This window comes from Triticum urartu, chromosome 7, assembly GCF_003073215.2.
Source record: "Triticum urartu cultivar G1812 chromosome 7, Tu2.1, whole genome shotgun sequence".
Taxonomy (NCBI): Eukaryota; Viridiplantae; Streptophyta; class Magnoliopsida; order Poales; family Poaceae; genus Triticum; species Triticum urartu.
Window position 1 is genome coordinate 105,151,372 of NC_053028.1, and position 72,089 is coordinate 105,223,460.

Here is a 72,089-nt window from a genome sequence, read left to right on the forward strand (position 1 = left end):
GTTGAACGGCGAGCCATAGAAAATAAATGGATCTTTAAGAAGAAGACAGACGCGGATGGTAATGTGACCATCTATAAAGCTCGGCTTGTCGCTAAGGGTTATCGACAAGTTCAAGGGGTTGACTACGATGAGACTTTCTCACCGGTAGCGAAGCTGAAGTCCGTCCGAATCATGTTAGCGATTGCCGCATTCTATGATTATGAAATATGGCAAATGGACGTCAAAACGGCATTCCTTAATGGTTTCCTTAAGGAAGAATTGTATATGATGCAGCCGGAAGGTTTTGTCGATCCTAAGAATGCTAACAAGGTGTGCAAGCTCCAACGCTCGATTTATGGGCTGGTGCAAGCATCTCGGAGTTGGAACATTCGCTTTGATGAGATGATCAAAGCGTTTGGGTTTACACAGACTTATGGAGAAGCCTGCGTTTACAAGAAAGTGAGTGGGAGCTCTGTAGCATTTCTCATACTATATGTAGATGACATACTTTTGATGGGAAATGATATAGAACTCTTGGACAACATCAAGGCCTACTTGAATAAGATTATTTCAATGAAGGACCTTGGAGAAGCTGCTTATATATTAGGCATCAAGATCTATAGAGATAGATCAAGACGCCTCATAGGTCTTTCACAAAGCACATACCTTGATAAGATTTTGAAGAAGTTCAAAATGGATCAGTCCAAGAAGGGGTTCTTGCCTGTGTTACAAGGTATGAAATTGAGCTCAGCTCAATGTCCGACCACGGCAGAAGATATAGAAGAGATGAGTGTCATCCCCTATGCCTCAGCCATAGGTTCTATTATGTATGCCATGCTGTGTACCAGACCTGATGTAAACCTTGCCGTAAGTTTGGTAGGAAGGTACCAAAGTAATCCCGGCAAGGAACACTGGACAGCGGTCAAGAATATCCTGAAGTACCTGAAAAGGACTAAGGAAATGTTTCTCGTTTATGGAGGTGACGAAGAGCTCGTCGTAAAGGGTTACGTTGACGCTAGCTTCGACACAGATCTGGATGACTCTAAGTCACAAACCGGATACGTGTATATGTTGAATGGTGGAGCAGTGAGCTGGTGCAGCTGCAAACAGAGCGTCGTGGCGGGATCTACATGTGAAGCGGAGTACATGGCAGCCTCGGAGGCAGCACATGAAGCTATATGGGTGAAGGAGTTCATCACCGACCTAGGAGTCATACCCAATGCGTCGGGGCCAATCAAAGTCTTTTGTGACAACACTGGAGCTATTGCACTTGCCAAGGAGCCCAGGTTTCACAAGAAGACAAGGCACATCAAGCGTCGCTTCAACTCCATTCGTGAAAATGTTCAAGATGGAGACATAGAGATTTGTAAAGTACATACGGACCTGAATATAGCAGATCCGTTGACTAAACCTCTCCCTAGGGCAAAACATGATCAACACCAGAATTCCATGGGTGTTCGATTCATCACAATGTAACTAGATTATTGACTCTAGTGCAAGTGGGAGACTGTTGGAAATATGCCCTAGAGGCAATAATAAAAGCATTATTATTATATTTCTTTGTTCATGATAATTGGTCTTTATTCATGCTATAACTGTATTATCCGGAAATCGTAAATACACGTGTGAATACATAGATTATATTTCTTTGTTCATGATAATTGTCTTTATTCATGCTATAACTGTATTATCCGGAAATCGTAATACACGTGTGAATACATAGACCATAATATGTCCCTAGTAAGCCTCTAGTTGACTAGCTCGTTGATCAACAGATAGTCATGGTTTCCTGGCTATGACATTGGATGTCATTGATAACGGGATCACATCATTAGGAGAATGATGTGATGGACAAGACCCAATCCTAAGCATAGTACAGAGATCGTGTAGTTCGTTTGCTAGAGCTTTTCCAATGTCAAGTATCTTTTCCTTTGACCATGAGATCGTGTAACTCCCGGATACCGTAGGAGTGCTTTGGGTGTATCAAACGTCACAACGTAACTGGGTGACTATAAAGGTGCATTACAGGTAACTCCGAAAGTGTCTGTTGGGTTGACACGGATCGAGACTGGGATTTGTCACTTTGGATAACGGAGAGGTATCACTGGGCCCACTCGGTAATGCATCATCATTATGAGCTCAAGGTGACCAAGTGGTTGATCACGGGATCATGCATTACGGTACGAGTAAAGTGACTTGCCGGTAACGAGATTGAACAAGGTATTGGGATACCGACGATCGAGTCTCGGGCAAGTAACATACCGATTGACAAAGGGAATTGTATACGGGGTTGATTAATCCTCGACATCGTGGTTCATCCGATGAGATCATCGTGGAGCATGTGGGAGCCATCATGGGTATCCAGATCCCGCTGTTGGTTATTGACCGGAGAGTCGTCTCGGTCATGTCTGCTTGTCTCCCGAACCCGTAGGGTCTACACACTTAAGGTTCGGTGACGCTAGGGTTGTGAAGATATGTATATGCAGTAACTCGAATGTTGTTCGGAGTCCCGGATGAGATCCGGACGTCACGAGGAGTTCCGGAATGGTCCGGAGGTAAAGAATTATATATAGGAAGTGCTGTTTCGGCCATTGGGACAAGTTTCGGGGTTATCGGTATTGTACCGGGACCACCGGAGGGGTCTCGGGGGTCCCCCGGGTGGGGCCACCTATCCCGGAGGGCCACATGGGCTGAAATAGGAGGGAACCCAGCCCATAGTGGGCTGGGGCGCCACCCCCTATAGGCCCATGCGCCTAGGGTTTCCACCAAGGAAGAGTCCAAGTGGTGGAAGGCACCCCTAGGTGCCTTGGGGGGGAGGGAAACCTCCCCTTGGCAGCCGCACCTAGGAGATTAGATCTCCTAGGCTGCGCACCAACCCCCCTTGGCCCCTCCTATATATAGTTGGGGGAGAGGAGGGATTTCATACCTCAGCCTTTGGTGCTTCCTCTCTCCCCGTTACGTCTCTCTCTCGTAGTATAGGCGAAGCCCTGCTACTGTGACGCCCTGCATCCACCACCACGACCGTCGTGCTGCTGGATCTTCATCAACCTCTCTTCCCCCCTTGCTGGATCAAGAAAGGAGGAGACGTCATCCGTTCCGTACGTGTGTTGAACGCAGAGGCATCGTCCGTTCGGTGCTAAGATCTTCGGTGATTTGGATCACGTCGTGTTCGACTACATCATCCCCGTTCTTTGAACGCTTCCGCTCGCGATCTACAAGGTACGTAGATGCATCTAATCACTCGTTGCTAGATGAACTCCTAGATGGATCTTGGTGAAACCGTAGGAAAATTTTTGTTTTCTGCAACGTTCCCCAACAAATCCTTGGCGTCTGGCCCAGGGCCAGACGCCAAGGTCTCCGGCGTTTGGCCCCCTGGCCTCCGCAAAACTCCTTTTGCATTGACTTATAGCCCTGTGGGCCTGACCCCTTGGCCTAACCATATCATCCAATATATGAATCTTTACCTCTGGGCCATTCCGGAGCTCCTCGTCATGTCCGTGATCTCATCCGGGACTCCGAACAACATTCGGTTACCAACATACATAACTCATAAATACTATATTGTCAACGAACGTTAAGCGTGTGGACCCTACGGGTTCGAGAACTATGTAGACATGACCGAGACACTTCTCTGGTCAATAACCAATAGCGGAACCTGGATGCCCATATTGGCTCCTACATATTCTACAAAGATCTTTATCGGTCGAACCGCATAACAACATACGTTGTTCCCTTTGTCATCGGTATGTTACTTGCCCGAGATTCGATTGTCGGTATCTCAATACCTAGTTCAATCTTGTTACCGGCAGGTCTCTTTACTCGTTCCGTAATACATCATCCTGCAACTAACTCATTAGTTACAATGCTTGCAAGGCTTATAGTGATGTGTATTACCGAGTGAGCCTAGAGATACCTCTCCGACAATCGGAGTGACAAATCCTAATCTCGAAATACGCCTACTCAACAAGTACCTTCGGAGACACCTGTATAGCACCTTTATAATCACTCAGTTACGTTGTGACCTTTGGTAGCACACAAAGTGTTCCTACGGTAAACGGGAGTTGCATAATCTCATAGTCATAGGAACATGTATAAGTCATGAAGAAAGCAATAGCAACATACTAAACGATCAAGTGCTAAGCTAACGGAATGGGTCAAGTCAATCACAGCATTCTCCTAATGATGTGATCCCGTTAATCAAATGACAACTCATGTCTATGGTTAGGAAACTTAACCATCTTTGATTAACGAGCTAGTCAAGTAGAGGCATACTAGTGACACTATGTTTGTCTATGTATTCACACATGTATTATGTTTCCAGTTAATACAATTCTAGCATGAATAATAAACAATTATCATGAAATAAGGAAATAAATAATAACTTTATTGTTGCCTCTAGGGCATATTTCCTTCAGTGTCCCACTTGCACTAGAGTCAATAATCTAGCTCACATCGCCATGTGATTTAACACCAATAGTTCACATCACCATGTGATTAACACCCATAGTTCACATCGTCATGTGACCAACACCCAAAGGGTTTACTAGAGTCAATAATCTAGTTCACATGATTAATGCATTGAATATCATCATAACTATGCTCGTTTCTATCAATTGCCCAACATTAATTTGTTCAGCCACCATATGCTATGCATTCAAGAGACAAGCCTCTAGTGAAAACTATGCCCCCTAGTCTACAATTTTCTATTTTATTTTATTTTATCTTTATAATGTATCTATCTTCCACTACAAGATTTAATCCTTGCAAGTAACCGCCGAGGGAATTGACAATCCCCTTGTTCGCGTTGGGTGCAAGTATTTTCTTTTGTGTGCGCAGGTGTTGTTCACGAGGCTTTATGTGATTCTCCTACTGGATTGATAACATTGGTTCTTAATTGAGAGAAATACTTATCTCTACTGTACTGCATCATCCTCTCCTCTTCGAGGAAATCTCAACGAAACTCACAAGTAGCATAGTACACTAAAAATGTCACAACAACAACCATGATTGCCATAAACCTGTTGGCACAAAATATGGAACATGTTTATTTGCTATACTTGATAGCAAAATAAGTAGTAATAAAAGTGATAGTACAAAGTGTAGTATTAAAAGTGATATCTCCCAAGCAATATCATTGGTGAAATCAATAAAACCTTCATGCTTATCATGGGTGATACAAATAAAACCTTTGTAGTGAGGCCTTCATGTTCTAAATATCGTCTTAATATGCACAAATAATATGCTAACTTGCATAGTAAACTATATAGCACAATAATAATGACACATCCAGAAGATGCATAAAAAACTTCAATTTTGAACATTAATAGAAAGGAATATAGCTCACCATTATGGCTGCAGACATGATCGAAGAATGATGAAGCACATGCCAGGTCTAGGACCGCATGCACACACATGCGCGAGAGACCTGGTGTCCGACGATTGGCGGAATGCAACTACCGGATCGGACGAACAATGCCATGGAACGACCATGACGTCCACGAAGGTAGTGACGACACTGAACGATGGCAGATCTGCATCTTTGCCCATGCAATGCCAACCATGGCACCGAACTCTCTCCGGCAGATAGAGCCGGGAGAGAGGGGAGGGGGAGGGAAAGAATACCGGGAACCGGGAATGGTGATGGACGGGAGAGAGTGGTGCCGAGAATGGTAAAGAGATAGTGGTGCTGAGGACGGGCAGTGAGGTTTTCGATTGTGGAGGGGAAGTTAACGGTTGATTACAACAGGACGCAAACAACACAATAGTGACTAATGAGAGAAACAAAGGGCCGCTCCTCATAGCAGCCATGCATTTCTGCTTAGGAGAGAGCGAGAGATGTCCGCAACAATCCCTGATGGGCCTGAAGCAAGGATCATATGCCTCCACTCTCTCCACCACACGCAAGAACAAGGGTTTGCATATACGGAAGCGTCGACGAAACCATGTACCAGGGGATGTTGATTTGGGATCAAATCAGTCCTTGTAGAGTAGCAGTGCTCTAGCGACTCTATCCTGATCCAAAACTCTTCTTGCTTTGACCGAACCCTTGAAGTTCATAATGTGCTCCACTCCTCTCTGTCCATCTCCTGCTGGATGCTTAGGATCATCATCTCGACATCTTCGTCCGACTCCGGCGAATTAAGGAAGTCCTTTTGCATTAATTCATCAAGCTCCGTGTTTCCATACCCCTCATCCGATGAACCATTAGAATCCACCGTTTTGCCTACAAACTAATCACCCAAAAAATGATTTGACAATTTATCAAACACATACAAGCCAAGATGCGGTCCGAGAATAGTCGAACGTACGATGGTGGTATCCAGGGCGGCGACGGTGTTCGAAGGGTCAAGATGGCCGGGGAGGAGTTTTGTGGTGGTGGTGGTGGGAGGGGGGCACTGAGGGGTCAGGAGCGCGGCAGAGCTAGTGAAGGGTCGGGCGGATGAGGGAGAAGAGATGAGAGGAAGATGACTCGTCCGGCATGGTCAGGGGATTTGGTGGAAATTGTGATGAGTCATGCCTGTTGGATGTGACGCGACGTCCTGGTCAAGCGCACCTGGGTCTCCACGTATCCGCCCAAAAAGGGTGATGCCACTCCCTGCCGTTGGATTTAAGTGATGCGTGCGTTCAGAATTGTGTTGACACTTGACCGGCTTGTCCTTATGAATCTGTGGCGTCCTTCTCTAGGGCAATGCAAACTCAGCGATGATGAAATTATTTATGCCACTAGTTGTATCTCACTATTCAGTTTTGTCATTAGAAATTACAACTAATCAAAAATGCCATCGATCCCTAAGATGCTTGCTCAAAAATGCCATTAGATATCTCAAAAATGACATTGTTCTGTTAGATGTTTGCTCAAAAATGCCATTAAACATTGTTATTTTCACATCAAACCCGTTGACCATGTTATATGACAAAAATAAGCCTATACCCACTTGTCGGTTCTCTCTCTATCTCACAATAATAAGTATGGCCCCACTTGTTAGGAGTAACCAAGCGAATAATTTTATAGGAAAATAAGAACGCTATTGGGATCAAGTAGGCCCCATACTTTATTGTAGTGAGATAGAAGGAGAGCTGACATGTTAGTCTATAGGTATTTATGTCATTATATCATGAGAAAAAGAGATTTGAGATCACAATAAAGGTGTCCAATGGCATTTTTGAGCATGTCTCCAACAAAGCGATGGCATTTTTGAGCGGTTAAAATTCCTAATAGCAAAACTAAATAGTGGGACACAATAAATGATATAAAAACCCAAAAAAAATAGAATCCCCTAGTGTCCCCCGGCACGCCTTCTCTCTGCTGCTCGCCTCCCTCGATGGCATGCTGTCACATCCAAGGCGGTCACCGGCCTCGCAACAGCAGTAGCACAAGGCATCCGCCGCACATCGCCGTTGCTCGTGGGCTGGCCTCGCGGCCCCTGGCCTGGAAGTTGTCGAAGCGCCCGGAGCCACGCACGTAGCCTGTCAGCGCTTCTGCCGCGACCGCGAGCTCTGCGTGGGCGTCGGCCCTGAGCTCACCACGCTGATATACCTCGAGCTGAGCTACTCTGTCCAGCCAATAGCAGCTTCTCTTCCTTGCCCAGTTCCAATCCTTCCTCCCGTGCTTCCGTATTTCCCTCAGGTAGGCAACGCACTCCAAGTGTTTGCTGAATTGTTTGCTTGCCAAGGTGGTGGTTTTAGATAAATGCATTGCAAAAAGTTGTCGTTGTTGGCAAAAAAAAAAACACAGAGCTGCACGTTAATTTTACCCTCACGGACCTAGCAGTTCCTCTAGCAACAAGAGTTCTTTCCACATCTTAATCATTTAGTGCAATGTCTTCCGCAAGGTTGTCCTAATGTGAGCTTATCCATGTGATTAGGCACTCTTCAAGTAGGAATCAATTTTCTAGTCATCCTGTTCTTCCATCAAATTAACCACTGCTCTTTTTTTTCCTTTTTCCTGAACCTACTGTGTTATTTCGGCAATTATTATAGTTAAGGTCAGCAAGAATTGTCTACATTATAGGTTCTGCCTTTTCCAGGGATGCAAAATTCCGAGTAACTGAGCCACGCGTTTTTCACTCTGGTGTAAAAAGGTTAATTTCCAACTTCGCACTGAACAGAATACATAGGAACCTTGACTTAGTTTCTCGAGGCAAGCTTATATTTCTCAATGTGCTAATGGCAATATTTCCTTCTATCACAGCAAGCCTTTTTAATCAGCTAATATAATGTATGCAATTTCTTTTCTTATATCTGATGTGATTGTCACAGTTCTGGAACAGAACATTGCCTATCAACTATCCACTTTAGTTTCTTACTTTAGTAAGTACCTGATATATTTAGATTTCTAAGCCAAGCGTACCAAGATGAGTCTATCTATCATCTATATATATCCTGCATTATATGGACGCCGAGGCTGCCATATGTTCATGAACCGGCCACCCTATCAAACGGCACCTATGGGTGCTAAGATTTGTTCCGGAACAGGGGCAGAAGCAGAGTTTCTCCGAGAATCCGAGTAATCCACGGGAGCAGAGACTATAGAGTCTCCCGTGGCTCGTTCTTGCTCTGTAGATCCGTCGGCCAGACCCTGATGATTTGGCTCATCCACCCGGCGGCTGTTGCTCACGGGCTGGCCTCGTGGCCCCTGGAAGGCGTCGAAGCACCGGAGACACGCACGTAGCCATGTCAGTGCTCCCGCTGCGACCGAGAGCTCTGCATCGGCGTCGGCACTGGGCTCGCCGCGCTCCTCGTAGACAAACTTAGCGAGGTGGATAAGGAGCATGAGGCACGAGACGATACCGTTGGTGAGGAACAGCCCACCGAATCTCCACAGCCCCAGCCTAGCGTCGGCCCCGCCGTTGCCCCTACCCACGCACGCCCCGGGGTGGCCGAACCACTTGTTCTCGATGCGGGCAAGCTTATCCTCCTCCGCCAGCTCCAGGATGGCACGCGACACATCCACCGCCAGAGGGGATCCCATTGGGAAAACCTGAATAACATGAAAACTTATAGTTGTTCCATATTCGTAAGTAAACATTCGATACTGAAATGGGTATAAAAAATGTTGGGAACACATACGAATCCAAACCCGCCGCTCTTGTAGGTCGGACCGGCCATGGAGTAGCCTTCACAATAGCGTGACAGGAAGAGCCTCAGGTATGGCACCTCATCGAAGATCGCCGTGATGCCTCCGTTGTCCGACCCTTTCTTGAGGGCGCCGGCGTATTGATCCATGGAGGAGTACGTCCTCAACCTCGCCTCTTCGAAGCCCATCTCCTTGAGGATGCCCCCGATGAAGGAACCCTCCTGATACCCCACATAGTTCCACTCTCTCAGGTTGTTAATCGCTGGTTGGAGGTGCCGTATCGTCAGTATCGAGGACAGGTTTGCCGTGTAGCTTGTCGTCAGGATCAGCACAACAAACACCCACATGATGACCACGAACTTTGATAGGTTGCTCTCCAGCTTCTCCTCTGCAAGCAAGTGCTGCAAACTATTAGTTCTAGTCTACATATCACTGAAAAAAATAGCACGCTACAACATGCTAAGGAATGACTCGCTGACCGCTAATAGCACGAACAATATAGCACACTAATAGCGGATTTTAAGGCCGGTGCTATTTTGCTATAGCGTGTTTTTTTCCGCTGCTACATATACATGCAGTATCTGTAGGTAGAAAAAAGCGATGGGATGTGGTGGTGCTTTACTGTGGGAGAAGACCATGGTCGAGAATGCGAAGTACATGAGGATGCCGAATTGATTCCACGGTGTGCCATGGAATCGAGGGTTGTCTTTGTGCTCGATTGCCCACACGACGAAACCGGTGAAGAAGAAGAAGGCAAGACTGGTGAGCCAGAGTCCCGGTGTCAGCGGCTTCACGAAGATCCACATGCTGTTGCTGTTGTCTTGCTCTGCCACGATCATTGACCAGCCTGTGTCGGCGTCCCCAACCGCATCGTGAAGGAAACCAGCTTCATCCTGCTCGCGGTGATCGTGACGTCCCCAACCACCGCGTCCGCCTTCTGCGAAGACGACTTCAACAAAGTTCAACTTGTTAATCTCTAGGCACAAGTATTACTAGAACTACCACGTAAAAAAGTTCAGTGCTAGACTGTTACCATGCTCCTACTAACCTTGTCAGGCACCAGCTCTACAAGCCTTTCGTATGACTCGGAGTCAGAGCTGTCATTAACTGGCACATAACTGTACACAACTGGATACTTCAGCTTTGTCATGACGGCGTGGAACACATCTATGCAGTAGCCTGTCACTCTCTCGGTGGCGCTGCTCGGGTTGCTGGAGATCTCCACGAATTGGCTGAATCCACGCTTCACCGGGACGGCGACGCGAAGTAGTCGGCCGTTTGGTGACATGCTCCACCCGATCGGCACGGCGGCCGTTTCGCCTGGCCAGACTATCTGTTTCAGCTCTTTGCGTGCACTCTTGAGGTCCAAGCTCGTCGTGATCCCAGACCCAGGCGTCCAGAAACCCACCGTCCTTTCACCTTTGCTGAAGGCATTCACGATCTCGTACGCCAAGACTTGTCGCTGCCCATCGACCAGCCTGAATCTTCCTGCCAGGCCGTCGAAGTTGGCAGCGACCAGAGCATCAAGAAATGTAGTTCGTTCTGCTGATCGGAAGGAAACCTCAGCTGCAGCCGCAGCTGCCCATGCTGTGTCATACAACCATATCAGAGACATGGGGGCACTCGGGTCATCGGTAGCAGTGCTATCCTGGCTAAGCCTTACATTCATTCGTCTTGAGAAGCTCTTGACTTGGTCTGTTTCCTGCACATGAGGCCGCAGGCTGACAACACCCTGCATGTTATCAATGCCACCGAGGTTGTACGCAGCTTCACCAATGTCGGTGGTGCTGATCCAGACATACCCCTCCGACATCATGCCCAGGACCATGGCCCGGTGAAAGAGGCGGACCGCTAGAGCGGGGAGCATGTGCACGATGTACACCCGTGCCGGCATGGCCTTGATGGCAAGGAGTGCCACGTCGAGGCGGCTGTCTGTTGCATCGGCGGGCACAGCCACAGAATCTGTTAGGCCGCGTGACCCCTGGAACGCGTGGACCAGTGCCGAGAGAATGCTGATGCCATAGGGTGAGTCCTCGTGCAACAGGATGGCAGAGTGCCACGCGAATGCCTCGAGAATGGCCGCAATAGGCGTGGCCAGCTGAGAGTTGCTGTTGGCTGCGGTGTGCAAGAAGAAGCATCCTTGTGAAGAACTCGATGTTGGCATGGTGGCAGAGAGAGAAAGAATCGGGGATATTGTTGTGTTTCGCCATGCTAGCAAATAACTCAACCTCTGCTGATGTCTGAGGCCAGATGATTGCTTGCACGAGTGCATTCTTGTTCATGAGCTCCTCTGCTGTAGAAACATGCATACACCAAAAATGAGAACTATCGGTAGATGGTAGGAGGGGAGCGGTTACCCACTTTTCAAGAATATAGTAAATATCAAAAATTAAGGATGCTACTTTACAGCATGCATATGCTACAGTAGAGTTGGTGTGAAACTAGGAGGTAATCCAATAGAAGTAGAGAAAACTATTCAAAATATTTGAGATTTAGAGGATGCTAGAGGCAACATTTCCCATTCTACTAGTGAAAAAGGTAAAAAGGAGCCTGAGTGTGGTACTTCTATGTTAAATAGTTCAGATATTGAGCTTATTCAGGAGTTATTTTCAGATGAAGATGGTTTTTTAGTTGATGTAGTACAGGGATTGGCTAGTCTTATGAGTAAGAAATTTTTAATTGAGAGGAACTAGGGTAGAGATTTTCCTATGGGGTAGAGGTAGGACAATAGTATTCTGATGGCAGGCATGTTCTGAAATGCCAGAGGGCTAGATGAGGAAGTAAGGAGGAATTTCCTCAGAAATGCTATTCGCGATTACATGTTGAGATATTTAGGTGTTCAAGAAACTAAAAGGTGGTGTTTTAATTTAAATGAACTGGAAAATAAAAGTTTTAGACTTAGGTCCTGGTGCTTCAGTTTCACTTTCATATCTAACTGGAATTGTTAGTTTCATGGCAGACATTGTAGCGAATAGTGATAGCACTACAACAGAAGTTTCTACCTTTATCCCTTGTAGCCTTGACGTGACGAGCACATATTGCTCCTAAGGACAAATGCTCTCGGCCTCGGGATATATGGAATTTTGTTAACATTTATGGTGCTCCATATGTATATAAGAAAATCTTCTTAGTTGAGCTTGTGCATGTTTTTGATAATAATGCTTTCCCTATTATAGCTTGTGGTGGCTTCAATGTTTAGAAAAAGGAATGGATTCATTAGATAGAAGATTACCTAAATGGTGGCATCTTTTCAATGCTATTATTGCGCAATGGGACCATACAGAAATAGAGATGGCTGGGAGAGTATGTGAAGTAATAATACAGAACATCCTACTTTTGAAAAGCTATATAGGATTCTTGTTTCTTTGTCTTCGAAACATATGTTTGCTTTGGTGCTTATGAGAGTTATACCTAGGATTAGTTGTGAGCATTCCCCTCTTGTGTTACATTTTGTCATGTCTCAACAGAAAGTTGAAGGGCCTTTCAAATTGAACTATGTTGCTTCCTTGGAGATGATCGTGATCCTTTAGTTAACCAAATCTTGTTTAATTATTTATGTTGTTGATGTGCTTTAGAAAAATGGTAGTGTAGGGCTAGGAAATTAATGAAGACTCTTAATGGTGTAATTTAAATTACTTACGGTTTTATAAGAAGTAGAAGAAAGTGCTTTCTATTTCTATTAAAACATTTTATTTAAAAACTGATTTTTCTTCTAGATGATAGTGAATATTTCTGTAGATTCCCCATGCCTTATGATCTGGATGATAATAACAGAACATTTTTAGGACTCTAGATAAATTATGCACTCCCTCCGATCCCTATTAATTTTTTCCGACTTAGTACAACTTTGTACTAAGTACAAAATTATACTAAGTCGGCGATCGGAGGGAGTAGCTTGTTTTTCAAATGAAAGACAATAGGGTTCCTTGTCCAGTATGGTTCCCTGCTGAGTTTTACCAACGTTTTTGGTCTACTTTTGTGAAATGATTTACTGTATTTGTTTCATGAGTTTTATCATGGTAGGATGGATCTCACCAGATTTAATTATGGGGTTTTAACTTTTCACTAAAACGTGTGGGTGCTGCTAAAATACAACGGTCTATGCCTATATGTTTGTGTAATGTGTTGTTATTTTTCTCTCACTAAAAGCATTAATAATATGGCTATTTTAGTATAGTTGATAACATAATTTTCCCTGTTTAGACCCCATTTATTAAAAAGATGTACATTTTAGATAGTGTGGTGTTGTTGCATGGGATCTTACATGAAGTGCACATGAAAAAGTAGTTTTTTCTTCTTCTTTAAAGTAATTTTTTAAAAACTGGTGACAAAATTGATGAGTATTTTAGAAAATATTAATGTGGCAAAAAGGTTTCCCTGTTAATTTTGCAGCTTAGCTTATGAACTCTTTAACTCATCATAAAGCAGCAGTGATGGTTAATGATCAGGGTGGCCTTGTGTTTAGACCGAAAAATGGCTTAGTCAGGGAGCTAATCTGTCTTTCTGAGCAAAAAGTAATTTTCGATGTGAAAGTTGGTTACATGCTTTCTTGAATTTGTGTCCATGTGGCACTCATAAAGATCCGGTGATCATTTGATGTAAGCAAATTGTATGTGTAACTTGTGTTAAAGGACACATCCGTAATTTAGGCAAATATATATCGTCCTTTCTGGGTTCCAATTTGTCATTTTGGAAAATAAAATGGTATGGTCATGAAGTTCCTGTTTTTGTGAAGATGTGTTGCTTCACATAAAAAAAAAGAAAAACTTCCTTATTTGACACTGTCTTAAAATCTGATTACTTATTTGACATTAGAAATATTTTTCTTCCCTATTTGACACTAGTCTTAAATTTTATTTCCTATACGACACTTCCGTCCATTTTGAGCCTAAATGACACCTGAAAAGACGATTTTGCCCCTCATGCGGGTATGTGTGCGCGCGCGTGTGTGCTGTTGCGTGTATGGGTGCACGCGCACATGTGTTCTGCTGCTGCATGTGTGTGTGCATGTGTGCTGCTGCGTGTGTGTGCTGTTACGTGCCTATGTGCTGCCTGCGTGTATGTTGCTGCTGCGTGTGTGTGTATGTGTGTGTGTGTGTGCTGCGTGCGTGTGTGCTGCTGCGTGTGTGTGCGCGGGCATGTGTGTTGCTGCGTGTGTGTGCGTGTGTGTGTGCACGTGCGCATGCGTGTTGTTGCGTGTGTGTGCGCGTGTGTCTGTGCACGTGCGCGTGCGTGTTGTTGCGTGTGTGTTGGTGCGTGTGTATGTGTTGCTGCGTGTGTGCTCCTGCCCTCGCGCTGATGCTGTGTGTGCATGCTATTGCTCCCCACACACATATTACATGAGGGGTAAAAGAGTCTTTTCATGTGTCACTTAGGCTCAAAATGAACGGAAATGTCATATAGAGAATAAAATTTAAAACTTGTGTTAAATAGGAAAGAAAAAAATTTCCAGTATTAAATAAGGAAGCAGATTTTAAAATAATGTCAAATAAGGATTTTTCTCTAAAGAAAATTACTCTATTCGTCGAACATATCTGACTTTTCAGTCCACAAATTAATGGTTGGACAATCTTTTTCACTTATAATATGTGAAATATTTTTGCAGAACAAGCACGTTGTCCTTCGTCGATAAGATCTTATCGACGAAATAATTTTGCAGAATATTTTTTCTTACTAACAGTGGAATCTATATACTTCTGCATTAAAAATTACAGTGTTTATATACAGTGAATGTACAATCATTGCATATATATATATATATATATTTGTTTTTCGAAATTCAAGAAAAATAAACTTTGACTAAGTCTATAGACAGGAATGTCTATGTCTATAATATTAAATCAATACCATTAGATGCATTATGAAATACACTTTTAGATTCTGTTTATGTCGTATTAGTGATGTTGATAATCTTTTACAAATTGGATCAAACTTTGCAAAGCTTTGATTCGTAAAAAATGTATATACACCATACTTTGTAATGGACAGAGTGTGTTTGACCGGTATAAATTTATGAATGTCAAACTTGGCCGGGCTAAAGGCAATTGTAGTTGGTAAAAAATGAATGTCTTTCGGAATGTACAATCATCTCATACAACTAGGAACAAACACATAAGCGTAGTTCCCAGTATGTTTTGTAAACTGAGTTGCCAAGCCATTGGGCCTACGCCTTTTTTTTGACGCGGAAAACAGGTCCACTGCTTTTGATAATAGCCAGAACGTGATTGACCTCGGGAGCCATTAGTCTTCTGAGCGAACCTACCAGCCACGTGACCCTTGGCAACCTAGAATCTAATTAGATGCGTTCGGATATACTACCTCCTTCTTATAATGTAAGTCGTTTTTTGACACTAAACTAATGTATAAAAATGTCTTACATTATAGGACAAAAGAAGTATGTAGGATCTAATTCGTATTTCAAGATTTATTTTGATTGTCAACAAGATAAATACTATATGAAATATTTGTTATAGTAGTATTGATTTGGTGGACTGTCAAAGTAAATTTCGAATTACAAATTAGGCCCTTCATATCCAGATACAGGAAGTATATAAAGACTCCTTTTTAAAAATAAAATAAAATAAAAATTGGCGGTATTTAATCTCAAAATGCTCTATGCTGGCATACTCCCTTGACACAAAGTCGGAATGATGATAGAAGGAGAGCCTTTTTTTGTGAAGAATCAGATCTATTATAAAAGTTCACCGAAGTACAAAATATCTCAAACATAATAAAAATTACATCGAGATTCAGAGACCACCGAACAAAATCACTACTACCGTTAGAACAAGCAGTTGACGTGCCACTGTCATCTCTCCTCTATCGGAGCCAGCTTGACCTTCTCGATAACAGCTGAGAAATCTATGTGCACGTGCTCCTAAAGACGAGCGCCCTGGAGTTGCCACTGGTAGAAAAAGGGCCTGTAGTCCCGGTTCGTAAGGGCCTTTTGTCCCGGTTCTAGAACCGGGACTAAAGGGTCGGTACTAATGCCCTGTCCCTTTAATCCCGGTTCAATCCAGAACCGGGACAGATGGGCCTCCACGTGGCCTGTGGGCGGAGCCCAGGCAGGAGACCCTTTGGTCCCGGTTGGTGGCACCAACCGGGACCAATAGGCATCGACGCGTCAGCATTTCTGTGGCTGGGGTTTTTGTTTTTTGTTTTTGAAAGGGAGGGGGGTTTGGGGGTTTTGGGGGTTTTGGGGGGTTACTTTAGGTGTTTCATATATTGTGTTAGCTAGCTATAATTAATAGAGTGAAGTGTCCTCTCTTATGTCCGTGCTTGGTCGACGCTACGTACTATACATACGTATAGAGAGGACCAGACACGCTAGCTAGCTAGTAAGCAAACGAAGAAAACAGAAGATCGTCATGAACATATATGCATACAGAGAGAAGTGATATCGACCACCTCTCCTTCTCCGAGAGATTGGTCGAACAACAAGTTCTCGTATATCTATCCGACACTACCGGCTACATATATACAATAATTATCTCTTACAAATATAATAATACGGACTCATGGTCCACATAGTATTCTCCGTCTTCAGCGATCACGTGGTCAAGAAAGAATGCCGCCAATTCCTCTTGAATTGCTCGCATGCGAGCTGGTGCTAGGAGTTCATCCCGCTTCCGAAACATCTAATTTGAAGAAGGGGGTCAATACATATATATATGAATGAATGAAACTCAACACAAATGATGGTAATAAAATAAAATTGTGAATGTTGTTATTTACGTACTTCATATTGTTCGTCAGAGTACCCGCCCCGCTCACAGGTCATGTGGCGGATGGACTCGCAGACGTAGTATCCACAGAAATCATTCCCTTGTTCCTGCCACAACCACTTTACAAGAAATAGAGGTCAACCAAACTGATAAGAAAGAATGCTAAATGGTATTGATGAAACTAGCGCTTGAATCACTAGGAGATGCGCGGAACATGCTACTATAGTACTTACTTTCGGGTGTCTAAATTCCAGCTCCTTCGGCAGTCCCGGAACTTTTCTGGTGAATTTTCTCCAAACCCGGCCGGACAAAGAAAACAATTACTTGATATCAGGAAATGAACAAAGTTGCTGATATGGTGGATAATGACCGATTTAACTTACTTCCTGAGGATTTCAGTCATGTCCGCATACTCCTTGGGATCTTTTCGTTTAGAGTCCAAGATAGCTACTACTCCATGCTCAAGCCTAATCTCTAGGAGAATATAGTGGTACCTGCGCACGCATGCATAACTCATCAATTACATTACTATAACCTGGACTAATACATAAGGGAAACCGAATATGCACAAGACAGTAACACTCACTTGAAGTTGTAAGGAAAGAGTATTATATCTTTGTTTTCATTTTTTTGAATGATCGTAGCAAGTTGGCCTCGGTATCTTCGGGACGATGTTCAACCTCAGTTGCATCTATGAGATATGTGTTAACGAACCCAATATCACCGATTTGTCTTTTCTTCAATTCGGCGATCTTCAATCTACATAATATAGTGAGGATAATTATAAATACATGCAATGAAAGAGATGAGCTATATAGAGAGACTTAATGACAGAAGTAGTAGTACTTACAGACAGTAGCAGGTGACCGTTGTTTTATCGAGGGCCAATTGATTGAAAAACTGATAGAACTCCTCAAATGGAATAGGCAACAGTTCAATTCCAACGAGGTCATGCTCCGGTTTAACTCTCGCATACAAAGTACTCCTCCCCCCAGACTCTCTGCAGATTTTCAAGTACCAATCATGTAATCTTCGCATCATCGTTGTTAAAGATTTTTCATCTTTGACGAGAGGCTTCCCGTGTTGGAAATATGCCCTAGAGGCAATAATAAAAGGATTATTATTATATTTCCTTGTTCATGATAATTGTATTTTATTCATGCTATAATTGTGTTATCCGGAAATTGTAATACATGTGTGAATACATAGACACCAACATGTCCCTAGTAAGCCTCTAGTTGACTAGCTCGTTGATCAACAAATAGTCATGGTTTCCTGACTATGGACATTGGATGTCATTGATAACGAGATCACATCATTAGGAGAATGATGTGATGGACAAGACCCAATCCTAAACATAGCACAAGATCGTATAGTTCGTTTGCTAGAGTTTTTCCAATGTCAAGTATCTTTTCCTTAGACCATGAGATTGTGTAACTCCCGGATACCGTAGGAATGCTTTGGGTGTACCAAACGTCACAACGTAACTGGGTGACTATAAAGGTATACTACGGGTATCTCCGAAAGTGTCTGTTGGGTTGACACGGATCAAGACTGGGATTTGTCACTCCGTATGACAGAGAGGTATCTCTGGGCCCACTCGGTAATGCATCATCATAATGAGCTCAAAGTGACCAAGTGTCTGGTCACGGGATCATGCATTATGGTACGAGTAAAGTGACTTGCCGGTAACGAGATTGAACGAGGTATTAGGATACTGACAATCGAATCTCGGGCAAGTAACGTACCGATTGACAAAGGGAATTGTATACGAGGTTCCTTGAATCCTCGACATCGTGGTTCATCCGATGAGATCATCGAGGGGCATGTGGGAGCCAACATGGGTATCCAGATCCCGCTGTTGGTTATTGACCGGAGAGCCGTCTCGGTCATGTCTACATGTCTCCCGAACCCGTAGGGTCTACACACTTAAGGTTCGGTGACGCTAGGGTTGTAGAGATATGAATATGCAGTAACTCGAACGTTGTTCGGAGTCCCGGATGAGATCCCGGACGTCACGAGGAGTTTCGGAATGGTTCGGAGGTGAAGAATTATATATAGGAAGTGCAGTTTCGGCCATCGGGAGAGTTTCGGGGGTCACCAGTATTGTACCGGGACCACCGGATGGGTCCCGGGGGTCCACCGGGTGGGGCTACCCATCCCGGAGGGCCCCATGGGCTGAAGTGGGGAGGGGAACCAGCCCATAGTGGGCTGGTGCGCCCCCCTTGGCCCATCCCCTGCGCCTAGGGTTGGAAACCCTAGGGTGGGGGGGGGCGCCCCACTTGCCTTGGGGGCCACTCCACCCTTGGTCGCCGCCCCCCCTAGGAGATCCCATCTCCTAGGGCCGGCGCCCCCCTTGGGGAGCCTATATAAAGGGGGGGAGGGAGGGGCAGCCGCGCCCTTGACTCTTGGCGCCTCCCTCTCCCCTGCTACACCTCTCCCTCTCGCAGAAGAACGGCGAAGCCCTGCTACGGTGACTGCTGCATCCACCACCACGCCGTCGTGCTGCTGGATCTTCATCAACCTCTCCTTCCCCCTTGCTGGATCAAGAAGGAGGAGACGTCACGCTGACCGTACGTGTGTTGAACGCGGAGGTGCCGTCCGTTCGGCGCTAGGATCTCCGGTGATTTGGATCACGCCGAGTACGACTCCCTCATCCCCGTTCTCTTGAACGCTTCCGCTCGCGATCTACAAAGGTATGTAGATGCAATCCGATCACTCGTTGCTAGATGAACTCATAGATGGATCTTGGTGAAACCGTAGGAAATTTTTTGTTTTCTCCTACGTTCCCCAACAGTGGTATCAGAGCCAGATTTATGCGTAGTTCTCTTTGCACGAGTAGAACACAATTTGTTGTGGGCGTAGATGTTGTCAGCTTTCTTGCCGCTACTAGTCTTATTTTGCTTCAGCGGCATTGTGGGATGAAGCGGCCCGGACCAACCTTACACGTACGCTTACTTGAGACCGGTTCCACCGACTAACATGCACTAGTTGCATAAAGTGGCTGGCAGGTGTCTGTCTCTCCCACTTTAATTGGAGCGGATTCGACAAAAAGGGTCCTTATGAAGGGTAAATAGAAGTTGACAAATCACGTTGTGGCTTTAACGTAGGCAAGAAAACGTTCTTGCTAGAACCCTCTTGCAGCCACGTAAAACTTGCAACAACAATTAGAGGACGTCTAACTTGTTTTTGCAGTATATGCCTTGTGATGTGATATGGCCAAAAGGATGTGATGAATGATATATGTGATGTATGAGATCATGTTCTTGTAATAGGAATCACGACTTGCATGTCGATGAGTATGACAACCGGCAGGAGCCATAGGAGTTGTCTTTATTTTTTGTATGACCTGTGTGTCATTGAGAAACGCCATGTAAATTACTTTACTTTATTGCTAAACGTGTTAGCCATAGTAGTAGAAGTAATAGTTGGCGAGCAACTTCATGGAGACACGATGATGGAGATCATGATGATGGAGATCATGGTGTCATGCCGGTGACAAGATGATCATGGAGCCCCAAGATGGAGATCAAAGGAGCTATGTGATATTGGCCATATCATGTCACTATTATTATTTGATTGCATGTGATGTTTATCATGTTTTACATCTTGTTTACTTAGAACGACGGTAGTAAATAAGATGATCCCTCATAATAATTTCAAGAAAGTGTTCCCCCTAACTGTGCACCGTTGCGACAGTTCGTTGTTTCGAAGCACCACATGATGATCGGGTGTGATAGATTCCAACGTTCACATACAACGGGTGTAAGACAGATTTACACATGCAAACACTTAGGTTGAATTGACGAGCCTAGCATGTACAAACATGGCCTCGGAACACAGAAGACCGAAAGGTCGAGCATGAGTCGTATAGAAGATACGATCAACATGAAGATGTTCACCGACGTTGACTAGTCCGTCTCACGTGATGATCGGACACGGCCTAGTTAACTCGGATCATGTTATACTTAGATGACTGGAGGGATGTCTATCTGAGTGGGAGTTCATTGAATAATTTGATTAGATGAACTTAATTATCATGAACTTAGTCTAAAACCTTTACATATCTTGTAGATCAAATGGCCAACGTTGTACTCAACTTCAACGCGTTCCTAGAGAAAACCAAGCTGAAAGACGATGGCAGCAACTATACGGACTGGGTCCGGAACCTGAGGATCATCCTCATAGCTACCAAGAAAGATTATGTCCTACAAGCACCGCTAGGTGAAGCACCTGCTCTCCCTGCAGAACAAGACGTTATGAACGCTTGGCAGACACGTTCCGATGATTACTCCCTCGTTCAGTGCGGCATGCTTTACAGCTTAGAACCGGGGCTCCAAAAGCGTTTTGAGAGACACGGAGCATATGAGATGTTCGAAGAGCTGAAAATGGTTTTTCAAGCTCATGCCCGGGTCGAGAGATATGAAGTCTCCGACAAGTTCTTCAGCTGTAAGATGGAGGAAAACAGTTCTGTCAGTGAGCACATACTCACTATGTCTGGATTACATAACCGCTTGACTCAGCTGGGAGTTAATCTCCCGGATGACGCGGTCATTGACAGAATCCTTCAGTCGCTTCCACCGAGCTACAAGAGCTTTGTGATGAACTTCAATATTCAGGGGATGGAAAAGACCATTCCTGAAGTATTTGCAATGCTGAAATCAGAAGAGGTAGAAGTCAAAAAGGAACATCAAGTGTTGATGGTGAATAAAACCACTAAGTTCAAGAAAGGCAAGGGTAAGAAGAACTTCAAGAAGGACGGCAAGGGAGTTGCCGCGCCCGGTAAGCAAGCTGCCGGGAAGAAGCCAAAGAATGGACCCAAGCCCGAGACTGAGTGTTTTTATTGCAAGGGAAGTGGTCACTGGAAGCGGAACTGCCCCAAATACTTAGCGGACAAGAAGGCCGGCATCACGAAAGGTATATGTGATATACATGTAATTGATGTGTACCTTACCGGTACTCGTAGTAGCTCCTGGGTATTTGATACCGGTGCAGTTCCTCACATTTGTAACTCAAAGCAGGAGCTGCGGAATAAGCGGAGACTGGCGAAGGACGATGTGACGATGCGCGTCGGGAATGGTTCCAAGGTCGATGTGATCGCTGTCGGCACGCTACCTCTACATTTACCTATGGGATTAGTTTTAAACCTCAATAATTGTTATTTAGTGCCAGCTTTGAGCATGAACATTGTATCAGGATCTCGTTTAATTCGAGATGGCTACTCATTTAAATCCGAGAATAATGGCTGTTCTATTTATATGAGAGATATGTTTTATGGTCATGCTCCAATGGTGAATGGTTTATTCTTAATGAATCTCGAGCGTAATGTTACACATATTCATAGTGTGAATACCAAAAGATGTAAAGTTGATAATGATAGTCCCACATACTTGTGGCACTGCCGCCTTGGTCACATAGGTGTCAAACGCATGAGGAAGCTCCATGTAGATGGACTTTTAGAGTCTCTTGATTACGAATCATTTGACACATGCGAGCCATGCCTCATGGGTAAAATGACCAAGACTCCGTTCTCAGGAACAATGGAGCGAGCAACCAACTTATTGGAAATCATACATACTGATGTGTGCGGTCCAATGAGTGTTGAGGCTCGCGGTGGCTATCGTTATGTTCTCACCCTCACTGATGACTTGAGTAGATATGGGTATATCTATTTAATGAAACACAAGTCTAAGACCTTTGAAAAGTTCAAGGAATTTCAGAGTGGGGTTGAGAATCAACGTGACAGGAAAATCAAGTTCTTGCGATCAGATCGTGGGGGAGAATACTTGAGCCACGAATTTGGCACACACTTAAGAAAATGTGGAATAGTTTCACAACTCACGCCGCCTGGAACACCTCAGCGTAATGGTGTGTCCGAACGTCGTAATCGCACTCTATTAGATATGGTGCGATCTATGATGTCTTACCGATTTACCGCTATCATTTTGGGGCTATGCTTTAGAGACTGCCGCATTCACTTTAAATAGGGCTCCGTCGAAATCCGTTGAGACGACACCATATGAATTATGGTTTGGGAAGAAACCTAAGCTGTCGTTTCTAAAAGTTTGGGGATGCGATGCTTATGTCAAGAAACTTCAACTTGAAAAGCTCGAACCCAAGTCGGAAAAATGCGTCTTCATAGGATACCCTAAAGAAACTATTGGGTATACCTTCTACCTCAGATCCGAAGGCAAGATCTTTGTTGCCAAGAATGGATCCTTTCTCGAAAGAAGTAAGTGGGAGGAAAGTAGAACCTGATGAAGTATTACCTCTTGAACTGGAAAGTGGCGCAACTCAAGAAAATGTTCCTGAGGTGCCTGCACCGACTAGAGAGGAAGTTAACAATGATGATCATGAAACTTCAGATCAAGTTGCTACTGAACTTCGTAGGTCCACAAGGACACGTTCCGCACCAGAGTGGTACGGCAACCCTGTCTTGGAAATCATGTTGTTAGACAACGGTGAACCTTCGAACTATGAAGAAGCAATGGCGGGCCCGGATTCCGACAAATGGCTGGAAGCCATGAAATCCGAGATAGGATCCATGTATGAAAACGAAGTATGGACTTTGACTGACTTGCCCGATGATCGGCGAGCCATAGAAAATAAATGGATCTTTAAGAAGAAGACAGACGCGGATGGTAATGTGACCATCTATAAAGCTAGGCTTGTCGCTAAGGGTTATCGACAAGTTCAAGGGGTTGACTACGATGAGACTTTCTCACCTGTAGCGAAGCTGAAGTCCGTCCGAATCATGTTAGCAATTGCCGCATTCTATGATTATGAGATATGGCAAATGGACGTCAAAACGACATTCCTTAATGGTTTCCTTAAGGAAGAATTGTATATGATGCAGCCGAAAGGTTTTGTCGATCCTAAGAATGCCGACAAGGTGTGCAAGCTCCAACGCTCGATTTATGGGCTGGTGCAAGCATCTCGGAGTTGGAACATTCGCTTTGATGATATGATCAAAGCGTTTGGGTTTACGCAGACTTATGGAGAAGCCTGCGTTTACAAGAAAGTGAGTGGGAGCTCTGTAGCATTTCTCATATTATATGTAGATGACATATTTTTGATGGGAAATGATATAGAACTCTTGGACAGCATTAAGGCCTACTTGAATAAGAGTTTTTCAATGAAGGACCTTGGAGAAGCTGCTTATATATTAGGCATCAAGATCTATAGAGATAGATCAAGACGCCTCATAGGTCTTTCACAAAGCACATACCTTGATAAGATATTGAAGAAGTTCAATATGGATCAGTCTAAGAAGGGGTTCTTGCCTGTGTTGCAAGGTGTGAAATTGAGCTCAGCTCAATGTCCGACCACGGCAGAAGATATAGAAGAGATGAGTGTCATCCCCTATGCCTCAGCCATAGGGTCTATTATGTATGCCATGCTGTGTACCAGACCTGATGTAAACCTTGCCGTAAGTTTGGTAGGAAGGTACCAAAGTAATCCAGGCAAGGAACACTGGACAGCGGTCAAGAATATCCTGAAGTACCTGAAAAGGACTAAGGAAATGTTTCTCATTTATGGAGGTGACGAAGAGCTCGTCGTAAAGGGTTACGTCGACGCTAGCTTCGACACAGATCTGGATGACTCTAAGTCACAAATCGGATATGTGTATATTTTGAATGGTGGGGCAGTAAGCTGGTGCAGTTGCAAGCAGAGCGTTGTGGCGAGACTAGATGTGAAGCGGAGTACATGGCAGCCTCGGAGGCAGCGCATGAAGCAATTTGGGTGAAGGAGTTCATCGCCGACCTAGGAGTCATACCCAATGCATCGGGGCCGATCAAACTCTTCTGTGACAACACTGGAGCTATTGCACTTGCCAAGGAGCCCAGGTTTCACAAGAAGACCAGGCACATCAAGCGTCGCTTCAACTCCATTCGTGAAAATGTTCAAGATGAAGATATAGATATTTGTAAAGTACATACGGATCTGAATGTAGCAGATCCATTGACTAAACCTCTCCCTAGAACAAAACATGATCAGCACCAGAATTCCATGGGTGTTCGATTCATCACAATGTAACTAGATTATTGACTCTAGTGCAAGTGGGCGACTGTTGGAAATATGCCCTAGAGGCAATAATAAAAGGATTATTATTATATTTCCTTGTTCATGATAATTGTCTTTTATTCATGCTATAATTGTGTTATCCGGAAATTGTAATACATGTGTGAATACATAGACACCAACATGTCCCTAGTAAGCCTCTAGTTGACTAGCTCGTTGATCAACAGATAGGCATGGTTTCCTGACTATGGACATTGGATGTCATTGATAATGAGATCACATCATCAGGAGAATGATGTGATGGACAAGACCCAATCCTAAACATAGCACAAGATCGTATAGTTTGTTTGCTAGAGTTTTTCCAATGTCAAGTATCTTTTCCTTAGACCATGAGATCGTGTAACTCCCGGATACCGTAGGAATGCTTTGGGTGTACCAAACGTCACAACGTAACTGGGTGACTAAAAAGGTATACTACGGGTATCTCCGAAAGTGTCTGTTGGGTTGACACGGATCAAGACTGGGATTTGTCACTCCGTATGACGGAGAGGTATCTCTGGGCCCAGTCGGTAATGCATCATCATAATGAGCTCAAAGTGACCAAGTGTCTGGTCACGGGATCATGCATTATGGTACGAGTAAAGTGACTTGCCGGTAACGAGATTGAACGAGGTATTAGGATACTGACAATCGAATCTCGGGCAAGTAACGTACCGATTGACAAAGGGAATTGTATACAAGGTTCCTTGAATCCTCGACATCGTGGTTCATCCGATGAGATCATCGAGGAGCATGTGGGAGCCAACATGGGTATCCAGATCTCGCTGTTGGTTATTGACCAGAGAGCCGTCTCGGTCATGTCTACATGTCTCCCGAACCCGTAGGGTCTACACACTTAAGGTTCGGTGACGCTAGGGTTGTAGAGATATGAATATGCAGTAACTCGAACGTTGTTCGGAGTCCCGGATGAGATCCCGGACGTCACGAGGAGTTCCGGAATGGTTCGGAGGTGAAGAATTATATATAGGAAGTGCAGTTTCGGCCATCGGGAGAGTTTCGGGGGTCACCAGTATTGTACCGGGACCACCGGATGGGTCCCGGGGGTCCACCGGGTGGGGCCACCCATCCCGGAGGGCCCCATGGGCTGAACTGGGGAGGAAAACCAGCCAATAGTGGGCTGGTGCGCCCCCCTTGGCCCACCCCCTGCGCCTAGGGTTGGAAACCCTAGGGTGGGGGGCGCCCCACTTGCCTTGGGGGCCACTCCACCCTTGGCCGCTGCCCCCCCTAGGAGATCCCATCTCCTAGGGCCGGCGCCCCCCCTTGGGGAGCCTATATAAAGGGGGGGAGGGAGGGGCAGCCGCGCCCTTGACTCTTGGCGCCTCCCTCTCCCCTGCTACACCTCTCCCTCTCGCAGAAGAACGGCGAAGCCCTGCTACGGTGACTGCTGCATCCACCACCACGCCGTCGTGCTGCTGGATCTTCATCAGCCTCTCCTTCCCCCTTGCTGGATCAAGAAGGAGGAGACGTCAACTGACTGTACGTGTGTTGAACGCGGAGGTGCCGTCCGTTCGGCGCTAGGATCTCCGGTGATTTGGATCACGTCGAGTACGACTCCCTCATCCCCGTTCTCTTGAACGCTTCCGCTCGCGATCTACAAAGGTATGTAGATGCAATCCGATCACTCGTTGCTAGATGAACTCATAGATGGATCTTGGTGAAACCATAGGAAATTTTTTGTTTTCTGCAACGTTCCCCAACATCCCGTACTCGTATCTGTGTATCTGCACCTCCATGGGATCATAATGTACATCGTCGGGCAGATAATTGTCAACATTGCAATAACCGGGCACCATCCTCGGATCGACGATGTCGCTAGGCACCTTGAGCGGGGGGCATGATTGCTTCACTTGTTCGCCGAGTTGGGAAATTTGTTTCCCAGCTGCTCGTCGTTCTTTCAGCCTTTGATCACTGACTGTACTTCCCGACCGCTCCGCTTCGGCCCATGTCTTTGCAATAATGCGCTCATAGTTGCCTTTTGGCGGAGACTTGGGTGGTTTTGCCAGGGCAGCCAGAGTGCGCTTCACTTTCACCGGATCTACCTTCTCCTCCGGAGGTGGATGTCTCTTTGCTTTCAACCCTTGAAACCAGTCATCCACTTCGGTTAGCGCGATCTTCGCGTTCTCCTTCGGGGTCCTCTCGTATGGTAACTTCTGTGGACTCTTCAGAGAAGGACCGAATCTGTATGTCCTCCCGCCTCTGGTTTTATGCTAGACGCCGGCCGAGTAGGCGGAGCGGTTGTCTTCTTTACTTGCTTACGAGGCGGAGGAGAAGGACTACGACGCGCCGGAGCAGCTGCCGGAGCGGCGGCGGGTCTCTTCCGCCCTTGCTGACAAGGCGGAGAAGGAGGAGGTTGGCTGCTCGGGCGCGCCGGCGCAGGCGGAGAAGGAGTTGGAGAGCCGCCACACGCCGGAGAAGGAGCCGGCCAAGGGCCCTGATCGTCACTCGCCGGAGGAGGAGGCGGTGGAGGAGGCGGAGTGCCCTGACTCGCTGGAGGAGGAGGAGGAGGCGGAGGCGTCCAGTTCGGAAGGTTGATGAGCTCCTTCCGCCATAGGCATGGAATCTTCAGAGCAGACCCCACACTAGTGCAGAACCAGGCAATAGCACCGGTTCATAAGGGGCTTTAGTGCCGGTTCCGTAACCGGCACTAAAGTGTGGGCACTAAAGCCCCCTCCCCCCTTAGTACCGGTTCAGCACGAACCGGTGCTAAAGGGAAACCACGTGGCACGGTTGGGGAACGTAGTAATTTCAAAAAATTTCCTACGCACACGCAAGATCATGGTGATGCATAACAACGAGAGGGGAGAGTGTTGTCTACGTACCCTTGTAGACCGAAGCGGAAGCGTTGACGCAACGTAGAGGAAGTAGTCGTACGTCTTCCCGGTCCAACCGATCCAAGCACCGTTACTCGGGCACCTCCGAGTTCTTGGCACACGATCAGCTCGATGACGCTCCCCGGGCTCCAATCCAGCAAACCTTCGGGGAGGAGTTCTGTCAGCACGACGGCATGGTGACGATCTTGATGTTCAACCGTCGCAGGGCTTCGCCTAAGCACCGCTACAATATGACCGAGGTGTAATATCATGGAGGGGGGCACCGCACACGGCTAAGGAACGATCACGAAGATCAACTTGTGTGTCTATGGGGTGCCCCCTACCCCCGTATATAAAGGAGTGGAGGAGGGGAGGACCGGCCCTCTCTATGGCGCGCCCTAGGGGAGTCCTACTCCCACCGGGAGTAGGATTCCCCCTTTCCTAGTCCAACTAGGAGTCCTTCCAAGTATTAGGAGTAGGAGACAAGGAAGGGGAAGAGGGAAGAGAAGGAAGGAGGGGGCGCAGCCCCTCCCCCTAGTCCAATTCGGACTAGGCCTTGGGGGGGCGCGCGGCCTGCCTCTCGCTCTCCCCTAAAGCGCAATAAGGCCCATATACTTCTTCTCCCGTATTCCCGTAACTCCCCGATACTCCGAAAAATACCCGAACCACTCGGAACCTTTCCGATGTCTGAATATAGTCGTCCAATATATCGATCTTTACGTCTCGACCATTTCGAGACTCCTCGTCATGTCCCCGATCTCATCCGGGACTCCGAACTCCTTCGGTACATCAAAACTCATAAACTCATAATATAACTGTCATCGAAACCTTAAGCGTGCAGACCCTACGGGTTCGAGAACAATGTAGACATGACCGAGACACGTCTCCGGTCAATAACCAATAGCGGAACCTGGATGCTCATATTGGCTCCTACATATTCTACGAAGATTTTTATCGGTCAGACCGCATAACAACATACGTTGTTCCCTTTGTCATTGGTATGTTACTTGCCCGAGATTCGATCATCGGTATCTCAATACCTAGTTCAATCTCGTTACCGGCAAGTCTCTTTACGCGTTCCATAATACATCTTCTCGCAACTAACTCATTAGTTGCAATGCTTGCAGGGCTTATGTGATGTGCATTACCGAGAGGGCACAGAGATACCTCTCCAACAATCGGAGTGACAAATCCTAATCTCGAAATACGCCAACCCAACATGTACCTTTGGAGACACCTGTAGAGCTCCTTTATAATCACCCAGTTACATTGTGACGTTTGGTAGCACACAAAGTGTTCCTCCGGTAAACGAGAGTTGCATAATCTCATAGTCATAGGAACATGTATAAGTCATGAAGAAAGCAATAGCAACATACTGAACGATCGAGTGCTAAGCTAACGGAATGGGTCAAGTCAATCACATCATTCTCCTAATGATGTGATCCCGTTAATCAAATAACAACTCTTTGTCTATGGTTAGGAAACATAACCATCTTTGATTAACGAGCTAGTCAAGTAGAGGCATACTAGTGACACTCTGTTTGTCTATGTATTCACACATGTATTATGTTTCCAGTTAATACAATTCTAGCATGAATAATAAACATTTATCATGAAATAAGAAATAAATAATAACTTTATTATTGCCTCTAGGGCATATTTCCTTCAGTCTCCCACTTGCACTAGAGTCAATAATCTAGTTCACATCGCCGTGTGATCTAACATCAATAGTTCACAACTTTATGTGGTTAACACCCATAGTTCACATCGATATGTGACCAACACCCAAAAGGTTTACTAGAGTCAGTAATCTAGTTCACATTGCTATGTGATTAACACCCAAAGAGTACTAAGGTGTGATCATGTTTTGCTTGTGAGAGAAGTTTAGTCAACGGGTCTGCCATATTCAGATCCGTATGTATTTTGCAAATTTCTATGTCAACAATGCTCTGCACAGAGCTACTCTTAGCTAATTGCTCCCACTTTCAATATGTATCCAGATTGAGACTTAGAGTCATCTAGAGCAGTGTCAAAATTTGCATCAACGTAACCCTTTACGACGAACCCTTTTTGTCACGTCCATAATTGAGAAACATATCCTTATTCCACTAAGGATAATTTTGACTGCTGTCCAGTGATCTACTCCTAGATCACTATTGTACTCCCTTGCCAAAATCAGTGTAGGGTATACAATAGATCTGGTACACAGCATGGCATACTTTATAGAACCTATGGCCAAGGCATAGGGAATGACTTTCATTCTCTTTCTATCTTCTGCCGTGGTCGGGTTTTGAGTCTTACTCAATTTCATACCTTGTAACATAGGCAAGAACTCTTTCTTTGACTGTTCCATTTTGAACTACTTCAAAATCTTGTCAAGGTATGTACTCATTGAAAAAACTTATCAAGCGTCTTGATCTATCTCTATAGATCTTGAAGCTTAATATGTAAGCAGCTTCACCGAGGTCTTTCTTTGAAAAACTCCTTTCAAATACTCCTTTATGCTTTGCAGAATAATTCTACATTATTTCCGATCAACAATATGTCATTCACATATACTTATCAGAAATGTTGTAGTGCTCCCACTCACTTTCTTGTAAATACAGGCTTCACCGCAAGTCTGTATAAAACTATATGCTTTGATCAACTCATCAAAGTGTATATTCCAACTCTGAGATGCTTGCACCAGTCCATAGATGGATCGCTGGATCTTGCACATTTTGTTAACACCTTTAGGATTGACAAAACCTTCTGGTTGCATCATATACAACTCTTTTTAATAAATCCATTAAAGATTGCAGTTTTGTTATCCATTTGCCAGATTTCTTAAAATGCGGCAATTGCTAACATGATTCAGACAGACTTAAGCATAGATACAAGTGAGAATCTCTCATCGTAATCAACACATTGAACTTGTCGAAAACCTTTTTGCGACAATTCTGGCTTTGTAGATAGTAACACTACTATCAACGTCTGTCTTCCTCTTGTAGATCCATTTATTTTCTATGGCTTGCCGATCATCGGGCAAATCCAGCAAAGTCCATACTTTGTTCTCATACATGGATCATATCTCAGATTTCATGGCCTCAAACCATTTCGCGGAATCTGGGCTCATCATCGCTTCCTCATAGTTCGTAGGTTCGTCATGGTCAAGTAACATGACCTCCAGAATATGATTACCGTACCACTCTGGTGCGGATCTCACTCTGGTTGACCTACGAGGTTCGGTAGTAACTTGATCTGAAGTTACATGATCATCATCATTATCTTCCTCACTAATTGGTGTAGTAGTCACTAGAACAGATTTCTGTGATGAACTACTTTCCAATAAGGGAGATGGTACAATTACCTTATCAAGTTTTCTACTTTCTTCCCACTCACTTCTTTTGAGAGAAACTCCTTCTCTAGAAAGTATCCATTCTCAGCAACGAATGTCTTGCCTTCGGATCTGTGATAGAAGGTGTACCCAATAGTCTCCTTTGGGTATCCTATGAAGACATATTTCTCCGATTTGGGTTTGAGCTTATCAGGATGAAACTTTTTCATATAAGCATCACAACCCAAACTTTAAGAAACGACAACTTTGGTTTCTTGCCAAACCACAGTTCAGATTGTGTCGTCTCAACGGACTTAGATGGTGCCCCTTTTTAATGTGAATGCAGCTGTCTTTAATGCATAACCTCAAAAACGATAGTGGTAAATCGGTAAGAAACATCATAGATTTGCACTATATCTAATAAAGTACGGCTATGACGTTCGGACACACCATTATGCTATGGTGTTCCAGGTGGCATGAATTTGTGAAACTATTCCACATTGTTTTAATTGAAGACCAAACTCGTAACTCAAATATTTGTCTCCGCGATCAGATCATAGAAACCTTATTTTCTTGTCACGATGATTTTCCACTTCACTCTGAAATTCTTTGAGCTTTTCAAATGTTTCAGACTTATGTTTCATCAAGTAGATATACCCATATCTGCTCAAATCATCTGTGAAGGTCAAAAAATAATGATACCCACTGCAAGCCTTGATATTCATCAGACCACATACATCAGTATGTATGATTTCCAACAAATCTGTTGCTTGCTCCATTGTTCCGGAGAACGGCGTTTTAGTCATCTTGCCCAAGAGACATGGTTCGCAAGCATCAAGTGATTCATAATCAAGTGATTCCAAAATCCCATCAGCATGGAGGTTCTTCATGCGCTTTACACCAATATGACCTAAACGGCAGTGCCACAAACAAGTTGCACTATCATTATTAACTTTGCATGTTTTGGCTTCAATATTATGAATATGTGTATCATTACAATCGAGATCCAACAAACCATTTTCGTTGGTGTGTATGACCATAGAAGGTTTTATTCATGTAAACAGAACAACAATTGTTCTCTAACTTAAATGAATAACCGTATTGCAATAAACATGATCAAATCATATTTATGCTCAACGCAAACACCAAATAACACTTATTTAGGTTCAACATTCATCCCGAAAGTATAGGGAGTGTGCGATGATGATCATATCAATCTTGGAACCACTTCCAATACACATCATCACTTCACCCTTAACTAGTCTCTGTTTATTCTGCAACTCCCGTTTCGAGTTACTAATCTTAGCAACTGAACTAGAACCAAATACTGAGGGGTTGCTATGAACACTAGTAAAGTACACATCAATAACATGTATATCAAATATATCTTTGTTTACTTTGCCATCCTTTCTTATCCACCAAATACTTGGGGTAGTTCCGCTTCCAGTGACCAATCCCTTTGCAGTAGAAGCACTTTGTCTCAGGCTTAGGACCAGACTTGGGTTTCTTCACTTGAGCAGCAACTTGCTTGCCGTTCTTCTTGAAGTTCCCCTTCTTCCTTTTGCCCTTTTCTTGAAACTAGTGGTCTTGTCTACCATCAACACTTGATGTTTTTCTTGATTTCTACCTTCGTCGATTTTAGCATCACGAAGAGCTCGGGAATCGTTTCCGTTATCCCTTGCATACTATAGTTCATCACGAAGTTCTACTAACTTGGTGATGGTGACTAGAGAATTATGTCAATCACTATTTTATCTGGAAGATTAACTCCCACTTGATTCAAGCGATTGTAGTACCCAGACAATCTGAGCACATGCTCACTAGTTGAGCGATTCTCCACCATGTTTTAGCTATAGAACTTGTTGGAGACTTCATATCTCTCAACTCGGGTATTTGCTTGAAATATTAACTTCAACTCCTGGAACATCTCATATGGTCCATGATGTTCAAAACGTCTTTGAAGTCCCGATTCTAAGCCGTTAAGCATGGTGCCCTTAAACTATTAAGTAGTCATCATATTGAGCTAGCCAAACGTTCATAACGTCTGCATCTGCTCCTGCAATAGGTCTGTCACCTAGCGGTGCATCAAGGACATAATTCTTCTGTGCAGCAATGAGGATAAACCTCAGATCACGGATCCAATCCGCATCATTGCTACTAACATCTTTCAACACAATTTTCTCTAGGAACATATCAAAATAAACATATGAAAGCAACAACGCGAGCTATTGATCTACAACATAGATATGCTAATACTATCAGGACTAAGTTCATGATAAATTTAAGTTCAATTAATCATATTACTTAAGAACTCCCACTTAGATAGACATCCCTCTAATCTTCTAAGTGATCACGTGATCCAAATCAACTAAACCATAACCGATCATCACGTGAAATGGAGTAGTTTTCAATGGTGAACATCACTATGTTGATCATATCTACTATATGATTCACGCTCGACCTTTCGGTCTCAGTGTTCCGAGGCCATATCTGCATATGCTAGGCTCGTCAAGTTTAACCTGAGTATTCTGCGTGTGCAAAACTGGCTTGCACCCGTTGTAGATGGACGTAGAGCTTATTACACCCGATCATCACGTGGTGTCTGGGCACGACGAACTTTGGCAACGGTGCATACTCAGGGAGAACACTTTTATCTTGAAATTTAGTGAGAGATCATCTTATAATGCTACCGTCAATCAAAGCAAGATAAGATGCATAAAAGATAAACATCACATGCAATCAATATAAGTGATATGATATGGCCATCATCATCTTGTGCTTGTGATCTCCATCTCCGAAGCACCGTCATGATCACCATCGTCACCGGCGCGACACCTTGATCTCCATCGTAGCATCGTTGTCGTCTCGCCAATCTTATGCTTCCACGACTATCGCTACCACTTAGTGATAAAGTAAAGCATTACAGCGCGATTGCATTGCATACAATAAAGCGACAACCATATGGCTCCTGCCAGTTGCCGATAACTCGGTTACAAACATGATCATCTCATACAATAAAATTTAGCATCATGTCTTGACCATATCACATCACAACATGCCCTGCAAAAACAAGTTAGACGTCCTCTACTTTGTTGTTGCAAGTTTTACATGGCTGCTACGGGTTTAAGCAAAACCAATCTTACCTACGCATCAAAACCACAACGGTAGTTTGTCAAGTTGGTGCTGTTTTAACCTTCGCAAGGACCGGGCGTAGCCACACTCAGTTCAACTAAAGTTGGAGAAACTGACACCCGCCAGCCACCTGTGTGCAAAGCACGGCGGTAGAACCAGTCTCGCGTAAGCGTACGCGTAATGTCGGTCTGGGCCGCTTCATCCAACAATACCGCCGAACCAAAGTATGACATGTTGTTAAGCAGTATGACTTATATCGCCCACAACTAACTTGTGTTCTACTCGTGCATACAACATCAACACATAAAACCTAGGCTCGGATGCCACTGTTGGGGAACATAGTAATTTCAAAAAATTTCCTACGCACATGCAAGATCATGGTGATGCATAGCAACGAGAGGGGAGAGTGTTGTCTACGTACCCTTGTAGACCGAAGCGGAAGCGTTAACGCAACGTAGAGGAAGTAGTCGTACGTCTTCCCGGTCCAACCGATCCAAGCACCGTTACTCCGGCACCTCCGAGTTCTTGGCACACATTCAGCTCGATGACGCTCTGATCCAGCAAAGCTTCAGGGAGGACTTCTGTCAGCACGACGGCGTGGTGACGATCTTGATGTTCAACCGTCGCAGGGCTTCGCCTAAGCACCGCTACAATATGACCGAGGTGTAATATCGTGGAGGGGGTCACCGCACACAGCTAAGGAATGATCACGAAGATCAACTTGTGTGTCTATGGGGTGCCCCCTGCCCCCGTATATAAAGGAGTGGAGGAGGGGAGGGCCGGCCCTCTCTATGGCGCGCCCTAGGGGAGTCCTACTCCCACCGGGAGTAGGATTCCCCCTTTCCTAGTCCAACTAGGAGTCCTTCCAAGTATTAGGAGTAGGAGACAAGGAAGGGGAAGACGGAAGAGAAGGAAGGAGGGGGCGCAGCCCCTCCCCCTAGTCCAATTCGGACTAGGCCTTGGGGGGCGCGCGGCCTGCCTCTCGCTCTCCCCTAAAGCCCAATAAGGCCCATATACTTCTTCTCCCGTATTCCCGTAACTCCCCGGCACTCCGAAAAATACCCGAACCACTCGGAACCTTTCCGATGTCCGAATATAGTCGTCCAATATATCAATCTTTACGTCTCGACCATTTCGAGACTCCTCGTCATGTCCCCGATCTCATCCGGGACTCCGAACTCCTTCGGTACATCAAAACTCATAAACTCATAATATAACTGTCATTGAAACCTTAAGCGTGCGGACCCTACGGGTTCGAGAACAATGTAGACATGACCGAGACATTTCTCCGGTCAATAACCAATAGCGAAACCTGGATGCTCATATTGGCTCCTACATATTCTACGAAGATCTTTATCGGTCAGGCCGCATAACAATATACGTTGTTCCCTTTGTCATCAGTATGTTACTTGCCCGAGATTTGATCGTCGGTATCTCAATACCTAGTTCAATCTCGTTACCGGCAAGTCTCTTTACTCGTTCCGTAATACATCATCTCGCAACTAACTCATTAGTTGCAATGCTTGCAAGGCTTATGTGATGTGCATTACCGAGAGGGCCCAGAGATACCTCTCCAACAATCGGAGTGACAAATCCTAATCTCGAAATACGCCAACCCAACATGTACCTTTGGAGACACCTGGAGAGCTCCTTTATAATCACCCAGTTACGTTGTGATGTTTGGTAGCACACAAAGTGTTCCTCTGGTAAACGAGAGTTGCATAATCTCATAGTCATAGGAACATGTATAAGTCATGAAGAAAGCAATAGCAACATACTAAACGATCGAGTGCTAAGCCAACGAAATGGGTCAAGTCAATCACATCATTCTCCTAATGATGTGATCCCGTTAATCAAATAACAACTCTTTGTCTATGGTTAGGAAACATAACCATCTTTGATTAATGAGCTAGTCAAGTAGAGGCATACTAGTGACACTCTGTTTATCTATGTATTCACACATGTATTATGTTTCCAGTTAATACAATTCTAGCATGAATAATAAACATTTATCATGAAATAAGGAAATAAATAATAACTTTATTATTGCCTCTAGGGCATATTTCCTTCAGGCACGAGCCAGCTCCGGGGGCCGGGAGCCCTTTAGTACGGTTGGTAACACCAACCGGTACTAACTGTTTGTGGGTTTTTGTTTTATTTTGTATTTTTAATTAAATTTGTGTTATCAATTTAATTTAGGATTGTTTTACGTTATAATGAGTTGTAGTCGTCATCATCATCATCATCATCATCGCATATTAATAAATAAATAAACTCTAGCTAGCTAAAAATCATCGTAGTCGTCTAATTACCACTATTTAATCATCATAGTCATTACCGCTAGCTATCTAATCATCACCAACACTGGCTAGCTTAAAGAGGAAACATTCACTTTGTAACAGAAGCAAAGATATCATCGAGTTCAACATAATCATCACCAACATCGAAGTTCAGGACACGAACATGAGACACTAATTAAGAGCATGAACTAGTGCTGCTCCCTCTCAGGTAGAATAGCATAGAACATGTATAGCTCTCCTGATTCATCATACTGGAGCTTGCAGATGAATCTGTCTCCTAATCTTGGGTTGCACTTCTCCTTGCTGCCCCCTAGTACTTCTCTACGATCGTTAACAATTTTGCTCCAATCTTTCACTATTAAGCATTCTTCGCTTTCAGAAATCCTAAATGCACTCATGTGCAATGTAGGATATCTTGGCCGTAAGCTAACCATTGACATGTCACCTTTAGTCTCGATCCACTGAGGCACAACTGTCATCGGAAGTCCCTGTTGAAGAACATTGTATAGTAATTAATATACTAAGCAATGAAAGTTTAGCTTCAAAAATAATGTATGCAAAAGATGCACTAATTAAGGACAAATAGTTAAAATCTTACCATCTTTCGATTATAGATGTGACCGTAGTTCAATACGATCACCATTGGTCGCACGTTTTGAGTACTAACATTTCTAAGTTCAGGAAAAAAATTTGTCTTGACAGTATTAAGATCCTCAAGCCATGAAACATAATGACTTATCTCCTCGCAGTTTAGTTGAGCACCGGGGCAGTAGTAGGTCCTGTCTACCAAGCTCCGGACATGTTTGCTTGAACCAAAATAAGCTGACAATACAAATTAGTTGTCAACTATTTTTGAATAAACTGTATCAAAGACATAAACATATGCATGCATGGTTGAGAAAAACTCACATAATGGTAGAACTGGAGGCGTTTGCACATCGACCCAGATGTCTATATTACCTTCAATATCATCTTCCGAACGAATATCAAAGGTGACAACCATACCAGGCTCAAATGCATAAGCCTTGCATAGTGCTTGCCAAGTTTTGCATTCAAAATGGGTGTATGTGTCTCCATTATATAATTTGACGTTGAAAGTATAACCATGCTCCGTCTTCAAGTAAACTCTCTTTACCTCCATATCATCTATAGCACTAAAACCTATCTTATCCAAGACAAAAAAATTTGCATGGTAGGGGATGCTCTAGTAGAATAGTGAAAATTTAAAATTATAAGTTGAAGCAAATGAAGCATAAGTTTTGCATTCAAATAATAATTGACAAAGTGACTTACTGTATCAACTTCGAATGTCTCATCCAGCTTGATGCTGAAGCGCCTACCATCAACAAGGAAATTTCTGTCGCACAGGCCGCGCTGGTCTTTACAGTGTTCGCACATAATGAAATCTTTTTCGTCGTCAGATGACATTTCCTATGTTCATATAGGTGAAACATTAAACACCTATTACTATCTAACATTAATTAATATCTAGCAAATATATATTCATCTAACATTTGACATTAATATATCTAACTATATTCATCTCTAACAATTGACATTACTATATATTTAACTTTTCTATCTAATTCATCTAACATTCGACATTAATCTAACATTTATATAAACTCAAAATATATAAAAAATTAAATAAACAGAAAAACTCATTAACAAATAATATTTTAATTAGATCATCAAATCTCAGATACCTAAATTTTCTTACTAAAAATAAACTAGTTATATTAATTATTGAACTAGTTCAAATCTCATATACCCTAAATAAACTAGTTCGACAATTTTCTTACTAAAAATAAACTAGTTATATTAATTATTGAACTAGTTCAAATCTCATATACCTAAATAAACTAGTTCGATAATTTTCTTACTAAAAATAAACTAGTTATATTAATTATTCAACTAGTTCAAATCTCTAGTTCGACAATTTTCTATCTAGCTATTTCATCTAACATTCGACATTAATCAAACATTCGATCATCTAATTAACTTTTCTAAAAAACAGAAAATAAGTAAAAAAAATGTGTGTGTGTAGTGTGTACGTATATATGTGTGTGTATGTGTGTATGTGTGTGGCCCCGTACGCCGCCGCCCCGTACGTACGGGCGGGGGCGCCGCCGTATGGGGCGGGGGCGGCGGCGTACGGGCCGGCGGCGCGGCGGGTATACGCGAGAGCGAGAGACGTACGGGACCACGGCGGGACGACGACGGACGGCGGCGCGCGGTGTTCGGAGCGGCGGCACGAGACGGCGACGAAGATGGGTGGCAGTGGGGACAACGACGACGACGACGGACGACGGGCGACGGGCGGCAAGGGCGGGTTCAAGCGGCGCGCGAGAGGTTGGAGACGAAAGAAGTGGGGAGATCTAACTGAATTTTCGTAAGTGTTGTATATATAGGAGAGGCCTTTAGTACCGGTTGGAGCCACCAACCGGTACTAAAGGCCTCGCGCTGCCACCCCAAAGTTTAGTCCCACCTCGCCGGGCGAAGGGCAGCCGCACTGGTTTATAAACCCAGCCGCGGCTACCTCTTCGAACTCCTCTATATAGCAGGCTTCTGGGCCTAATTAATTAGGGCGCGCTGCCCTGTGAGCCTGCTGGCCCTTCTGGGCCTGCATTTGCACACTCTAGGTCTGGCAGGCCCACTGGGCAGCGCGCCAACAAATTTTTTATATAGTTTTTTCTTTTCTACATTATTTATTTTCTTCTATTTATTTTTGAGTAGTTTTTTATATAGTTTTTTCTTTTCTGCATTATTTATTTTCTTCTATTTATTTTTGAGTAATTTTTTTGAATAGTTTTTTTATTTTCTGCATTATTTCTTTTCTTCTATTTATTTTCTTCTGAAAATTGAATGCTGCATACTGAACAATTAGGTAAATGACCGAAAAACAACAAATGATGTCAGAACATGTTGGAAATTGATGACGTCGCTTTGAATGCTACATACTGAACACAAAAGAAGTCCGGAGTTCAAATAAGTTTAAAAAACATTGAAGTGGCCGTATAACAGATGAGTTCTCGTCCGAAACCCTGATACTCCGAAAGAGTTTGTCCAGTTTGTACACGAAGTGCATCCAGTTTTTGCCGTGACCCTCTCTACTCTTTCGCGCATGCTATGCGGGTGATATGATGATACCATGCCAAGTTTCAACATTTTTAGGATTCATTTTGTAGTGATTTTCAATTTCACGGTCATTTAGCTCTCTAAAACAATTAGGTAAATGACCAAAAAACAACAAATGATGTCAGAACATGTTGGAAATTGATGACGTCGCTTTGAATGCTGCATAATGAACATAAAAGAAGTCCGGAGTTCAAATAAGTTATTAAAAACATTGAAGTGGCCGTGTAACAGATGAGTTCTCGTCCGAAACCCTGATACTCCGAAAGAGTTTGTCCAGTTTGTACACGAAGTGCGTCCAGTTTTTGCCGTGACTCTCTCTACTCTTTCGCGCATGCTATGCGGGTGATATGATGATACCATGCCAAGTTTCAACATTTTTAGGATTCATTTTGTAGTGATTTTCAATTTCACGGTCATTTAGCTCTCTAAAACAATTAGGTAAATGACCCAAAAACAACAAATGATGTCAGAACATGCTGGAAATTGATGACGTCGCTTTGAATGCTGCATACTGAACACAAAAGAAGCCCAGAGTTCAAATAAGTTTAAAAAACATTGAAGTGGCCGTGTAACAGATGAGTTCTCGTCCGAAACCCTGATACTCCGAAAGAGTTTGCCCAGTTTGTACACGAAGTGCGTCCAGTTTTTGCTGTGACCGTCTCTACTCTTTCGCGCATGCTATGCGGGTGATATGATGATACCATGCCAGGTTTCAACATTTTCAGGATTCATTTTGTAGTGATTTTCAATTTCACGGTCATTTAGCTCTCTAAAACAATTAGGTAAATGACCAAAAAACAACAAATGATGTCAGAACATGTTGGAAATTGATGACGTCGCATTGAATGCTGCATACTGAACACAAAAGAAGTCCGGAGTTAAAATAAGTTTAAAAAACATTGAAGTGGCCGTGTAACAGATGAGTTCTCGTCCGAAACCCTGATACTCCGAAAGAGTTTGTCCAGTTTGTACACGAAGTGCGTCCAGTTTTTGCCGTGACCCTCTCTACTCTTTCACGCATGCTATGCGGGTTATATGATGATACCATGCCAAGTTTCCACATTTTCAGGATTCATTTTGTAGTGATTTTCAATTTCACGGTCATTTAGCTCTCTAAAACAATTAGGTAAATGACCGAAAAACAACAAATGATGTCAGAACATGTTGGAAATTGATGATGTCGCTTTGAATGCTGCATACTGAACACAAAAGAAGTCCGGAGTTCAAATAAGTTTAAAAAACATTGAAGTGGCCGTGTAACAGATGAGTTCTCGTCCGAAACCCTGATACTCCGAAAGAGTATGTCTAGTTTGTACACGAAGTGTGTCCAGTTTTTGCCGTGACCCTCTCTAATCTTTCGCGCATGCTATGCGGGTGATATGATGATACCATGCCAAGTTTCAACATTTCCAGGATTCATTTTATAGTGATTTTCAATTTCACGGTCATTTAGCTCTCTAAAACAATTTGGTAAATGACTGAAAAACAACAAATGATGTCAGAACATGTTGGAAATTGATGACGTCGCTTTGAATGCTGCATACTGAACACAAAAGAAGTCCGGAGTTCAAATAAGTTTAAAAAACATTGAAGTGGCCGTGTAACAGATGAGTTCTCGTCCGAAACCCTGATACTCCGAAAGAGTTTGTCCAGTTTGTACACGAAGTGCGTCCAGTTTTTGCCGTGACCCTCTCTACTCTTTCGCGCATGCTATGCGGGTGATATGATGATACCATGCCAAGTTTCAATATTTTCAGGATTCATTTTGTAGTGATTTTCAATTTCACGGTCATTTAGGTCTCTAAACAATTAGGTAAATGACCGAAAACAACAAATGATGTCAGAACATGTTGGAAATTGATGACGTCGCTTTGAATGTTGCATACTGAACACAAAAGAAGTCCGGAGTTCAAATAAGTTATTAAAAATAAAAAAGAGGTGCAATGCTGGTTAATTTGCTTCAAGCCATTCGGAATAGTGTAGACTGCACTGCACATAGCTCAGTGCAATCTATGCTATTCCGCAAGGCTTGAAGCTAATCAACATGTAGGTGAGCATTGCAACTCTTCGTCATTGTCTATGCACTCACGACTTATAAACTGCTCATACTGCCTCTCTCTTGGCGAGGTGGGACTAAAAATCAGCTTACAAAGAAACTTTAGTACCGGTTCATGGCATGAACCGGTACTAAAGGTCTTCGTGGGGGCCCCAGACTGACCATAGCCTGACACAGCCTCATTAGTACCGGTTCGTGGCATGAACCGGTACTAAAGGTTACCCACGAACCGGTACTAATGATGCCCGCCCGCCTAGCCGTTGGAACCGGAACTAATGGTCACATTAGTGCCGTCTCAAATTCAAACCGGCACTAATGTGCTTCACATTTGACCTTTTTTCTACTAGTGCCAGCCGAGTCTCCCCTTCACCGGTAGGGTGATCAAGCTGGAGGTCCTCAAATCCCTCCGTTATTTCATCCACCATCACCCTAGCATATCCTTCTGGAATCGGACGGCAGTGAAAAGTTGCGCCGGGTTCAGTAGGATAAACAGAGCCAACAGCCGCCTTGACCTTCAAATTCATCCATTGCGTCATAAGGTGGCAATTTTGAGACTCCGTGATAGCATCCACGAGATAGCTGGCAGGAGCCGTCAAGGCATGCTCCGACTGAAGCAGCTCGGTGGAAGCCACGCTGCTTCTGCGCTAAGATGGCGGGGTAGCTTCGGGGGAAGCTTCGGCAGTACGTTTGCTGCGATTTGCTTCTCGTTCCTCTATCGCATCTACCCTTGCTTGCAGCGCCTGCATTTGGGTCTGCTGCACTTTTTTCCTCCTCTCATGGGATTTGTAACCGCCTGCGTCCGGAAACCCAACCTTCCACGGAATGGAGCCTGGCGTGCCTCGTGTCCGTCCAGGGTGCTCAGGATTCCCGAGGGCCATTGTGAGCTCGTCGTTCTCTCTGTCTGGAAAGAACCTCCCTTGCTGCGCTGCTTTGATATACTGCTTAAGCTTCCTGACTGGTATGTCCATTTGATCGTTCGTCCAAATGCACTTCCCTGTTACAGGGTCCAAGGTTCCGCCAGCCCTGAAGAACCAAGTCCGGCAACGGTCTGGCCAGTTAATTGTCTCTGGTTCGATCCCTTTATCAACCAGATCATTCTCAGTCTTGGCCCACTTAGGCCGGGCTACGAGGTAGCCACCTGACCCCGTGCGATGGTGATGCTTCTTCTTTGCAGCATTTTGCTTGTTTGTCGCCGACATCTTCTTACTCTTTTCCGATGTCTTGTGGGCCACAAATGCGGGCCAGTAATCTCTGATCTTCTCATATCTGCCCTTGAATTCTGGTGTCTCATTATTTTTGACAAACTTATTTCAGAAGAGGAGAAGAAGAAGAAGAAGAAGAAGAAAGAGGAGAAGAAGAAAGGAATAGCTAGAGGAGAAGATTGAAGAAAAAAAAGAAGAAAAAAAAGAGGAGAAGAAGAAAGGAATAGTGGAGAAGAAGAAAAAATAGAATATATTCTATTTTCTCTTCTTCTCCACTATTCCTTTCTTCTTCTCCTCTTCTTTTTCTTCTTTTTTCTTCTTCTTATTTATTTCTCCTCTTCTTCCTCTCCTCTTCTTCTTTCTAAGTCCTGCTTATATACACAGAGTATTGGTCCCGGTTCGTACCCCTCTCGACCCCTCGTTCCTCTCTCGACCCCTCGACGACCCTCGTCCCTGATAACATTTTTTTCTCCCCTCGACCCCTCTCGACCTCTCGTCCCCCTCTCGACCCCTCATCATCATCTATCACCCCCTCGTTTTCTTTAGCATATATCTATGAACAAAAAAATAACTCATATATAGAAAAAAATGCTATATGAACATACATACATATGAGCATATACAGAGAGCATATACATAGCCAAATCCATATACAGAGAGCATATACATACATACATACATACATATGAGCATATACATACATACATAGCCAAATCCAAATACATATGAGCATATACATACACATATGAAAAAATTTATCACACACAGAGAGCAGCGGCGGCGGCGGCGATGGTCAGAGCGACAGGGATTGATGGGAAGGGGGGAGCTCACTGGGGGCGCGACGGGGAGGAGGCTGGGGACGGGGAGGAGGCCGGCGGCGGCGCGGGGGAGGCCGGCGACGCGGCGCGGGGCGACGGGGAGGGGGCCGGAGATGGCGCACGCAGCGACGAGGAGGAGGCCGGCGACGGCGCACGCAGCGACGGGGAGAAGGCCTGCGGTGGCGCGGGGCGACGGCGACGGGGAGCGGGCGACGACGGGCTTGGGCCGACGACGCGGCGCGGGGCGACGGGGAGGGGGCCGGAGATGGCGCACGCAGCGACGAGGAGGAGGCCGGCGACAGCGCACGCATCGACGGGGAGAAGGCCTGCGGCGGCGCGGGGCGACGGCGACGGGGAGCGGGCGACGACGGGCTCGGGGCGGCGACGACGACGACGAACGGCCTGGCAGCGTCGGGGGGGAATGGGAGCGCTTGGCGAAATTTTCACAAGTGCTACCTTATATACCCAGAGCAATGGTCCCGGTTCGTGGCACGAACCGGTACCAATGCACACCTATGGTCCCGGTTCGTGCCACCAACCGGGACCATGGCCTATGGTCCCGGTTGGTGGCACCAACCGGGACCAATGGCCTTGTGCTGCCCCGCGCCCAAAAGTTTAGTCCCACCTCGCTAGTTGAGAGGGCTCGGGAGTGGTTTATAAGCGCTGCTGCGCCCACCCTCCCGAGCTCCTCTCAACTTCAGGCTTTCGGGCCTAATCTGTCACTGCAATGCCTGTGGGCCTACTGGGTTGCGGGCCTGAATCCTGGCCCATGGTAGGGTTTCTAGTCGTATTCAGGCCGTGGTGGCCTAGTAGGTGGCATTTTTTGTTTTTTTTGTTGCTTTATTTATTCTCTTTTGTTTTTTTGCTTTATTTTTTTAATTCTTTATGCTTTTATTTTTAGAAAAATTATAAACTTTTTGTTAATGCCATTAGTTTTCAAATTTGAAAACACTTTTTTAGTTTTTTTGTTTTCTTTGTTGCTTTATTTATTTTATTTTGTGATTAACTTTACTATAAAAATAGTTCTTTCCTGTTTTTTGATTTGTTTTTTGCATTATTTATTTTCTTTTGTTTTTTGCTTTAATTTTTAATTCTGTTTGCTTTTAGGTTAGCAAAATTATAAACTTTTTGTTAGTGCCATTAGTTTTAGAAAAATTATAAACTTTCTATTAGTGCCATTAGTTTTCAAATTTGAATAGTTAAAATTTGATTTCTTTGAAAATTGTTTGAATCACAAGTTTGTGATTAACTTACTAAAAAAATGAGAATAGATGCGCTTATAGAGAAAATTCAACCTAAATTCCTAGAAAATTTCTATGAATTTCAGAGAAATTCACTATGAATTTAGGTTAAACTTTTCTCTATTAGGGCATCTATTTTCAATTTGAGAGGAGCTCAACAAGGCAGAGAGGGAAGGGCTTATAAACCGGTGTGAGCCCCCTTCAGTTGGTGAGGTGGGACTAAACTCTGCCCGCAACGAGGACCAACCCTTTAGTCCCGGTTTGTGGCACAAACCAGGACTAATGGTCATGGGCCAGGGGCGAGGAGCAAAATTATAAACTTTCTGTTAGTGCCATTAGTTTTAGAAAGTTGAAAGTTGAAAGTTGGCATGGGCCAGGGACTAATGGTCATGGTATTACGAGGGCCGAACCATAAGACATGAAAGCATTTCAAATGAACTCTGAAAAAGATGAAAGTTGGGATGGTATCATAATTTCACCCACATAGCATGTGCATGTACAAAACGAACAATGGTAGCATGTTCGTGTGTTACAAAGTTGCGGGAGAAAGTCTTCACTTTTTCTTCGCTTGTGTCATTTGCTTATTGCGCCGTAACCATGGATAATCTTTATTGTTTATTAGGATGCTTGGGTCAGCCTTGACATTGAAGGGAGGAATTTCATGAAACTTTTCATAATCTTCAGACATGTCTGTCTTGCCGTCCACTCCCAGGATGTCCCTTTTTCCTGAAAGAATTATGTGGCGCTTTGGCTCATCGTATGATTTATTCGCTTCCTTATCTTTTCTTTTTCTCGGTTTGGTAGACATGTCCTTCACATAGATAACCTGTGCCATATCATTGGCTAGGACGAACGGTTCGTCAGTGTACCCAAGATTTTTCAGATCCACTGTTGTCATTCCGTACTGTGGGTCTACCTATACCCTGCCGCCTAACAGATTGACCTATTTGCACTTAAACAAAGGGACCTTAAAATCAGGTCCATAGTCAAGTTCCCATATGTCCACTATGTAACCATAATATGTGTCCTTTTCGCTCTCGGTTGCTGCATCAAAGCGGACATCGCTGTTTTGGTTGGTGCTCTTTTGATCTTGGGCGATCGTGTAAAATGTATTCTCATTTATCTCGTATCCTTTGTAAATCAATACAGTCATAGATGGTCCCCTGGACAACAAGTACAACTCATCACAAACAGTGTTGTCACCTCTGAGACGTGTTTCCAACCAACTGCTGAAAGTCCTGATGTGTTCACATGTAATCCAGTCGTTGCACTGCTCCGGGTATTTGGAGCGCAGACTGTTCTTGTGTTCATCGACATACGGGGTCACCAAGGTAGAGTTCTGTAGAACTGTGTAGTGTGCTTGAGACCAAGAATATCCGTCCCTACATATTATTGAGTCTCTTCCAAGAGTGCCTTTTTCAGTCAGTCTCCCCTCATACCGCGATTTAGGGAGACCTATCTTCTTAAGGCCAGGAATGAAGTCAACACAAAACCCGATAACATCCTCTGTTTGATGGCCCATGGAGATGCTTCCTTCTGGCCTAGCGCGGTTACAGACATATTTCTTTAGGACTCCCATGAACCTCTCAAAGGGGAACATATTGTGTAAAAATACGGGCCCCAGGATGACAATCTCATCGACTAGATGAACTAGGACGTGCGTCGTGATATTGAAGAAGGATGGTGGGAACACCAGCTCGAAACTGACAAGACATTGCGCCACATCACTCCTTAGCCTTGGTACAATTTCTGGATCTATCACCTTCTGAGAGATTGCATTGAGGAATGCACATAGCTTCACAATGGCTAATCGGACATTTTCCGGTAGAAGCCCCCTCAATGCAACCGGAAGCAGTTGCGTCATAATCACGTGGCAGTCATGAGACTTTAGGTTCTGAAACTTTTTCTCTAGCATATTTATTATTCCCTTTATATTCGACGAGAAGCCAGTCGTGACCTTCATACTGAGCAGGCATTCAAAGAAGATTTCTTTCTCTTCTTTCGTAAGAGCGTAGCTGATAGGACCTTTATACTGCTTCGGAGGCATGCCGTCTTTTTCGTGCAAACGTTGCAGGTCCTCCCGTGCCTCAGGTGTATCTTTTGTCTTCCCATACACGCCCAAGAAGCCTAGCAGGTTCACGCAAAGGTTCTTCGTCGCGTGCATCACGTCGATTGAGGAGCGGACCTCTAGGTCTTTCCAGTAGGGTAGGTCCCAAAATATAGATTTCTTCTTCCACATGGGTGCGTGTCCCTCAGCGTCATTCGGAACAGCTAGTCCATCGGGACCCTTTCCAAAGATTACGTAGTGTAAATCATTGACCATAGCAAGCATGTGATCACCGGTGCGCATGGCGGGCTTCTTCCGGTGATCTGCCTCGCCTTTGAAATGCTTGCCTTTCTTTCGACATTGATGGTTGGTCGGAAGAAATCGACGATGGCCCAGGTACACATTCTTCCTGCATTTGTCCAGGTATATACTTTTAGTGTCATCTAAATAGTGCGTGCATGCGTGGTATCCTTTGTTTGTCTGTCCTGAAAGGTTAATGAGAGCGGGCCAATCGTTGATGGTCACGAACAGCAACGCCTTAAGGTTAAATTCCTCCTGTCTGTGCTCATCCCACGTACGTACACCGTTTCCATTCCACAGCTGTAAAAGTTCTTCAACTAATGGCCTTAGGTACACATCAATTTCGTTGCCGGGTTGCTTAGGGCCTTGGATGAGAACTGGCATCATAATGAACTTCCGCTTCGTGCACATCCAAGGAGGAAGGTTATACATACATAGAGTCATGGGCCAGGTGCTGTGATTGCTGCTCTGCTCCCCGAAAGGATTAATGCCATCCGCGCTTAAAGCAAACCATACATTCCTTGGGTCCTTTGCAAACTCATCCCAGTACTCTCTCTCGATTTTTCTCCACTGCGACCCGTCAGCGGGTGCTCTCAACTTCCCATCTTTCTTTCGGTTCTCACTGTGCCATCGCATCAACTTGGCATGCTCTTCGTTTCTGAACAGACGTTTCAACCGTGGTATTATAGGAGCATACCACATCACCTTTGCAGGAACCCTCTTCCTGGGGGGCTCGCCGTCAACATCACCAGGGTCATCTCGTCTGATCTTATACCGCAATGCACCGCATACCGGGCATGCATTCAGATCCTTGTATGCACCGCGGTAGAGGATGCAGTCATTAGGGCATGCATGTATCTTCTCCACCTCCAATCCTAGAGGGCATACGACCTTCTTTTCTGCGTATGTACTGTCGGGCAATTCGTTATCCTTTGGAAGCTTCTTCTTCAATATTTTCAGTAGCTTCTCAAATTCTTTGTCAGCCACAGCATTCTCTGCCTTCCACTGCAGCAATTCCAGTACGGTACCGAGCTTTGTGTTGCCATCTTCGCAATTGGGGTATAACCTTTTTTGTGATCCTCTAACATGCGATCGAACTTCAGCTTCTCCTTTTGACTTTCGCATTGCGTCCTTGCATCGACAATGACCCGGCGGAGATCATCATCATCGGGCACATCGTCTGGTTCCTCTTGATCTTCAGCAGCTTCACCCGTTGCAGCATCATTGGGCACATCGTCTGGTTCCTCTTGATCTTCACCAGCTCCCCCCGTTGCAGCATCACCGTATTCAGGGGGCACATAGTTGTCATCGTACTCTTCTTCTTCGCCGTCTTCCATCATAACCCCTATTTCTCCGTGCCTCGTCCAAACATTATAGTGTGTCATGAAACCCTTGTAAAGCAGGTGGGAGTGAAGGATTTTCCGGTTAGAGTAAGACCTCGTATTCCCACATTCAGTGCATGGACAACACATAAAACCATTCTGCTTGTTTGCCTCAGCCGCATCGAGAAACTCATGCACGCCCTTAATGTACTCGCGGGTGTGTCTGTCACCGTACATCAATTGCCGGTTCATCTGCGTGCATTATATATAATTAAGTGTCCAAATTAATAGAAGTTCATCATCACATTAAAACCAAAGTGCATACATAGTTCTCATCTAACAACATATAGCTCTCCAGAGCATCTAATTAATTAAGCCATACATTGAAACTATGTAAAACATTTCAATGCGAAAACAAATGCGATCATAATCGCAACCAAGGTAACAATTGATCCAACGGCATAATGATACCAAGCCTCGGTATGAATGGCATATTTTCTAATCTTTCTAATCTTCAAGCGCATTGCATCCATCTTGATCTTGTGATCATCGACGACATCCGCAACATGCAACTCCAATATCATCTTCTCCTCCTCAATTTTTTTTATTTTTTCCTTCAACAAATTGTTTTCTTCTTCAACTAAATTTAACCTCTCGACAATAGGGTCGGTTGGCATTTCCGATTCACATACATCCTACATAAATAAAATCTATGTCACGTTGGTCGGCATAATTTTCATAAACAATAAATGAACCAATAGTTATAAAGATAATATATACCACATCCGAATCATAGACAGGACGAGGGCCGACGGGGGCGGATACCAAAACCATCGCACTATATAAGATGCAATAATAAAAGTAAGAAAATAATACAAGTATCTATGTAAACATACAAGTAAGAATATTTTTCCTTTCAGAAAGAAGATAAAACAAGAGGCTCACCACGGTGGTGCCGGCGATGAGCTCGGCGCGGGTGATCGACGGCGGTGAAGACGGGGACGGGGCATGACGGACCGCTAAACCTAGACAAATATTATGGAAAATGGAGCTTGGAGAGGAGAAAGCTTAAGTAGTGTGGCTCGGACATTCCATTGAACACCTTGTGTGCATAGAAGATGAGCTAGAGCACCACCAAGCCCTCTCCCCCTCGGCCAGAGAAAAACAGAGCACTGGCGTTCTCTGCTCGCGAGCGAGGGGTATATATAGGCACCTCATTGGTCCCGGTTGGTGGAATGAGCCGGGACTAAAGGGGAGCCTTTGGTCCTGGTTCAAGCCACCAACCGGGACCAATGGTGGTGGGCCAGGAGCGAGGCCCATTGGTCCCGGTTCATCCCACCAACCGGGACCAAAAGGTCCAGATGAACCGGGACCAATGGCCCACGTGGCCCGGCCGGCCCCCTGGGCTCACGAAACGGGACCAATGCCCACATTGATCCCGGTTCTGAACTGAACCGGGACTAATGGGCTGACCCGGCCTGGACCAAAGCCTTGTTTTCTACTAGTGTGCAGTCGTCGTCTTCAACCCTTGCATAGATCTGAAGCATCTGACATTAAATCTCGCCACATGACAAGAAATCCCAACCTCATCGCCCGAAGAAAGCGGTAGGAGTCTACACCGGGGCTCCTTTTCCTACTCTAGATATGCCTTCTTAGTGCAATCGAATAAAAAAATCACATACTCATCATCTGATTAGACTCATATAGTTTTAATTAAAGATGGATCATTTGCATTAAAGATTACTCTACGTACTCCTACATGAGCGTGCTAGACAATACCAGAAGTAGCCTAAAGAACAATTATTTGGATGCCATACATGCATGAATGACGAGCTTACTAAAATTTTGCAGAAATTTCGGAAAAGATACCCGTAAATGTTTTGGAAAGAAATGGTAGTCGATAGAGGTGCAAGAAAAGAAAAGAAAATCCTACGACGACAGTCGCCATAGAATTCATCCTTCACTGGCCCAGTACCACAAAAACAGGATCGAACTTACCAGCGTATGCGGCGCTGACAATGTCTCCGCGCGAATCCCTGAAGCGCAGCTCCACCCGCGTGGCGTAGCTCGGGTGCTCGAGGTAGAAGTCTTCAAGGGCCATGGAAATGCAGGTGAGGCTCCTCCTCCCGGCGTCGCTGGTGAGGTCCAGCACCACGCCGACTCGCACTGGAAGCGGCGCTGCCATGGCCGCACTGCTCCGGAGCATGAGCATAGAGAGGATGCCTGCAGACGCAGCGACGGCGAGCAAGCGCCTCGCTGACCACTCCATACAGCCGAATCTTCAGTTTGGCACGTGTATTTACTATTTAGTGTCACTCTGTAGGTTGGTGTACCTGATACATAACATATATACGGCACAGCGAGGAACGGCGTGAACCAGCGAGGAACGGCGAAATTTCGTGCAGCATCTTCCACCGCCCTTTGGTTATGTAATATGATTGACAAAAAAATAGCATGCTATAATGTTCTGAACAATGCTTCACTAAATAAATCAGTATACAATGTCTCGTTAATATCACGCTATAGAGCGATATAGCATCCTAATAGTACTCTCTCAGTAAAGAAATATAAGAGCTTTTAGATCACTGCTTTAGTGATCTGAACACTCATATATATTTTTTACCGAGGGAGTATATTTTAAAGCCACATTATTTTGGCACGCTATTTTTTCATTGTGTAATACATGCATATATAAGTCAACGTCTCTCCAGAATATATATGATGCGATTCTACCTTACTATATATATATCTTGAGTTGGAGCGATCTCACGAATACATGTAGATCTCTTGGTCAAGTCTCAGTAGGAATCAAATTTCAAGGTTTGACGCTTTGGTATCTCATTATTACGGCTTATTCTTTGAGTGGAAGGCGATGTTTCCATCTATAGTAAGACGTTTGTCGTGACTTCGTTAATCTTGAGGCTTTGCATCTTCTACCCATTCTTGAGCAGACGTTGTGTGAGTGTGTTGTAATCGGTACTCTCAAAAGAAAATCAACAAATAACTACATCTACTCAATCTGGATTAGACAAGGACTAATCAGCAACCCATAGGTGGCGTATACATATTCTGACAGTTTTATGGTTATTATCAGTTTAATTTTAGAAGGATACTCGATATATAGTGGATCAAGTCAATAAATACTCAAGGCATTTCTTTTGAGAAAAATATGGCATGAAAGATAAGGACACTGCATCACTTATTGTTTGGGATAAGCAAATCTTGACTCACTAGAGCCTGCATGAGCTGCATGCAGGACACCAAACATGCCCTTAGCTCTTCTATTACGCCTAGCTCTGAAACTAGCAACACAACACCAAATTGATAAACAATCCTAGCAAGAGGAAATTATTAAATGAAACTAGAAACTTAGCATAACACCAGCATGGCACGCCCCTTGGACATTATCCAGCGACCCTTGACGCCTAGCATGCTTTTTTTTCACGAATACGCAAAAGGCTATCGTTTCATTGATAGGTAGAAAGTAGGAAGGATTACATGAATGTTACAGAGGGGGGGGGGGGGGGGGTCTGTCGAGCATGAGCGCAAGGATGGCATGCGACGACAACCATGGCACACGGGAGGGAGTGGGTGCGCCTGCCACAGCGGCCCTAGACTACGTCTCTGGCATGATGAGCGCCAGTCCTGTGGCGCCCGCGCATGCCCAAAGTCTCGCTTCCTCCCGGATGTCGTTGACGGCTCGACGCACGGAGGGGTGGTCGCCGTTGAAGACACAGCCATTGCGGTGTTTCCATAGCCACCATGCCGTGAGGATGGCAATGGAGGCGAGCCCGTGTTGTAGGCTGTGTGGCGTGGCGGCGATGGCCGAGGTCAGCCAGGTGATGAACTCTTCGTCTTGGTCCGGGATAGTGGCGGTGGAGGAGAGCACTTCATGCCACACCTGGCGGGAGAAGGAGCAGCTCGTGAGAAGATGCTGCATTGTCTCGGGCTCCTGATCACAGAGTAGACATGTAGGCTCGTGGGGCAGGTCATGTCACGCGAGGCGGTCGGCCGTCCAGCATCGTCCAAGCAAGGCCAACCAGATGAAGAACTTGACGCGAAAGACTTCGGCAGCAACATGTATGTAGTCATCGGCATTGTAAGCCTAACCAAAATTCAAGCCAATGAGCCGCTTGAGCTATACCATATTTGATCTGTAACGACCGCATTCCATTTTCTCAATATTGGTCAATCGTTAGCGAGAAAGGTCTTGACGGAAACCTGGCTAGCCAATTCTTTCTGTTGAAATAGGCTATTTGTGGACTGCTCCATTTACAATATTCTGGTAACTTGGTATAAGAACGAAAGGCCTAAACAAGCATAACTTTACCTGGACAAATAAGGCGCCAAGATTGGTCCCGCTATTGCTCGGGAGATGAAGTTGAACAAATATTTCCGCTGAAAGATACCCATGAAGGTCCGAGTTCGTCAGGGATACCCATGAAGGTCCGAGTTCGTCAGGAAATCTAGCAGATGCAAAATAATTAAATTGGAGCATTGACGTGGAATTGACATACTCTCCCCATCTCACTGCAACTGTTAATGTCACATCACGGACTCATGGTAATGCATTGGTGCTAGTTATTTCAAGGTACAGACATCCGTTCCCAGATCAGCCAAGTGGCTAATGAAGAACCAAACTTAGTGTTCTCCAGGCGCGCGCATACTTCTCTAACTTTGACTATTATCGATATATCAAAGAAAAACAACTATCATTGGTTAAATGAAAGCAGCATCTTTAAAAAAAATTCTCTCAACAAATTCGGTACTGATAAGCTCATCTGAAAGTTGAGATTTTCTTCACCAAGACCATGTATGTTGGAGATTATGGTTTTGCCTCAACCATCAACTGTCTATAAAGGACACGCCAAAAAAAATACTGTCTATAAAGGAGCTGGAGAACCAGTACATCGTTGCTTCGAGAAGACAACATAAATAATGTGAATCTGAACAGACAAATGTGCACATCACTCACTGAATATATCCAATTCAAGATGTGAAATGCAGCTTCACTTTAATGGCAACAGAGCATCCCTGCTCCCTAGCAGATTCATCTCAGGCAGTGGCCATGTCAATATACATGTACTCTGCGGGCACAGAGCCACAATGCACGGCATTCTGCTTGCACTTGACCAGGCTCATTCTTAGCATTCTCCTAGTAGGCTGAATCACACATTTAAGGGCATACACTACATATGTGACACTGCCTCCATTCGGATTATAGGCGACATTCTAGAAAGCATGAACTTCTCCAATTTCAAAGATCCAGGGTTGTAAAATGCAAATAGTACCATTATATTGTTATTTACAAATGTTGAGGAATATACCTGTCTCATCACCATCTATGTACAAATGAAATTACAGAACTTATAGTACATCGGTACTACTTTGAAAACATAAGTACCGATCTAAAGAGAATATGCACACAGAGCATCTACCTCTTCTTTCCAAGAGAGTGTGGAAGAGAGAAAAAAACTTGTCCTATATAGGTATGGAATGCAGCATCACTTAAATGACGAGAGAAGTACTAATGAGCATCTGGCGCTTTCCTTTACCTTAGACATCGCACATCTCAATCTGAGTGTGTCCTGCAGGGACAGAGCCACCATGCATGCCATTCTGCTGCACTGGATTAGGCTCTGTGTCCCCAGCATTTTCGCCACTCATATGGACACCCCCGGAATGATTATTGCCAGCTTCATGTAATGGTTGTTGATCAGGGCTAGGGTTGCCACCTATGCCATTCTGCAACAGACGAGACTCATCGTCGGTGCCACTGTAGCTGACACTTTCCACATCAGCCCTTCTCAACTCAATGCATTTGGCATAAATAAACCTCATAATGCTTATCAGCAACATGAGAGTTGAAATGGATCCCGTGATGACGAAGAGACCAGAGAAACTTTCTAAAGTGAGAGGCGCGGAATCAGTGTCTGGGATTGTGCCAGCATGTATCGGCGATGAATTTGTGCCAAACCATTTCACTTCGATTCGTGATCCCTCATCCCCTCCTGCTAGGTTCAGGATGGCAGTCGAAAGATTATGAACTAGCGGAGAACCTAGATTAAATGCCTGAAGATAAGAACACTAAGTCAGCAACTCATTTTTTTGTCCAGGCTGCACTACAAAGAACAAATTAGGAATATACGAAGGCATTAGGTTGAGTAGCTTACAAAACCAAATCCAGGAGTCTTGTAAATGCACCCGAGCATCCTAAAATCATTTCCATACCGACGGTCTGAGAGGAAAGAAGTCAAATAGGGGATCTCATCGACGATAGCTGACACCCCTCCATTATTGGACCCCTTCCACAAAGCATCAGCATATTCTTCTTTCGTGGTGTAGTTCCTTAACCTGCTTTCACTGATGTTATGATTCATCAAGAACGACCGCACAAATGAATCATCTTGGTATCCTACAAAGTCACCACTGTGCCGGAGTTGGTCAAAATCTGTCATCCAAGGACGGAGTCTCTTTGCAGTCAAAATGGATGACAGGCTTGCTGTGTAGCTCTGGACAAGAATCAGCACTACAAAGCACCATATCACCACAACAATTTTTGACAAGGGGCTTTTAATAGTATGACCTGTGCATGAGATAACCAAGAGATTGTAATCTTATAACTGTGTTACTACATCAAAACACTTATCATAATCTCACAAATATTGTCAAGAAGTTTAAACTTGAAGTGCTGACCATGAGAAAATGTCAAAGTGGAGAAAACAAAGTAGAGGGCGGTGCTACACTGTCTCAAACTTGATCCTTGGTACTCCTGATTTCTAGGTAGTTCAATCATCCACACGACAAAGCCAGTAATAGAAGAAAAAGACCACGGTTGCCAACCAGAGCTTCCGAGTTAGTGGCTTTACAAATGTCCAGCGGATTGTATCCGGTTCATCCTCGGCAAGCACAAGCATAGACACACCAGACTGTGTGTATGGCATTGTAAAGTCGGTGGTGGTGACTCGTTCAGCCGTTATGGTCACATCGCCTACTGCACCATCATAGACCTGTTTATCCACCAGAAATTTAGCAGAGATTAAAAGGTATTTAGGTACAAGAAATTATAATGTTAATAAATCAATATGCGTAAAAAAATTATGCAAGTGGGTTGGAGTAAGCCTTACCCCCAAAGACACGTTGCCTACTAGCTCATCATAAGTACCATTGAAGACCAAATATTCATAGCACGGGAGAGGATGTAAATTCATCATAGCAGCCTCGAAGATATCAATGCTGTAGCCAGTGACATTTTGTTTCTCGGAATAAGGATAAGTAACATTTACAAAAACTTGAAAACCTAGTTTTAGCGGCACGGCTATATTCAGCCCTGCCTTGCTTCTGCAACTCTTCCTTGAGTTTCGTGTATCTAGTTTTCTTCTGTATGTTCTACCGGTTTCTGGATTAGGAAAGGTTATGTTGTCACTTCCATGTGTAAAGCCAAACTTGGCATAGCTTCCAGGAGCTGTTAGATCTTCCAGCCAGAAGGCACACGATGCTGGGGAAATAATGCTAGAGAAGGAGATAACCGGAATGTGGTTGCGGTGGCGGCGCAGGTGTGCAGCACGATCCGCTTTGGTCAGTTCCTCAGGGCCCCATATGATGGCTTGCACTTGCCCATTCTTGAGCAGGTCATCGGCTGCAAAACATATACGCAACACAGAATTAGCCGAGCAAATGGCATAATCTTGGAACAATTAGGCAAGAAAATGAGCCTACTGTTTTACTATTATTCATTGATTTGCATCGGCATCATCAGAGTGAGGAGTAAGAGCATGATTAATAGTATAGCCAGCTGCTGACTATAAGCTAGTGCCATGTCATTTACAAGCCATCTTATAGCCAACATATACAATAGTAAATCAAAAGAGTGTACTACTTTTTTATTATGTGGCCCACCTTTTATTCTCATAAAGTGACTAGGAGCATGTGCTAGAGCTGGCTCTTCGCGAAGAACCCGCTTACCTTCTCTCTCCTTTTTTTCCTCCAACTAAGCAAAAATATACTAGTTTATTCCTTATAGTCCGCTGACTCGGCTCTATTGTACTTGCTCTAAGGCGCGTCGTGCATCTGCATAACTTTGATTTGCACAACTTGAAAGAAATTTCGACCCTACAGATATGTACCTTGTGGGCCAGAGCAAAGAAGGCTATTGGCTGTAGCTGCAGCGAAGATGGAGGTCATGGCAGGTTGTTGGGTTGGTCAACCCAGGTTAGAGAGGGGCAACGGTGGTGCGGCCAACGGTCATCACCCATAGCCAGTGGTGTAGGGCGGCGGGCGAAGGAAGCGCTCGGCATCTCAGATCCTGGCGGGGGCGGGGGCGGCACGTCCAGTGGCGGAGACAGGCCTGGGGCAGCTAGGGTTATAGCCCCAGGCCTAGAAACAACTTTCTTTGTAATTTCTTCATGCAAAGCATAGAAAATCATAGAAGTTCATTACTCAACATAGCACAGCCCTAGGCGTAGTCTGCATCTAGCTCCGCCACTGGGCACGTCAGAATATTGAGGCGATGGCCTGGTGAGGACGCCGGTGGTGATGGTGGTTATGGCGGCTGGACGGAGCGCGTTGCTTCTCGAGGAGACCGAGACTACTTTTTTTTAGAGGGGTAGGAGACCGCGATGCTTCTGCTGGCTAAGTGAGCGGATGTTTTCGGCCCTGGGCTCTGGTTGGATGTGTGGGCCATCGTTGCATCGGGCTGACCCGATCAATTTAAATGTTTACGAAACCAAAAAAACAAAATGAAAAACTTTCTAAAAAGTTCTAAAAAAAGAACTCACTTACTGAATGAATGTATTTCTCTACCTAAATAGCTAGTCCTTTACCCCTAAAAAAGCTAGCCCTCGCTAACTTATTTTAGAGCACATGACTAATTGCATGCATGCATGCGTACGCCCTTCATATCCAGTTTTCTTATCCCACAGCTTTTTCCAACTCCCCTCGTAACTAAGGGCGTATGTAATGTGGTTAAAGATAGGCAATACTATTTTAAAAGTCCTCTTCTGTTTTTGAGCTGAGATGAGGTCGCGTGACAGTAAAATCCGGAAAAGATTGAAAACCATTATGTTTTTTTTTTTCTATGGCAAACTTTGACAAATGTTTTGAATGCTTATAAAGTCCTACCATAGAATGACTGAATGAAATTCGTGCTGACTGTTGGTTTTGCTTTTTTCATGACTTTACACGAATGTCATTTCATGATGAAAATTTTCAAGCACTCAAAACATTTGTCAATGTTCTTTTTTTTTTGGATTTTACTCTTCATAGGTGCTACAGCTAAGAAACACCGTGTCCAAACTACTGTTAGTCAAAATATCCATGTTCATGCAATTAAATTTTATTAAAATATATCGTATCTTATTCCCGCGGCAAAGCATGGGTTATGATGGTCTATCTAGTATCTTGAAATGAAGGCACCAGGGATATTTATCTTTGATATTACTACTAGTATAATGTACCAGCATGTGCTGCCATGGCGAGATCCCCGCGCGAGTCCCGTACGAGCAGCTCGACCCGCGCGCCGTCTGAGCTGGGGTGAGCGGCGTCGAAGTCGTCCAGGGCCGTGGAAATGCAGGCGCGCCTCTCCCTCCCCACGTGACTCGTCAGGTCCAGCACCACGCCCACCCGCACCGGCGCCACCGAGGCCACTACCGGCGGTGATGCAACGGCGATGGCGCTGCTCCAGGGCGTGAGCAAAGTGACGAGGACGAGCACGAGCCTTGCTGCCGGCCACTCCATGCGCGCGCGCGGTGGCATTCTCACTACTGATTCGGCGTAGTTTACTCTCCGTCGATACGGTACAAATGTACGTACACCATTTATATATACTGTCCGCCGTATTACGTATGTTGATATGTATGTACCGCGTGGGGAGCGACGTGGAACAGTGGCAAGGGTGGCCGGTGGCGAAATTTCCTGGCCAATCCTCATCCTCCGCCGGCTACCAAGCCGATAGTAATGCAGGCAACATCTCTGGACAATGCAACGAAAGTCTCTCTCTCTTTCTCTCTATATATATATATGTGTGTGTGTGTGTGTGTGTTAATCAAAGAATTCAAGTTTATATTTGATAAAGAAACATCATTTTTAAGATTAGCTTTCTTTAAGTGGTACCTTAAGCCAGAAGTAAAGGGAACCCGTGCTTCCTCCATCGGTAGGAGCAGTAGATAGAAAAAGATGATCAGGTCAAACGAAGCTTAAGTTGTCGCGTCAACCAGTGTATTAACCTTTTAGATACTCCATGGCGACTTCGAATCTTCGGCCAGCTAGCCAAAAAAAACGCCCACACGCAGGACGACTTGGAATCTTTGGCTACTAGTACTATGCTGGATTCAGTACATTCTCAAAGAACTCATGACTGATAAATCCATCGAATACAAGCATGTCACCGCAGCAATGTTCAAGGAAGTTAATTGGTTACTGCATTAACATAACAGTGCTATATTCAAGCTATATGTGCATTTCGGTCAAGAACTTGCGACCAAAGCTGCCTATGCGCGACGCGAGGGAGTCGGGCAGAGGCAGGCATGGGACTTTCGACGAAGCTTCTGGTGTTATTGTCAACTGTCACGTAGAATGTTTGCTAGCGTAAGTCAAGCATAGACAAGGAGAAAAAATAATGACGACCACTTTGTCAAGCATAGACGAAGCTTCCTCCGTGGGGGAGGCTTTCGTAAACCGATCAACAACATTTGCATATGTTTATATCACCAATTTTTATGGAATCTCGTATCAGTCTAAAACGCCTTTGTATGTGCTTGGATTTTCGCTTTGGTTCCTTGGCTTGTGCGAAGAGGTCCAAAGGGTTGGACGCGCCCCGAACTACATCAAGATCAGAAATCAAATTCCTCAGTCAAAAACATAATCCTACATTAACATAACATTACTCGCTATATTGTACGTGCATTTGAGTCAATAACTCGCGACCGAAGCTGCCTGCACACCACGCTAGCTAGTGAGTCCAGGCACAGGCAGGCATGTGAGTTTCCACGAAGGTTCGGCTGTCAGTGTCAACTGTCAAGCAGTAGAATGTTTGCTGGCGGAAGTGAAGCAGAGACAAGGAGCAAGAAGTAACGACAACCGCGGCAAGAATAGACAAAGATCCTTGCTGCATTAATAGCAGACGCGAAACTGCAGTGTCAACTGCTTGGGCTTCACGGAAGTCGTACGTGGCAGACGCATGTTCCGAGTCGTTTTGCATGTAAGCTACTCCGCCGGCCGCGGCGAGAGAGACCGATGGCGAAGGTCGACCTCGATTAATGGTGACCGGAGGCTAGAGAACAACTAATGCATCTCACAGTTTCATATATACAATCCATACAGTAAACAGTACACCGATAGTTTTGTTTACATCTTTGATGTAGACTTGCCCTGACTTTGATACATGGCCGGCAAAGAATTTGTCTCCAAACTACTCCTTCCTACGACCTTTTTTTGACACTAATGTGATGTTAAAAGAGTTTCACATTAAGAAATGGAGGGAGTAGCTGTTAGCTTCAATTCCATATACTTTGGTATTAATTCTACGGATGACTGGTCATGATTTTTCTTTTTCTTTGTGGAAGTGATGCCATGGGTTTATCGATTCTTGCTGCACTAGTTACCATGCAAGGCCTCCTTTTTTGCGTATATTGCCTTGCAAAGTTGTTACTTATGAGCTGTATTTTCTTCGAAGAGGAAGGGCGAAACATAACAGTAGAGATAATTATTTCCTTCGGTGAGAACCAAGGCTATCCAATCAATAGTAGAATCACACAAACCCCAGTAAACATCACCTACACACACAAAAATAAATACTTGCACCCAACACGGGCAAAAGGGTTGTCAATCCCCTTGAGCTCCTTACCTGTAAGGATTAATCTTGTATAGGGAGATTTAAATTGCAAAACAAAATATAAGTAAATAAATTACAGCAAAATATTTTTGGTTTTTATAATATGATTAAAGTAGACCCGGGCGCCATAGTTTTCACGAGAGGCTTCTCCCTTGAACACATAACATACGGTGGGTAAACAAATTACTATTAGTGAATTGATAGAAAATCGCATAGTTATGATGTTATTCATGAAAATGATCACATATATAGGCATAATGTCCATGACAAATAGAGCAAAACGATTCTACATCTACTACTATTAATCCACTTCGAGGGCGTTTCTATGCTTGCCTCTCTAGGTATTAAGTTCATGGCAAATAGAGTAATGCATGAAGTATGATGACATGAAGTAGACAAAGTAAACTCAAGCAATATGATTAAACCCTCGCCGTTTTACCCTTAATGACAAGAATACAAATACGTGTCTCACTGCCTCTTCTGTCACTGGGTGAGGACACCGCAAGATTGAACCCATTACGAAGCATCTCTCCCACTGAAGATAAATCAATATAGTTTGGCCAAATCAAACGGATAGATCATAGAGAAATACAAAGCTATAATAATTATACATAATAAAATTTAGAAAAAACTCAATTACTTTCAGTGAATAATTTGATCATAAATCGACAATTCATCAGATCCCAACAAATACACCACAAAAATATTACATCGGATAGAATTCCAAGAAGATCGAAGAGAACATGGTATTAAAGATCAAAGAGAGAGAAGAAGTCATCTATCTACTAGCTATTGACCCGTAGGTCTGTGATAAACTACTCACACATCATCAGAAGGGCAGCAAGGTTGATTTAGAAATCCTCCATGATCGATTCCCCCTCCAGCAGAGTATCGAAAAAAGGCCTCTAGATGGGATCGTGAAAAAAACATAGACTTGCGGTGGCAGAAAAATTATTTCAGGTGGCGCTCTGTTGGTTTGGGAATATTTGAGAATTTATCACTACTAGGGAAAAGTTTATAGGTAGACGCTTACTAGTAGCGCGGGTTTATACCCCTCGCTACTGCTACTTACTAGTATCGCGGGTTTATGCCCCCCGCTACTACTAAGTTGATAGTAGTAGCGCGGGTTTATAACCCTCGCTAGTACTAAGTGGCCTCTACCTTGCCCCTCCCCGGGACATGCCATAATAGTATATATCATGCGCTACCACTAAGTTGATACTAGTAGCGCGGGTTTATACCCCTCACTACTACTAAGTACAAGGTAGGTGAAGTCCCCATATCCTTGGCTGAATCCCTCCTCTCTCCCTCACTCTCCCCCTCTCTCCATAGGCTCTCCCACGGTGCTCTTGCCCAAGCACCCTCCTCCTCCATGGCACCCAACGAGTTCACCTCCTCGCGTCGCCGGCGTCCAGGAGCTCGCCCGTCTTCCCCCTCGCCTTTATGCCACCACGACGGAGCACCTCACCACCGGCGACCAACCCCGGTGCTACCTCCATCTCCTTCCTCTCTCCCTTGTTTTTATTTTTTTATCTCTCCCTCTGGTTTGACTCACCCTCCCACGTCCTTGCCCGTGCAGGTCGTCGCCATGGACGACCAGGAGCTCGCTACCTTGGCCGCGAAGAGGAGCCCCATGCCGCCGCCTTGCTCGGCCATGGATCCGGTCCCTCTACTGCAGTCGTCGTTGGATCTCTTCTACCTCTGCCCTTCTGCACCTCCGGTGACCTCTGTCGGCGCTGGATCCAACCATTGCTGCCATTGACAGCACGCATGGGATCGATAATTTTTTTGTTTTTGAAATTAATAGTAGTAGCGCGGGTAGCACCCACGCTACAACTAACAGACGTAGTAGTAGAGCGGGTGCACCCGCACTACTACTACTACTACAAGTTAGCTGTAGCGCCGTAGTAGTAGTGTGGGCACCCGCGCTACTACTAGGTTTTTCCCTAGTAGTGTATAGAAGTGGAATTAGGTCAATGGAGCTGTGTGGGCCCATGAGCTTAAGGGGCGCGCCTACCCCCTTGGGTGTGCCCTGTGAGCTCGTGGCTCTCTCGTAGGTCTTCTGGCCTCCTTCCAAACCTTCTAGGGTCCCTTCCGGTTAAGAAAAAATCACCTTAAAGTTTTATCGTGTTTGGACTACATTTGGTATCATTTTTTTTAAAGTTAAAAACAAGCAAAAAAAGGAACTTGCACTGGGCACTAGGTTAATAGATTAGTCACAAATTTTGATATAAAATAACATATAAATGCACATAAAGCATCCAAGATTGATAATATAATAGCATGAAACAATAAAAAAAATATAGATACGTTGGAGACATATCAAAGACCTATGTGTGTGTGTTCTCTTGGATGTTGTATTAAAAACAGTATAAATGAGCTTCCTACGAGCTATTATAGTAACTTAATGTTCTCAATTGTTCGATTGCTCTATTGAACGGCTTTGATATGATGGTCATCCCGCCGAGCGAATTTTGATCATTTTCGTGTGTCGCGAGTCCCACTCAGCCCAACTTTTTTTTGAACTGCAAAACCATAGAACGATTGTTCCATGGTATTTCCCATATATTATACTTCCTTCATCCGGAATTAGTTGACGCTCAAACGAATGTATCTAGCACTAAGAGTAAAACGTAAGTATATACAGACAAGAAAATAAATGGAAGGAAGGTGGAAAAAATCTACCCAATCTCTGTTCTAGGTAGTGATATGTCTCCAACGTATCTATAATTTTTTTTATTGTTCCATGTTGTCATATTATTGTTCTTGGATGTTTTACAATCATTTTATAGCAACTCTATATCATTTTTTGGGACTAGCCTATTGACATAGTGCCCAGTGTCAGTTGTTGTTTTTGCATGTTTTTTACTTCGCAGAAAATCAATACCAAACGGAGTCCTAACGCAACAAAACTTTTTGAAGATTTTTTCTGGACTAAAGGACACATGATGGGCCAAGGAAGTACCATAGGGGGCTCCGAGGGGAGCACAACCCACCTGGGCGCGCCTGGGGGCCAGGCGCTCCCTGGTGGGTTGTGCCCACCTCGGCCGCCTCCTGTACCGCCTCTTTGCTCTATAAATACCCTGAAAATCCAAAAACCCTAGGGGAATCGACGAAAAACAATTCCAGCCGCCGCAAGTTCCAGAACCACAAGATCCAATCTAGACACCATCACGGAGGGGTTCATCATCCTTATTGTGCCTCACTGATGATGCGTGAGTAGTTCATTGTAGACCTACGGGTCCATAGTTAGTAGCTAGATGACTTCCTCTCTTTCTTTTGATTCTCAATACAATGGTCTCTTGGAGATCTATTTTATGTAACTCTTTTTGCCGTGTGTTTGTTGGGATCCGATGAACTTTGAGTTTATGATCAGATCTATTTTATCCATGAAAGTTATTTGAGTTTTGATCTCTTATATACATGATTAATTATAGCCTCGTATTTCCTTTTGAATCTTTGGTTTAGTTAGGCCGACTAGATCGGTTTTTCTTGCCATGGGAAGAGGTGCTTTGTGATGGGTTTGGTCGTGCGGTGTTCTTTCCCAGTGATAGAAGGGGCAGCAAGACATGTATTGATCGTTGCCATTAAGGATAACAAGATGGGGTCTATTCCTACATGAATAGATCTTGTCTACATCATGTCATCGTTCTTATTGCATTACTCTGTTTTTCCATGAACTTAATACACTAGATGCATGCTGGATAGCGGTCGATGTGTGGAGTAACAGTAGTAGATGCAGGCAGGAGTCGGTCTACTAATCTTGCACGTAATGTCTATATAATGATCATTGCCTGGATATTGTCATAATTATTTGAAGTTCTATCAATTGCCCAACAGTAATTTATTCACCCGCCGTATGCTATTTTTCTCGAGAGAAGCCGCTAGTGAAATCTATGGCCCCCGGATCTATTCTTTATCATATTTGCTTTGAGATCTATTTTTATTTGCTTTTTCTTTCAGATCTATTATTTCAAAAACCCAAAAATACCTTGCTGCAATTTTTTTGTTATTTATTTTATTTCGCGTTTCCGCGAGATCTATTTATCCAATCTACTACAAACCAATCTATCTTTTACCCGAGAGGGATTGACAATCCCTCTTACGTGTCGGGTTGCAAGTATTTGTTCTTTGTGTGTAGGTACCGTTTACATAGTGTTTCTTGGTTCTCCTACTAGTTCGATAACCTTGGTTTCATCACTGAGGGAAATACCTACCGTAGCTATGCTGCATCATCCCTTCCTCTTCGGGGAAACTACTGATGCGGACACGAGCCATCAGGTAGCATGAGAAAGATGAAAGATTATGCTTCTTTGGTCAGCATCAAAGATTTGAATCCATCCATTCCTTTAAAAATGTTGTATTCTTGATTTTGGACCTATGCTCCAGTAGCTCCAGTCTTACTTGAGCTTGTACTTATAGGTATTAAGACTTGGGGCTTCTCTTCTAAAATCTTTCATTTCTTTGTGTCCAAATATTCCACCATCTCACAATGATGATGATAGTGCTACAGACATTGGAAGTTTTTGACATCCAAGCAAAATTTCATCAAATGGATAAATTCCTCTTTGTATGTTAGTAATAATGAGAGCCTAGCATTCTTGAGCAAATGAGCAGTCCCAAAACAAGTGCATCAGGGTTTCTTCTTTGCCTTCATTGCATAAAGCACAGTCATAACTTTCCAAATGCATAATTTTCCTTCTAAGCATATTCCCTGTGTGTTGGGAAACACAGTAGAAAACAAAAAAATCGCCCTATAATCACCCAGGAACACTACGAAGATGTAATAAATGGTTTAGATCAGATTGTTACGGACTCCGAGTTGAAGCGGAAGAAGATGAGTCGGTGTAGATTATACTTGGAGTCCCTCAAACCGTAGATGAACTATCCCGCGAACTGCCGGCAAACAGTCCCTTGAATGTAAGATAGAAAGCACAGCTTCTCTACGAGTCGCATGCATACGGTCTTCGCGATCCGGCAACGCTTCGCCATCCAGAACTAATCATTAGCGGGGAATTAGAGGGAGGAGGTTAGAACCACACTGGGATTCTAATTATGAGGATTGGAGGATCTAGGCATAGATCTAATTGATGAAATAGGACCAACTAGAACTAGAACTAGAGGAGGCTCCAAAACTTGTGTGTTGAAAAGGTGCCAATTCCTCTAGTATCTATAGGTTGGAGGGGAGAGGGAGGTGTTGGGGAACATTGCATGAAAATCAAAAAAATTCCTACGAACACCCAAGATCTATATAGGAGCAACATAAAAATGAGAGGAGAGAGTGTGTCTACGTACCCTCGCAGACCGTTAAGCGGAAGTGTATATCACGCGGTTAATGTAGCCGTACTCGTCATGATCCAATCATGATCCAAACCGAGGAAGAATCGAATAGACGACACCTCTGCGTTCAGCACACGTACGGCTCGATGAAGTCTCCTTCTCCTTGATGCAGCAAGCAAGGGAGGAGAATTAGATGGGATCGTTGGTAGCACGATGACGTGAAGGTGATGGTGGTGGAGTGATTCTGGAAGGTCTACGCTGAGCGCTGCTGAAACAACGAAGACAAAGGAGTTACAAAGTAACGGGAGAGAGAGGGGGTCAAAGGCGTGTGTGTACTCTTGGGGCACCCCATCTCCTCTATATATAAGTGGAGGGGCGTGGTGGCCATCCCTCCAATCCCTAGGGGCGCACCAAGGGGGAGGAGTTGGACTCCTAGTCCAATTCCCTCCTTTACCATACACAGGTGGACTTTCCACCTCTCCCAAGCCACATGGGCCTTGAGGGGAATCTGCGTCTGGCCCAATAAGGCCAAGGTGCCTCCCCTCAGCCCATGCTAACCCTTGGGACATGGTGGAACCCTTGGTGGACTTTCGGACTCCTTACGAAGATTCTGGAAGCTTCCCGGTACAATATCAAAAAAAATAAAACTTTTTCTGAAACCCTAAAAACAACTTTCTATATATAAATCTTTACCTCCAGACCATTCCGGAGCTCCTCGTGACATCCCCGATCCCATCCGAGACTCCGAACAACATTTGGTTACCAACATACAGATCCCAATATTACTCTAGTGTCACTGAACGTTAAGTGTGCGGACCTACGGGTTCGAGAATCATGTAGACATGACCGAGACACCTCTCCGGTCAATAACCAATAGCGGAACCTGGATGCCCATATTGGTTCCAACATATTCCACGAAGATTTTTTATCAGTTGCATAATGATGTCAAGGATTCGATTAATCCCGTATGCAATTCCCTTTGTCCGGCGATATGTTACTTGCCCGAGATTCGATCCTTGGTATCTCCATAATTAGTTCAATCTCGTTACCGATAAGTCTCTTTACTCATTCTGTAATACAAGATCTCGTGAATAACTCATTAGCCACATTGCTTGCAATCTCTTTACGATGTTGTATTACCGAGAGGGCTCAGAGATATCTCTCCGTCACACGGAGCGACAAATTCCAGTCTCGATCCGTGCAACCCAATAGCCACCTTTGGAGATACCTGTAGACCATCTTTACAATCATCCATCTACAAAGTGACGTTTGATAGCACACAAGGTATTCCTCTGGTGTCCGAGAGTTGCATGATCTCATGGTCTTAGGAATAGATATTTGACATGAAGAAAGCTATAGCAATAAACTCAAGTGATATGATCGAATGCTAAACTTACGGTTGGGTCTTGTCCATCACATCATTACATGTCTATCTTTAGGAAACCTTAACCATCTTTGATCAACGAGCTAGTCTAGTAGAGGCTCACTAGGGGCATATTATTTGCTTATGTATTCACACATGTATTTAAGTTTCCGGTCAAGAAAATTCTAGCATGAATAATAAACCTTTATCTTGAACAAGGAAATATGATAATAACCAATTTATTATTGTCTCTAGGGCATATTTCCAACAGTCTCCCACTTGCACTCGAGTCAATAATCTAGTTCATATAGTTATGAATCTAACACCCATGGAGTCTTGGTGTTAATCATGTTTTGCCTGTGGAACATGTTTAGTCAACGGGTCTGCCACATTCAGATCCGTATGTACTTTGCAAAGTTCTGTGTCTCCATCCTTAAAATAATTATGAATAGAGTTGAAGTGGCGCTTGATTTTCTTGGTTCTCTTGTGAAACCTGGGCTCCTTGGCAATGGCAATTGTAGGAAATATGCCCTAGAGGCAATAATAAAGTTGTTATTTATATTTCCTTATATCATGATAAATGTTTATTATTCATGCTACAAATGTATTAACCGGAAACTTAGTACATGTGTGAATACATAGACAAACAGAGTGTCACTAGTTTGGCTCTACTTGACTAGCTCGTTGAATCAATGATGGTTATGTTTCCTAACCATAGACATGAGTTTTCATTTGATTAACGGGATCACATCATTAGAGAATGATGTGATTGACTTGACCCATCCGTTAGCTTAGCACGATGATCGTCTCTGTCATGTCTACATAGTTCTCGAACCCGTAGGGTCCAGACGCTTAACGTTCGGTGACGATCGATATTATGAGTTTATGTGTTTTGATGAACCGAAGATAGTTCGGAGTCCAGGATTTGATCACAGACATGATGAGGAGTCTCGAAATGGTCGAGACATAAAGATCGATATATTGGAAGCCTATGTTTGGACATCGGAATGGTTCCGGATGAGTTCGGGCATTTTTCGGAGTACCGGGAGGTTACCGGAACCCCCCTGGGAGTATATGGGACTTATTGGGCTTTAGGGGAAAGAGAGAGGGGCTGCCTAGGGCAGGCCGCGCACGCCCCAAGGCCTAGTCCGAATTGGACTAGGGGGGAGGGGCGGCCTCTCCTTCCCTTCCTTCTCTCCTACTCCTACTTGGAAAAGGGGGAATCCTACTCCCGGTGGGAGAAGGACTCCCTAGGGCACGCCATAGTAGAGGGTCGGCCCTCCCCCTCCTCTACTCCTTTATATACGGGGGAGGGGGCACCCCATAGACACACAAGTTGATCATTGATCTCTTAGCCGTATGCGGTGCCCCCTCCGCCATAATCCACCTCGGTCATATCGTAGCGGTGCTTAGGAGAATCCCTGTTCCGGTAGCATCATCATCACCGTCATCACGCTGTCGTGCTGACGAAGCTCTCCCTCGACACTCTGCTGGATCGTGAGTTCGTGGGACGTCACCGAGCCGAATGTGTGCAGATCACAGAGGTGTCGTACCTTCGGTGCTAGGATTGATCGATCGTGAAGACGTACAACTACATCAACCACGTTGTCATAACGCTTCTGCTTACGGTCTATGAGGGTACGTGGACAACACTCTTCCCTCTCGTTGCTATGCATCACCATGATCTTGCGTGTGCGTAGGATTTTTTTAAAAAAATTACTACGTTACCCAACAGTGGCATCCGAGCCAGGTTTATGCGTAGATGTTATATGCACGAGTAGAACACAAAGGAGTTGTGGGCGTGGGTATATACATATTGCTTGCCGTCACTAGTTGATTCTTGATTCAACGGTATTGTTGGATGAAGCGGCCCAAACCAACATTACACGTACGCTTACGCGAGACTGGTTCTACCGACGTGCTTCGCACATAGGTGGCTAGTGGGTGTGTGTTTCTCCAGCTTTAGTTGAGCCGGATTCAATGAACAAGGTTCTTTCTGAAGATCAAAAAGCAATCACTATACCGCGTTGTGGTTTTTGATGCGTAGGTAAGAACAGTTCTTGCTCAGCCCGTAGCAGCCACGTAAAACTTGCAACAACAAAGTAGGGGACGTCTAACTTGTTTTTGTAGGGCATGTTGTGATGTGATATGGTCAAGACATGATGCTAAATTTTATTGTATGAGATGATCATGTTTTGTAACACAGTTATCGGCAACTAACAGGAGCCATATCACTACAAAAAAAGACACATCTGTGACATTTTGGGCCGAACGAAATTTTTTTCTGTCATACTTATGACAGTTCTATGACGATAATTGTGACAAAACCCGATATCATCATAGATGTGGTGGGGTTCTACTTCTATGACAAAAAATCATGACAGAAAATGGGCTTTTCGTCCTGGGCGGGCCGGAGACGCAGCTGCATGACTTTCTTTGGGCCGTCCATGACGGAAAAAACCATGGTAGAAGCGAGGGCGAGGAAAATATCGGGGTGTTCCTGGTTACGTTGGGTGGTCGGGGCCGAGCGATGCGCGTTTCTCTCGTACACGCACGCGCGTGGGTGCGAGGCATTGGGCTCTAACTGAACCCGAGCGAGGCGTTGTGAAAGGACCGAGAAGAGGTGTCTAGAGGGGGGGTGATTAGACACTAAGTACTAAAGTTGCAGTTTTTAAATTCTTTAGGTTGAAGTGGATTTTTGGCACAAGTTTAACAAACACAATACATATCAGGCAAGCATGCAACAAGTAAATGAGGAGCGGAAAGTAAAGCATGCAACTTGCAAAAATGTAAAGGGAAGGGTTTGGAAGTTTCAAACGCAATTGGAGACACGGATGTTTTTGTCGTGGTTCCGATAGGTGGTGCTATCATACATCCATGTTGATGGATACTTCAACCCACGAAGGGTAACGGTTGCGCGAGTCCACGGAGGGCTCCACCCATGAAGGGTCCATGAAGAAGCAACCTTGTCTATCCCACCATGGCCATCGCCCATGAAGGACTTGCCTCACTAGCGGTAGATCTTCACGTAGTAGGCGATCTCCTTGCCCTTACAAACTCCTTGGTTCAACTCCACAATCTTGTCGGAGGCTCCCAAGTGACACCTAGCCAATCTAGGAGACACCACTCTCCAAGAAGTAACAAATGGTGTGTTGATGATGAACTCCTTTCTCTTGTGCTTCAAATGATAGTATCCCCAACACTCAACTCTCTCTCTCACAGGATTTGGATTTGGTGGAAAGAATATTTGAGTGGAAAGCAACTTGGGGAAGGCTAGAGATCAAGATTCATATGGTAAGAATGGAATATCTTGGTCTCATCACAAGTGTAGGTGGTTCTCTCTCAGAAAATATAGGTTGGAAGTGTAGTTTCGTTCTGATGGCTCTCTCCACGAATGAAGAGGAGGTGGAGGGGTATATATAGCCTCCACACAAAATCTAACCGTTACACACAACTTGCCAATCTCGGTGGGACCGAATAGTTAAACTCGGTCGGACCGATTCAGCAAAGCTAGTGACCGTTAGGGTATTCGGTGGGACCGACATGCAACTCGGTAGGACCGATATGGTTAGGGTTAAGGCATAACGTAATCTCGGTGAGATCGATTACACAAACTCGATGGGACCGATTTTGGTAATAAGCTAATCAGAGAGTTGGTCAGGTAAACTCGGTGGGACTGATTCTCTCATTTCGGTGAGACCGAAATGTTACAAAAGGGAACCAGAGAGTTTACATTGCAATCTTGGTGGGACCGATCGCTCATCTCGGTGGGACCGAAACTTCACGAAGGGAAACAGAGAGATTGCAACCCCATCTCGGTGAGACCGAGATCCCTATCGGTGAGACCGATTTGCCTAGGGTTTGTGGCAATGGCTATGACATCTGAACTAGGTGGCACCGGATAGAAAGAATCGGTGGGGCCGAGTTTGAATTTTGGTTTAGGTCATATGTGGATGTGAGAAAGTCATTGAGGACTTTGGAGCATATCACTAAGCACTTTGAGCAAGGTCCTCATTAAGGAACACCTCATCCCTCCTTGATAGTATTGGCTTTTCCTATAGACTCAATGTGATCTTGGATCACTAAAATAGAAAATGTAGATTCTTGAGCTTGGAGCTTGAGCCAATCCTTTGTCCTTAGCATCTTGAAGGGGTTTCACATCCTCTAGTCCATGCCACTTCACTGTTGAACTTATCTCAAACATACTAGATAAAAAATGTTAGTCCAACAAGAGATATGTTGACATTAATTACCAAAACCACCTAGGGAGCACTTGTGCTTTCAATCTCCCCCTTTTTGGTAATTGATGACAACATACATCAAAGCTTTAGATCAAGATATTGAGAGTAGTAAGTAAAGCTTTGGAAAGACATGTAACTTGCATAGGCTCCCCCTACATGTATGCAATCATGTGAATATGGAATATAGGAGCATGTGAATGCATAAACATGACAGAGTAAGCAATGTGTTACATGTATCTTGGCTATATGCATCAGAGCAAATGATTAAAATATGAGAAATGTACCTTCATGCTCATGAGTTCTTCTTGCAAACAGTATGTACATCAGCAAGAAATTCTCATTCACATGACTGTGATGCATATACTTACCTTGTGGTCTTGAGTCGGCTTAGGATGGGATGAACCTGCGTAAACAAGGTTAGATAACACAGATACACCTACTGGCCAGAGCAAACAAGAGAAACCACAAGAGTACCAAGACTGGGATGACATGTAGAGTGAGTACTAAGTACCACACTGGATAAAGACATGTCCCCAAAGGTAAAGATATGCAATCAATTCAAGGATTTCCTTCCCTTAGATGTCTTGCTCCCCCTGAATCTAATATGGGATATTGGGAGAAGATAGGGAACAGAAAATCAGAACAAAATCAGAGCTCAAAGGAAATAAACAGAGCTAATGCAATCGAGCAAATATGAACATGTCTTTCCCCTCTTGAAGACATGTGACTTCTCTCCTCTTGAACACCAAGCATCTGGGGTCTCTTTCTTCCCTGGAGTATTCTCTCTCCCTATAGATATGATTAAGCTTTGATGTGATGATCTCTGTCTCCC

General features: G+C 44.4%; 2 pseudogenes; both read right to left on the reverse strand.

Annotated features, from left to right (window-relative positions):
- Positions 1 to 8,239: 8,239 nt before the first annotated feature.
- On the reverse strand, positions 8,240 to 50,812 carry LOC125518492 (annotated as a pseudogene).
- Positions 50,813 to 54,099: 3,287 nt separating this feature from the next.
- LOC125525544 lies at positions 54,100 to 58,278 on the reverse strand (annotated as a pseudogene).
- Positions 58,279 to 72,089: the final 13,811 nt, after the last annotated feature.